The sequence below is a fragment of the Beta vulgaris genome, chromosome 3 (genome assembly GCF_026745355.1).
Source record: "Beta vulgaris subsp. vulgaris cultivar EL10 chromosome 3, EL10.2, whole genome shotgun sequence".
In the NCBI taxonomy this organism is placed as follows: domain Eukaryota; kingdom Viridiplantae; phylum Streptophyta; class Magnoliopsida; order Caryophyllales; family Amaranthaceae; genus Beta; species Beta vulgaris.
Window position 1 is genome coordinate 18,264,429 of NC_079204.1, and position 64,230 is coordinate 18,328,658.

Sequence of the window (64,230 nt, forward strand, 5' to 3'; positions counted from 1 at the left end):
GCCCGATCGGGTCGGGCGAGGGAGCCCGATCGGGCGCGCAACAAAAAGGTGAAACTGGGCGTTTGGCAGCTTGTGTTGGCTCGCCCGATGGCATCGGGCCATCTCGCCCGATCGGGCGGCAGGCCGAATTACGACACGGGCTTCGTTGCCCGATCGGGCCCGGGAGCATAATTCTTCGAGCGTTAAGCGCCCGATCGGGCGGGTCTCGCCCGATCGGGCGGCTGACCGGGTAACGCGGAAACGCGTTTTCTGAACGGGGGTATAAATATGTATTTATATCTTAGGGTTTTAGACGACGAATTAGCCTATTTTCTCTCTGTAATCTGGTTTTCCTCACATAATAAAATATTCTCCCTCTCTCTGCCGTGGATGTAGCCAAATTGGTGAACCACGTAAATCTGTTGTCTGTTTTATCGCTTTTTGCATTCATAATTTGTTTCTCTCTCACGTCTGTTATAACAAATTGGTATCAAGAGCTTTGGTGTTCGATCTGTGTGAGAAAGATGTCTGGGGTGAATGTCAAAATCGATAAATTTTCTGGGAGGAATAGTTTTAGTCTGTGGCAGATCAAGATGCGGGCTTTACTGAAGCAACAGGGGTTGTGGGCACCGTTGGCAAAGAAAGCAACGGATTCAGTCACCGCTGAGATGGCCGTTCTGGAGGAGAAGGCTCATTCAACGATTATGTTGTGTCTGGAAGATGACATAATCACTGAAATCGCGGAGGAGGAAACCGCATCTGGTCTGTGGTTGAAATTAGAGAGTTTGTACATGACAAAATCTCTAACCAACAAGTTGATGATGAAACAACGTCTGTTCAGCCTGCGTATGCAGGAAGGTACGTCTCTAAGGGATCATCTAGATAAACTGAATACTATCTTGCTAGATCTGAGAAATATTGATGTTAAAGTAGATGATGAGGATGCTGCTTTAATATTGTTGGTATCTTTGCCTATATCATATGAGAATTTTGTGGATTCCTTTATTGTTGGTAAAGATAGTCTGTCGTTAGAAGAAGTAAGATCTGCTCTGCATTCTAGAGAGATTCGTCATAAGGCGTCTGGTACAGGTACAGGCGATCAGGCTGCTGGATTAGTAGCCAGTAGTAATGGACAGGAGGATTCGGGGAAAAAATCCAGGAAACCGTTTTCTAGAGGTCCTAAATCTAGTGATGTCTGTAATTACTGTAAGGAAACGGGGCATTGGAAAAGGGAGTGTCCTAAGAAAAAGAAGCAGGAGGACAAGAATGAAGGTTCTGCTGCTTTGGCAGAAACTGGAGGTGATTCTGAGGAAGATCTGGCCCTAGTAGCTAATAGCAGTCACATTGTAGGGATGTGTGGGTTTTAGATTCTGGAGCGTCTTGTCATATGTGTCCGCGCAGGGAGTGGTTTATGAACTATAAACAGGTTGATGGAAGTGTTACTATGGCCAACAGTGAGGTCTGTAAGACAGTTGGTATAGGGTCCATCAGAATTAGGACATGTGATGGCAAAGTCTGTACTTTGAATGATGTTAGGCATGTTCCACAAGTCACAAAGAATCTGATTTCACTTAGTCTGTTAGACAAGAAAGGGTTCAGTTTCAAAGGTGAGGGTGGAGGGTTGTATGTCTACAGGGGTTCAAAGATGATTCTGAAAGGGGTTAAACGGGAGACATTGTATGTGTTACAAGGGTCTACGTTATCTGAGTTTGGGGTTGCTACATTGGCTGTTTGTGATAGTGTTGAGAAACAGGTGGAGCACAGAGGCACTCTAGGTTGGAGTGGTGGTTCACGTCAGGGAGAAATCTGTCAACACTCACAATCTGAATCTGAAATTCCGTGTTCTTCGTCATCAAAGTTGGGTCAGTCAAACTTGACTCATGGTCAGCATGAAATCTTTGGGAACTCTCCCCAAAGGGATGGTTGTGAAGACATGGTGGGTTTTGCACTGTATGTCGGAGAGGTGAATATTTTTGGGCCATCCAAGGAAGGTGTTACTTGTGCTAGGAAAGAGTATAAGAAACACATCTGTTCGAATCTGATTCCACAGGGTAAGTTCAAAGGTTGCTTGGACTTACAAGCTGTTCGTGATTGTTAGTTGCCCTCTTGGGGCAATTCTGGGGTCCTTAGGGACTAATCTGGTCTGGTTGTCTGTTGGGACAAATCTGGTGTAGGGGGATTCTGGCGTTGTGATCAATGCATCTGTTTTCTGGCTTATTGTAAGAGGATTCAAGTCAAGGTGGAGATTTGTAAGAAAAGTGACTTGAATGGTGCCTTGAAGGTGTTTGGTAGAATGCGTGAAGAAGGAATGACATAAGGCTAACTTTGAATGGACATATCTCTCAATCTAGAAATGATTTTGAGGTGATTCAAAGTGGAGGTGATAGCTTGTTCCGAGAGCTTTCCAACGATAGGTCATATGCCCGATTCCGATAAGAAACGAAGAAGTTATGGCTGGTTTAAGTTTCGCCCGATCGGGTCGGGCGAGGGAGCCCGATCGGGCGCGCAACAAAAAGGTGAAACTGGGCGTTTGGCAGCTTGTGTTGGCTCGCCCGATGGCATCGGGCCATCTCGCCCGATCGGGCGGCAGGCCGAATTACGACACGGGCTTCGTTGCCCGATCGGGCCCGGGAGCATAATTCTTCGAGCGTTAAGCGCCCGATCGGGCGGTCTCGCCCGATCGGGCGGCTGACCGGTAACGCGGAAACGCGTTTTCTGAACGGGTAGGTAAATATGTATTTATATTCTAGGGTTTTAGACGACGAATTAGCCTATTTTCTCTCTGTAATCTGGTTTTCCTCACATAATAAAATATTCTCCCTCTCTCTGCGTGGATGTAGCCAAATTGGTGAACCACGTAAATCTGTTGTCTGTTTTATCGCTTTTTGCATTCATAATTTGTTTCTCTCTCACGTCTGTTATAACATAAAGCAAAAAATCGAGTAAAGTCACATTTCAAAAAGAAAAAAAAAACACATAATTGCATAATCATCAACCAAATAAAAGCTAAAAAATGGAGGAAAACCACCTGCTGCGAGGTGCCTTTAATGGATTCACCAGGAACAGAAACAAAACCTTGAATATCAACAATGGACTCACGGCTCAAACCATTAGCAAACTTAACCATCTGTTCACTAACTTTCTCCTTGGCCACCATGAGAACACACTGAACAGTGTAACCACCTTCTCGCACAACAACAAACGCCATTTTCTTGGAAACAGCGCGAATGGCCTGAACTCGTCCTCTAATGAGGACCTCCTGATCCTTGAGATCGGTGACCAGAGATTTCACTTCAATCCATTTACGTCCCGTAACAGCCTTCGATTGTAGTTCGATTAAAGGGATATCGCCGTAGTTGTGAGCGAGAGGGTCGGAGATTGAGGCTTCGGCAAGTGCTGCGGCTGCTGCTGCGGCGGCGGCTTCTTGCTTTTTGCGGAGCTTTTCTTGCTTTGCCGCTTCTTTTTTGGCGGCTTTCTTGCTCAGTTCTGCTGGTTCTTCATCGGTGTTGGACGTTGGTAGAGGGGGTTGGTCGGAGGAGGACATTGCTACGGAGAGATGAGGTATGAGGGAGAGGAAGGAGGTGAGTTTAATTGAATAGTTTGACGGATTTTGCCCGTGGTTTTGAGGTGAGGGTTTTAGAAATGATTTCGACCATTTTGCCTTATTTATATTTGGTGTATGTTTTAAGTTCGTAAATTCAAACCTTCCTCATATACACCTGTGCGCACTATTCTAGTTGTCCTACCTTTTCTCTTTTCTTCTTTCTATAAGAAAAATTGCTATCTCGTAGCACCCTTCTCTCAATTTCTTATTTTTCCGAGCCGCCCGCCCCCCCCCCCCTCCCCCCCTCCACCAAAAAGCTCTTAGACAAGTGCAAGTTCATTTCGCTTGTTAAAAGGTAGGTACCTATTATGTTAACCATTCTGAGGGATGTTGGATTCAAGTAGTTCCCTCAATGGTCGTCTTCTCTTGTTAGGAGTGTGACTTCTAGTTAAACACGAGCAACTAGGTTTACAACGCCTAGATGGTGTACACTTTCGTGTATAAAGGACCGTACGCACGCATCAAAACACATCCCCTAAAAACACAAAACGCATCAATTTGAATGGAGCCGAAACTAACTAAACATTTGAGGATCTCAATGAACAACCCTTGGGTGATAAATGAACATTGAGCTAGCTACGATGAACAATGATGAATTTAAATTCAAAAACTGATTTGACACTCTTCTCTACTTTATTCGCTTTGCAGTTATTACTCTAACACTTTTCTCTTTCTTTCTCTCCTAATTTATGTCTTCTCAAAATTTAAAGTAAAAATTATCAAAATTAAGTTAACCTTTGGGTCATCCACTGATAATAAGTTAACATTTGAATTATCCCAAAATAAGTTAATTTTGTTATCATTTAAACTTTAATCAGGTGGGATTACCATAAACCAGATAAACTTGGAAACCTTGATTTTTTTCTAGGTTTTTTATTTTTCCCCCTCTTCCCCACCACTTCCCGGATCACCACTATCACTTCTGACCCACTTGTCATTGTCACTCGTACACCACACACCTTTGCCCTAAACACCGTTGAAATAACCCACCAAATTCACCAACCACCCAACCCACAACTCGAAACCCTAGCCCCAATCACGAAACCCGGCAAAACACCCCAACCCACCACCCAAAACCACGACCCTTACCGCGATATCCCATACACAACTACTGGAAACCTCGATGCTAACCACCCAAAAAAAACTAACCACGAACTCTCAACATGCTAAAAAACACCAACACCATCTTAGCAATCAACCACTTGTAATACCCCGACAATTAGCTCTTTTCCAAAATACATTTTCAATATAAACTTAGAGAATCATTAAAGCATTATCGTCCGTGTGATAACATATCGACTTATTCAAAATTTTGCGGCGAAAAACATAATAAATAACTTTATAAATAAAACTTAGTTAACCCAAAAGTCAACTCAAAAAGTCAAACCAACAAAAGTCAAAGTCAACGACAATTGTCAAAACCAACTACAATAATTAATGTCAACAATGAAAAATAAAAGTCAACTATGATAATTATTCTACACAAACTCTCAAAGTCTCGAACCCACAACGATGCATCATCTTCAAACCTGTAGATGGACAATGTACTATTGATCCCTAGAGATCACTCACCAAAATGGGTCATCACATGATCAATAAGGCATAGCAATGATCAATATACACACACAAAGCACGTAATTAATTAGCAAAGTTGAGTACTACATAATTAGAAATAAATATTCCTAACATGTAACTACTACATAATAAATAAGAATAAATAATAATATAATAACATTGCAGATAACTTTTACTGAACTAAACTTCACAACCAATAATTTAATAACTTTAAATAAAATATTCAATGGAACAAGTTAGCTAACTAAAAACCAGTATTCCCTTCGAAAGACGAAATACAGGCGTGACTTCGTATTCCCATGACCTGCGATATCGATGAACTTTTTAAATAAATATAGGACACATTGATCAATTCAGTCCTAGGAAAAGCCATGGGCTACCACCATGTACTCCAACTCTCTATTTGTCCAACACTTCAGACGTGCACAAGTCTAAAGCTATTGCTATCCACGTTTCACTTTACTTGATTAATAATTTATTACTTGTTATGACTCACAAGCAATACAGATAATACAATCATCAAACAATCATAAAATTCCATTTTATCTTAGGATTGAATAAGTGATCAAACAACTTAACAACCCAGGATTAATTCCAACTTTAATTTAATCGTCCTTATTTGTTGAACCTAGCTAACAACCAACCAACCTTTCAAATGTAGAAATATCAACTTACCAAATAATGTCATCGGTCCTTATAAAGTAGTGAAATAATAAAAAGGGAACAACATGATTCAATCATGATCCAAACTAATATATATATATATATATATATATTAATCCCTCATATGAATTAATATAATAAATTTCTCAAATCTCATATGCTTGCATTAATCTCCATACAAACATAATATAAATCTCATAATAATCATGGTTCACACAACGGCATAAAACATGCAAATCTAACATAATAGAAATCATATATGAACTCAAAGTAGTTCCTATACATGATATTACATAAATCTCATCCTTAAAATCATGATATTAATCCAATCAACACATAGGTATGTACGTACCTTGTGTAGACAAATCGAGTGACCACTTTCACAACCTTAAAAGTCGCCTAAAGAGAATATTTCGCCTAAAACAACCAATATCAATCCACAATCAATCCTTTGTAAATTTACAACAATAATATAATACTTTAAACCCTTCTTAAAAGTATTTAAAAATTATTCTCATCCTTAAAACTTAAGTATTAAATCATAAATCTCCATCAACAATACTCTTTTCAAATTTCCAGCAATATATCATATATTAAAACACTTTACAAACATGCTTAAACATATCTAATGTCATAAGAACGACCAATATCATAAACTATAATATACTACTATGATTTTCCAATCTTTTAAACCCTAAAAATCCATGCTTTAATAATTGAACATCCAATTCAAACATAATAAGTAAATCTATTTCTTTAATACATAAATTATATAAACTTAACAATCACATCATCAAACTATAACTTTTAAACATAATCTTTATTAAAAACAAATCTTTAAAACATAAACTTTGTATTGAAAATAACTTGAGGCGGAAGAAATTAAGCAAACCAAAAAAAGAAGAGAGACACGCCGGCGGGGGAGGCGGTAACCGGTCGGCTGGGCAGGAGGCTGGTCGGTCGTCGGCGGTGGACAATGGTTGCCGAGAGAGAGAATCGGTGGAGGAAGAAAGAAGAGAGAGAAAATAAGTTGTGTGAGGGAAAAAGTGGGGTTTATGGGATTTTTATAGTTTCCCCTTGTGGGTTTAAGGTGATTAGACTTAAGTAGAGTTTAATGATTAATAAAATTAGTGTTTGGATTCGGAACCCAATTAAGATTCCTTTTCCTAATCCAAAAGTGGTTGGGTTTAGGGGTGAAAGTTCGGTGTGCGGTTTGGATTAGGACCTAATCCAATCCGATCCAAACAAAATTTGGATTTTAATTTTCCAATCCGAATCCAAACCAATTAGAGTTTGAATCTGATCCAATCCAATCCGAATTTTCATACTCTAAATTGGATCCGATCCGAAAATCCGATTTTTTAAAAGTCTAGTTTCTCGATGAAATAAATCAAGCACAACAGCAACCTAGTAGATTTAGAAAATGAGGAATTAAGTGTTGTTAGGGTTCTAGGGGAAGGGTGGAAGTGCTACGCCTCCTAGCCTACGGACTATGCTTTTTTAAAAAAAAAAATTAGTTAAGCATTTAAGCCCAATCAAGATAAATAATACAAGGCGTATTACTATTTGGTTATATTGGATTTTTGGATCCAATTACCCTCAATCCAATCCGATCCGAAAATCCAATTTTTCAAAAAATCTTAATCCGAATCCAATCCGAATACATTTCGAATCCGATTCCGAATTACTAATTCGGATTGGATTGGATTGGATTTTGGATTTTGGATTTTATCCGAATAACTTTCACCCCTAGTTGGGTTCCTCATACCCACTTAGAAATGCTTTTCAAAATCCCAAAAGTGTTTTTAAACTTTTCAAATATTTTTCAAAGCATGCCTAGACAAGTTATTTTAACTTCTTTAAATCATTAAAATAATTCCTTTGACTTTCAAATAGTTAACCTTAAAAGAAATAAATCATTTAAATACCAAAATACTACCTCCGTTTCCTAAGATCTCCCTTGTTACTGTTACTATAAATACCAATGAGAATTAATTTGTGTGGGGTGGGTAAAGTAGGAGAGAGAAAGAGGTTAAGATAAATAATCAAATAAAAAGAGGTTAAAGTAGGAGAGAGAAAGGAAGTAAAATTGAATTAATAATGTAATGGTGGACCATATGATAGGGACATGAGAGGGTAAAAAGGGGAAAAAAAATTCCAAATATGGAATAAAGTAAAAGAGGGAAGATCTTTTGGAAACGCACTTAAACGGAAAGAGGGAAGATCTTTAGGAGATGGAGGGAGTATAATTAAATATATATAACTATACATTAAAATATACTACCTCTGTTTTTATTTAGTTGCAACGTTTTGACTTTCACGCTTGCCAATATACAATTTCAAATCGTTTTATCTCTAATTGTATGTAAGTAAAAATTATAAAAATTTGATATTATGAAAGCTTACATCGAAACGAATCAAACAAGACCCCACATGACTATATTTTGTTTAACATATAAATCAATAAATGTGGTCAAATAAGAGAACATGAATAGTGCAATTTGTCAAACGTTGCAACTAAAAGAGAACGGAGGTAGTATTTATAAAATTCATATATTTACGGGGGATTACACCACTCCTCCATCGATAATGTCGTCACTATTCGTAAATGCTTGATGTTCATTCATATTTGAATATTGTTCTTTTGTGGTCTTTGTTATGTTCTCTAGTGAGTTAAGTGTTTTGTTTGATAAATAAACTTGAGCAAAGAGAAAAATCAGGAAAGAGGAAAAAAAAAAGAGAAATGTATCTTTTAACATTCACATATTTACGGGGGATTACACCACTCCCGCCTGGCCATACGCTTCTTGAATAGTGACGACAATATCGATGGAGGAGTGGTTTATTTTTTTCCTGAAATGAGTGAAGATAAGTTAACAGAGTATCTCATCTTGTTTTATCTTATCTTATAAGATCTTATATAAATTAAAATAAGTTGAACAGAACGAATCCTAAGATCAGGTTCTTCTGGATGTATCTTCTGTTTAGTTTAATTCAATTGACTATAGTTCAATTCGCATAATTTAATTTAATTAAGTTCAATTTCTATTAACTCTTTCTTTCTCTTTAGCCTCCCCTCTCTTTTTCTCTCTCTCAAACCTTAGCCTCCCCTACCCCTTCTTCATCAATTAGGGGCTGCCATGGATGTTTTCATCCATGGTAAGCCCCTTTTTCCCTTTTATTTCCAGTTTTTAATTCATTTTCTTGTTTTGTTCAATAAATTAGTCTCTCTTTATAAGATTTTCTCAAACTATGTTATGGGGTTTTTAGTTTCTGTTTTGAAAATCTCCTTCTCCCCTATGGGAGTTGTGAGTATGGTTCTTTTGTTTTTAGGTATGAGAAATTATTCTCATTGGTTGAAGTTCGAGACTCAACATGAAGGTATTGGAATTTCGGATGTGGTCAACCTGACTCGATCAAGAATGTTCTTCCCAAACTATATCAGAATGATAGACTTCCTCATTAATAGCTGTTTGATTCAGCAAATACAAGAGGGTTGTGCTTTATTGTTTGATCTGGTTCATTGTAGTTTTTTCGAAGACGAATTTGATTTAGTCTTGTTTAATTGTATCTTGTTTGTTATTTCCCTAGGAACACTACAAGAGGGGGGGTGAATTGTAGGTGTAGAAATAAACGTAACTTTTTGCGGAAATTAAAACTTAAACGAATAAACAAGCTAAAGGAACACAAGGGATTTTTACGAGGAAAAACTTCTTGGGCCCAACAAGAAGAAACAACCTCGACCACTAGGGATTTTAAACTCAACACTTTCACTAATTAGGCCAAACAACTCTGTTACAACCTAATTCTAACTCGAGCCCTACCTTGAGTTCCTAAACTCAAGTTCCTGAACCACTGTTCCCTTAACAGCAGTTCCTCTCAACTTCACTCGAAGTTTTCTCACACATACAAGCTTCACTCAAAGCCTTTCTCTTACAGAACTTCACTCAAAGTTCCCTTACCCCAAAAACCAAAATACAATTGATCGAAATAAGCTTAGTGGAATTAGAGTAAGAAGGCAAAGAACAAATGGCTATTATGAGAGAATGAAGGCACTGACACTTAATAAGTTAAACTCACTTAATTACTTAGTCAGACACATTTGGAACTTATCTAGACTTCTATATTTATAGTGTTAATCATGAAGAACGTGGGATAATGTTGAGTACACGTTTTAATCCATTTACCCATGATGTTCCTTCCCCTAAGGAACACGTTTACATCATGTCCCATGATCCCATGAACTATAAATGAACGTGGATAAAATGCAGCCATTACTCCTAAATAATAGGAGTTCCTTCAACATTATCCGAAAATCAGTTTTTATAAACTCTTTTTATCTTTAAATCTGAATTTCTAATCTTTAAGAAAATAATATCTTTGAAATAAAATCTTTCTAACAACCGGATATTTATTTTCTTATTTTCCGAAAAATAATATCTTTTCCAAAACAGATTTTCTTTTTAAAAACTGATTTTATCATTTGAAATTAGAAATAACTAATTTCCTATAATCTAGGCATGACTTACTCCATTATCATTTTAACCGTTACACGCCTAAGTCTAGTTCCTTATATTAGTTCAGTTCCTTTAACATAAGTGCCACTGAGTTTGTTCCTTACAGAGGAACAAACGCTTCATTCTCAAATATTCTGCCACAGTTCCTTACCATTCTTTCTTTGTTCCTTTACATTGGAACTAGAAAATAAAACGCCTAGCTTCTATTATTCTTGATCCAATGCTTGCTCCAGTATCAACATAGAAACTTCTTTACTTAGCCTTTGAAATCCTCTCTTGACTTCTTCATTGACTTTGTATTCTCCCAGTTCCTTGCATTGATACCTTAGACACCATACACTTAAATAATTCATTAGTTCACTACTTAGTTTGTTCCTTTGTTTCTTTGTCATTATCAAAACTAGGGTTCAACAATTTCCCCCTTTTTGATGATGACAACAAAGGTACAAACTAAGGAAAATAACAAATAATATAAGTGAATGAAAATAAAAACATAAAGAAGAAAATGAAAAATAAAACACAATTATATTTTTGATTTTTCATTTACCTTATTCAATTTTTTAATTTTTTTCAACTTTTTTAAGTTTATGTACAGTTTGTTCCTTAAATCCTTTTCCCCCTTTGTCATCCTCAAAAAGAATAGACTCTGCATGAATTGATGAATTGATTTAACACCTTAAGACCAATATGCAAGCACCATTAGTGGTTAAGTTAGAAAATCAAAGAGTAAACTTGCTCAAACATCAATCACATAATACTAGCCATTCCAAGGAAGAAATTATGCAAAGCATTTAGAAACATAGACAATATAGCAAAAGTCATTGATTATATACACTTGTTCCATAACAAAACAAAGAAAGAAAAGAAAAAGAAGAAACAAAAGTTGTGTTCCTTGATGAAAGAAACAGGAACAACAAAACAACAATAAAAGAAACTAAGAAAGGGAAGGGGAATGGTGTTCCTCTACAACTTCTTCTTCAACCACATCCTCCAACTTTTTCATCACCACCCCATGATGTAGTTCAACCTGTTCCTTCAGCTCCTCCAAAGTACGAGCCATAGTGTCCATCTTCTTTTGCTGCGCAACCACGTATCACTCAATTTCTTCATAAGACTTATCATAGTATCAGTTTTGGCATCCAAAGTCCAATGAAGATGATTGTAAAATTTTATCATATGTTGTGCAGGAAGGCAGACTTCATTAACCCAGTTAGTGTCATCCGGATTTTCCTGTTCCTTACCCTTGGAACTAGAGGCAGATGGGGGATGTTGTGAAGGAACTGGGGAGGTTTGAGTGGAAGGCTCATCTGTTCCAGGAATGGAAACAGAAGGTGAAGGGTGATAAATGGGAGGAAGAAATGGTGGTGTGGGTGGAAGAGTTGTGGAGGTGGAAGCAAAAGGATTTGGTCCTTTTATTTCATCCTTCAACTGCTCAAAACTGAAGGAACAGAGAAGGACGAAGGTGAAATGGAGGGTATTTTGTGAAGGAACAGAGAGTTTGGGAGATGGTGGAGGTAGTGGTTCCTTGAGAGTGAGGGTACCTGTTCCTCATTATCCGAAAGGACTAAAGGAGAGTCCTCATTGGAAGGAACAGGAACAGGAGCAATTTTTCGACGAGTGCTCTTTCTCACTCTCAAAGGAACAGAGGGTTTAGGCTTAGTGCAATGTGTTTGCGCCTCTTAGGTTTGTTCCTCGGTGTAGGAACAGGACAGATTATCCAAATTACATCATTTCCTCTTCTAAATCTAGTTGGAGCAGTTTTCTTTTTCCTGAGGAACTGGAACCATTTTTCCTTGAATGAGAACACCTTCTTGGACAGACAAGCCAAGTCCATTTAGGGTCTTCTCATTCAAGATGTTCCCTTGTTTGATCCTATGGTGGTCCAACCCGAAAGTCTTACTTCAAAGTGATGAAGTAAAGAAGTTATAAGGCACCGTACCCAATACACAATGTTTTCAATACAGTGAGTTAAATGTTGAATGAAGAGGGAAGGGAATTGATTTGTATGTGGTGGTCTAAGCAAAACATGTAACACATATCCAAGAGACACCATTCTCTCTCTTTAGTTCGAGGAATGAGTGCTCTCCAAACCAAGTTAAACATATACTTTGTGAAGGGGAGAGAGTAGGTTATGGTTAATTTGTTTTGGCCAGCTGTTCCTCCAAAATATTCTAAGATTTTGTCTTGAGGAAAATTCGGAAAGGAAACAGTTCCTTTCCTTTTAAAATACAAATCAGTTCCTTTGCAAGGAACTTCCCATACTTTGCTTAAAGTTGCTTGATTAAACCTTATTTTCTTGCCTCTAACTTCAGTTGTGCAAGTTCCATTAGTATTAACAAAATTTGCACAAAACTCGTCCATAGCTAGAGGAACAAGAGCATTATTAAAGGCGAATTCAAACAAGAATTCCATGCCTTGTTCCTTTAGAATGGTGTTAATTCTAGAAATTCAATTTTATTTGCCCATTCTAAATCGACGCAAAGCCCAAGACATACCTAGATTCACTTCGTTGACCCTTTTCTTGGAAGACGAAGAAACAGTTCCTTTGGAAGGAACAGGTGCAGTTTCTTCTTCTTCCCCCTGAGATTGTTCCGGGGTTTCTTCTTCATCATCTTCCCCAATCAATTTTCTTCTTCTCATGCTCCTTCTAGGAGATTCTAATTGCTGTTCCTCTATGGGGTTTTCTTGAATTATGTCGGTTTCAAGGGTTTTAGTTGGAGATGAAGAAATTTCCATTTTTGAAGTGTCGGTTGTTTTTGGTGTTGGAAAAGGTGAGTTTCTTGAAGTTTTTGCCATGATTTATGAAGGTTTGGAGGTTTTTATGGAGTATCAAAGGGTGTGATGAGGTTTCGGATTTGGTGAAGATGAAGCGTTTGAGAGGAACACGGTTTCCTTAGATGAATTGAAGAAGGGAGTTTTGCATGTAATAGTAATTATGACACGCGGGAAAGAAATAAAGCAAAAGAAAAATAAAAATAAAAATAAAAGAAAGAAAACGAAAAGATAAAAAGAACCAAGATTTAATTAAACTGGTTCCCCTTAATTTTTGGGATTTTATCGGATTTTTATGAATTTTAATTTTTGAAAGAAAATAAATGCTAAGGAACTTGTGCTATAGGAACAACTAATGCTACATTCAATATCCTTCATACTATGCATGTTTCTTGACCTTAGGAACAGTAAGGGGAGTATTATGTGACATTTGTGAGTTGTTTAGTTTCTTTGACTTCATGGTTATGTTTTCAACATTCCAATTTGCAATGGTCTTAGGCAATTAAACACAATTATTTTTAGCACACAAAGTCACTCAAATTGATTCAAACATGGGGGAATTGACATAGGAACAATCACTTAATTTTTATTAAGCCTAACTCAAGCCTTAATTTCTCATATCTATCTCTTTGCAAAGGCTTAGTTAGGATATCAGCAATCTGATAATCAGTTTGACAAAACTCAAGTTTGATCAAACCTTTTTCGACATTTTCTCTTAAAAAGTGATGTCTAATATGTATATGCTTTACTCTAGAATGATGCACTGGATCTTTAGATATACTTATAGCACTTGTATTGTCACAATAAATAGGAACACATTCAAAGTTTATTCCATAGTCACTAAGTTGTTGTTTTATCCAAAGCATTTGAGAGCAACATGCAGCAGCAGCTACATATTCTGCTTCAGCAGTGGATAAAGCAACTGTGTTTTGTTTCTTGGTACTCCAAGAAACTAAACTATGACCAAGGAATTGTGCCATACCTGAGGTGCTTTTCCTATTAACAAGATCTCCAGCATAATCTGCATCTGCATATCCTTTTAGTTCGAATGTATCACTTCTTGGATAGTAGAGTCCAAGATCATCTGTTCCTTTAAGGATCTAAGAATTCTCTTCACAGCAGTGAGGTGAGACTCCTTTGGATTTGCTTGAAATCTAGCACACAAACCAACACTGAAAGCTATGTCTGGACGACTAGCAGTTAGATAAAAAGTGAACCAATCATTCCTCTAATTTTGTTTGATCAACACTTGTTCCTATGGAGTCTTCATCTAATCTAGTTGAAGTTCCCATAGGAGTGTGATTTTCTTTGAATTTTCGAGGCCATATTTCTTTAATAGTTCCTTTATGTATTTTTGTTGGTGAACAATTATTCCTTTTTCAGTTTGTTTGATTTGTAGTCCAAGAAAGAAATTTAACTCATCCATCATACTCATTTCAAATTCATTGCTCATGAGATTTGAGAATTCTTTACAATGTTTCATTAGTAGCTCCGAATATGATGTCATCAACATATATTTGAACAAGCAAAATATCAGTTCCTTTAGATTTTAGGAACAAGGTTTTATCAACCTTTCCTCTTTTAAAGTTTTTTCTAAAAGGAACTTAGATAATCTCTCATACCATGATCTAGGTGCTTGTTTTAACCCATAAAGAGCTTTATCAAGCTTGTAGACATGATTTGGGAGATTGTTATTTTCGAAACCAGGGGGTTGTTCAACATATACATCTTCTTTAGATAGCCATTTAAAAATGCACACTTAACATCCATTTGATATAATTTAAATCCCATGTAAGCAGCAAATGCAATTAAGATTCTAATGGCTTCTAATCTAGCTACAGGAGCAAAGGTTTCTTCATAATCAATTCCTTCTTGTTGGTTATAACCTTTTACTACAAGTCTAGCTTTGTTTCTTACAATGGTTCCATATTCATCTAGTTTGTTTCTAAACACCCATTTTAAGCCAATTACTTTTTGTTGTTTAGATGAAGGAACTAGATGCCACACTACTACAAAAAAGGCCTAGGAAACCGGTTGAAAATGGCCTAGAAAACCGGACTATAACACATCTCCATCTCACAGGTGTCCTAGGCTAAGAGACCGGTTATAATGCCTGGTTTCCTTGTTTATTTAGGAGACCAGTTGACAGGTAAAACCGGTCTCTTAGATAAGTATATATAGAATATATAAAGAGGTTAGGAGACCATTTAACATTAAAAACCGGTCTCCTTGCCTTACCCTTTGAAACCATTTATTGACCACAACCGGTTTCTTAGGTTTAGTAAAATGTTACAATACATACATTACCATGTATTTGGGGCTCTCTTCGTATATACGCTTTATTTCTATTAAAATAATTTTTTTTTTTTTTTTTTTTGACAGGTTTGTATAACAATTTATAAATAGCCACAACAATATAATAAAATATAACGACTTGCTTGCTTTATTCATCATGTGAAAAAAATATTTGCTACATTTAAGTTATAAACAAAATCAATTTGATTCAAAAACATCAATTTCTTCTAATAATGTCTTAAAATAAAATTTCTATAATCTAATGCTAGCTACTACAACTAAAATTCTAAAATAATTAAATAATATGTACAATTCAAACTTGACCTTCGTCTTCAATCTCCATCTTCTTGTGTTTGATTGTTTAAATAATCCACCCACCTATCTCTTAACTCGTCAATCATCTCTTGGGAATAAGTGCTAGGAATTCCTGGAAAGTACTACAAAATATTTTCAGAAAATTATAATTAGAATTAGTATGAATATGTATGTTATTAGTATGAGCAACAATAGCATTCTCTTCGTTCTTCATAAATATTTTCAATCCCAAAAAATTATATATTAATGAGTGACGAAGTTACCTTATCAGGAATTAATTGTCGTCTACTTGCGATAGTTTCAATCATGTAACGACAAACATAATAGCCACAATCATTGGAGCCTAGAGCTTGACGAGGACACTGTCATGAAAAAGTTAAGATAAATCAACAACTGACATAACTATTTCAATTCAAATGTGTCATTACATATAGTATATTTTTAGATATATTATTACACAAACTTCCACCTTACAGGATTCTTTTTCAATTTCTTGACGTCTTTTCGATGAACCATGCTAAATTTTACAATACCTCTACGAAATTTTCACCTAACTTAATTAGATGAAGACATTGATAATAAGATAATTTAAAATAATAGACTATGATTAGGTCACATACTCATTGATGATCCGTTCAGCAAATTCACGAATATAGTCTGCTCCACTAGGATCAAGCCAAAAAACTGTTCCGTTCCAAGGGCTTATGACAGCTAGCATCCAATGTCGACTATATGCAACTTATTAGCAAAGGCAAAAAAAATACTCGTATACACTAATTTAGATCAAATTTCAATATATTACGCATACACACTTACTTTTCATGGAAAGGTGCAAAAAATAGTTGATTAAGGTTCTTGCCTCCATTGCACCCGAAAACACGACATAAATAGTCAGATCGGTCTTCTTCTATAGTTGGAGTCCATTGAGCTAGGTAATTAGGATCACAAAATCCATACACCCCATATTGTTATGCTGTCTAACAAAATTAACGAATATATCAAATGTATAAGATAGGAATGGTGTATGTTATGCTGTCTAACAATGCTGAAAAATTTGCTCTCATAACTTCAAACTTATATACTTTCTCCGTTTTATTTACCAAGGAAAATAGACAGAAAGAAAATGAGGGACCCATGTAATAAGGATAGAGATAGAAAGAAGTGGATATCAAAGAAAATAATATTTCATTTATTTTGAAACGATCTAATATGGTAAGTGTTTCATTTATATTAGAACGTGGGAAGTATTAAAGTATTAACCATCAAATTAGGTGATGATGTTACAATTATAATTTCAAAGTAATATATCAAAGTAATTATTAGGCATTTCTCAGTTCAGAATTCAGATCCTTCTTCCCCATATTTGTGCACTTCTTAGTTCTTGGGATACATCACTTCTTAGTTCTTAGAGAGATAAACAGGTAATCACCCACTTGCTGCTTTGCCTCACATTTTGATAGATCAAACATTCATTTATTACATTACATCCACAACATTTTAAATTGTTGTTTCTTGCTACTTTCTGATTTCAAACATTCATTGATCATCATAGATTTTGAAATCTGATTCTCTTACACAACAACCCCAAAAATATTCAATCGAATTTTACTAATTTTAATATCTACATCTTTTCATGCATCTTATTTGTTGATATTTCTGTAATTTTCTCTTAACTTAGCTTTAGTTTACGCTCTCTTCTAAAGGGTATCTCCAAATTCTTTTTCTCTCCTTAATTTGACTCATTCTCTACGCAAGTTATGGTGATAATGTTCTCTGAAATTTTCAGGTATAAGAGGCTTGAAGTTTTGTCTGCCTTTCACGAATGCTGTAAGTTATGCATATGCCAGATTATTATGGCGGACCTATGCCATCCATATGATCTAATTTTTCTACTTTTTCTTTCTCAATGTTAATTGAATGTTGTTTGGTATGGCTGATTATATGTCCTGATTTGGATTACTGTATATTTGTATTTCCCTGAAATAAGGGTTTTTTTAAAATCGGAGTCTACAATGGTTGTAATAGAATGTACTTTCTTCCTGCCTTTCATTCATTCATTTTATAATGATTATGCAAGTGGTAACCTTCTCATAAGCTATGTCTAATACGGATCAGTATAGATTGAGTTGTGTTTCCTGAAGCTAAGAATCACTCAATTAATCAGTATAAGTTATTCAGAGACCAACAGCAGCACTACAACATCCATTCTTAAGAGACCAACAGCAGCACTACAGCATCCATTCTTCCATGTATGTAAATAATAAAATTTAGTTCTAAATACCTTATGTTCCTCCCTAGGAGCAAAACAGCAGCAAAACATATTGGATAGAACAGAGGTAATAAGAGAGATATGGAGGAGTTATAGAGTTAGTATCATAGAGCTAACATCATATTGTTTCTCCCACAGCTATCACAATGATAAATTAGGCAGCAAAACAATGGAATAAGTGCAAAACAGCAGCAAAACAGCAGCATTTTAAGAAAGGCATAGGTATGGAGGAGCAAAACAGCAGCAAAACATATTGGATAGAACAGAGGTAATAAGAGAGATATGGAGGAGTTATAAAGTTAGTATCATAGAGCTAACATCATATTGTTTCTCCCACAGCTATCACAATGATAAATTAGGCAGCAAAACAATGGAATAAGTGCAAAACAATAGCATTTTAAGAAAGGCATAGGTATGGAGGAGCAAAACAGCAGCAAAACATATTGGATAGAACAAAGGTAATAAGAGAGATATGGAGGAGTTATAGAGTTAGTATCATAGAGCTAACATCATATTGTTTCTCCCACAGCTATCAAAATGATAAATTAGGCAGCAAAACATTGGAATACGTGCAAAACAGCAGCATTTTAAGAAAGGCATAGGTATGGAGGAGCAAAACAGCAGCAAAACATATTGGATAGAACAGAGGTAATAAGAGAGATATGGAGGAGTTATAGAGTTAGTATCATAGAGCTAACATCATATTGTTTCTCCCACAGCTATCACAATGATAAATTAGGCAGCAAAACATTGGAATAAGTGCAAAACAGCAGCAAAACAGTAGCATTTTAAGAAAGGCATAGGTATGGAGGAGCAAAACAACAGCAAAACATATTGGATAGAACAAAGTTAATAAGAGAGATATGGAGGAGCTATAGAGTCTTCATACCTGTGGCAAATTATGTTCACTAATAGGTTTAGTGTCGTAGTCCATTTCGCGCAAATGAATACTCGTGGGGGAAGGATTGGGCAGCTGATAGTGAAGCTCAGGTTCTTGTTGAGTCACAGCATCCTCAGGCAAACGAACATTATGGTATTAATCTATTGACTATCATTTCTCTCTTTTTACAAGATAAAATACAATGGTGGGACCATTTACAAGGTGGACAAGGATCATATCCAATCACACATATGAAACATATGATTTATCAAAAAAAAAAAGTATACTGTGAAGCTGCATTAATAATGCACAAGTGGGGTTACAACAATGCATATATAATAAGGTTGTTGATAAGCATTAGTAGTGTTATAATGGTATTAATCTTAAAGCATCAATGGCCAACTGTGATATCAATGAAGTTATACAAAAACATATCAATGGATTAGTAATCATAAAGTTCAGTTGAACTACAGCAAACTGTCCATTCATATCCAATTTGAGGTTCCAACCTTTCTTCTATTAGTCCATTAATATCCAATTTATATCATAATGTATATATTTCTAATTCCTCATTATGTTCATGATAACAACAAAGTTATAAACAATATACCTAAATGAAAAAAAAAACACAATAAGTTATGAATAGCAAGAAGAAAATAATTGAAAGAATTCATTGAGGCATTTAAACAAACACATTGTAGGCAACTAAAACTGAGATGAAAAGCTTGCTAACCAGAAAAAAAAATTTGCACGAATCACCTTTACAAGTGCACCAATTTTATACTTTGTCTTTTTCTTCCCAAAAGAATCACAAATTGATGAAAATAATATAAAACTCCAGAAGAATTGATGAAAAGAATTGACGAGAATCACAAATTGATGAATATAACAATGAAAAGCTTGCTTGGCAGACAACAAAAAAATTGCTCGAATTACCTTTACGTACAAGTGCACCAATTTTATACTTCTTCGAAAATGTCTTTTCTTCCCAAATGAATCACAAATTAGCGAAAAGAATCACACATTCCAGAAGAATTGACGAAAATAATTGACGAGAATCACAACTTGAACAATGTGAGAGCCTTGATTATGAATTTTACGAAAGCAAAGGTGAAATTTTAATGGAAGAATTTGGATTATGGGGGAGAATTTTTGGATTATGGGGTGTGGTGGTTGTAGGGATGGTGTGCGAGTCGACTGAACTATGAGATTGTTAAAGCTATGGCGTAAGTTGCTATGGCAGCAAGAAGCAATGGCGTAGTTTTTTTTTTTTGTTTTGACAGGTTACATGTATTAATCACGATCTAGATTCTAGAGTAGTATTAGGAGAGGTAGTTTTTTTTTCTATTATATTTGTTGCATAATTTTAAAAGTAAATAGTTTTATATAAAACTTATACTGCATTAGTATTAATTAAAAAGATATTAAAGTTTAAAATTATTATATTTAGGAAACCGGTTAAAGTTAGAAGTAGTCTCCTAAATCTTCACAATAAGAATACATACGTATAATAGTGTATTAAGTTAAAAAAAAAATTGAATTAAAAAAATAAAATATATCAAGGAAACCGGTTGTACTTGGAAACAGTCTCTTATTTCACAATAATATTTTTTATTAGTCAAATACTTAAACTTAAGAGACTGGTTTTAGATAATAAATGGTCTCCTATATTTAAGAAATGGGTTAGTAACCTCAACCGGTCTCCTATAGGTAGTCTCTTTGGCCATTTTTGTAGTAGTGTCATACCTTGTTTCTTTCAAACTCATTTAATTCAGCTTGCATTGCAATAATCCAATCAGAGTCAGTTAAGGCTTCTTCATGATTTCTTGGTTCCATCATTGATAGGAACGCATGAAATGCACAAAAGTTCCTTAACTGAGATCTAGTTTGCGTACCTTTGGATATGTCACTGATAATGAGTTCCACAGGATGTGACTTTTGTAATCTCCAAGGTTTTGGTTGAAACTCTCTTAAAGGAATATGTTGTTCCTCATGAGTTCCTTGAGTGGATGAGGAACTCTGCTCAGTTGTTCCTCTGTTAGCCTCGGTGGACTCAGTTCCTCCGTTTAGAGGAACAGGAGTATCTTCTCCTCCTTGAGGAACAGGAATGTCCTTGATCTCATCATTTTCGAATTCCTCGTTCCTTTCCTCTTTCACTTCTTCTTCTTCTTGTGAATCTGTGTTCCTTGAACTAGGTTGCGCTAACCCTATCTCATAGTCATCAACCTGTATGCTTGGATTATGTTTGTCAGATTCATCAAAGATTACATGAACACTTTCTTCAACACACATAGTTCTTTTGTTATATACTCTATAAGCTTTACTATGTGAGGAGTATCCTAAAAATGTTGCTTCATCACTCCTTGCATCAAATTTTCCAAGATTATCTTTTCCATTATTATGCACATAACATTTGCATCCAAATGTTCTAAAGTAGGTGATATTTGGTTTCTTTCCAAAGTAAAGTTCATAAGGAGTTTTATTAATGATAGGTCTCATCATGGCACGATTAATTATGTGACAAGCAGTATTAACAGCTTCAGCCCAAAAGTTCCTTGGAAGTTCACTAGCAATTAACATGGTTCTAGACATTTCCTCCAAAGTTCTATTTTTCCTTTCTACAACACCATTTTGTTGTGGCGTTCTAGGGGGCATGTCCTAGACGCTTGTGCCATAGAAGTGAATCATCTTCAATAACACTAAGACAAGTTAAATTGATTTGAGGAACAAGGTCTAGATCCACAATCTATGTGTTCCCTTTCCTTGTTCCTTCCAAATAACCTTCTTAGTTTTAATGTTGATGATTAAGCATTTTTCTTTATCAAATTTTACAGTATTTCCTTTGTCACAGAATTGAGAAATGCTTAATAGATTATGTTTTAGACCTTCAACTAAAAATACATTTTCAATGGAGTGTAATGGTGACTTACCCACCTTACCCATAGCAACAATGTTACCTTTCTTATTATCACCAAATGTTACACTGCCACCTTCATAGGTTGTGAGTGAGAGAAACTTCGTTTTGTCTCCTGTCATGTGCTTGGAACAACCACTTTCGAGATACCAAGTGTTGTTCCCCCTCACTCCAACCTGCAAAAATCAACTAGTTGTTAGTTGAAGGAACCCCATCTTTCGTGGGTTCCTGTTCTTGACTAGGATTTGTTTTGACAACCCATTTTTTCTTACTTATTGTCACATTTTTCCCAATCATCTCAGATTTTATTGACATTGATTTATGTAATGACCTACCTTGCCACAATACATACAGAACTTATCACTAGGTAGATCAACATATTTCTTTGTCTTGTTCCTTTTCTTGTAGTTTTCAAAACCAAGACCTTCCTTCCTTTTGGTCTGTGGTTTCTCAATCCACTTAGGAACTTTCATGATTTTGCCTCTGTTCCTTGCGACAACCAGTTCCTTTTTAAGATTACAGATCTGTTCCTTTAAAATATTTTCTCTTTATTTATTTTTTCAATCTCAGATCTGTATCCTTTCAAAGGGGTTGATCTTATATCAAAGGAACTCAGAACAGGGACAAATTCCTTCAAGTGTGAAATCTCTAAATTAATTAGATAATTTTCATTTTTCAAACTCTCATAACATTCTTTGATTTTTAAGTTTTTATCAAACAAATCAAAAATCTAGTTTCGACATCAGTTCTCATTTTCTTAAGCCATTCTATGTGTTCCTTGCAAACCTTTAAGGCTTGTTCCGTTTGTTCACGTTTTTCACGTTCATCTCTACATTCAAGAATTGCATCATAAAGAAGATCATATATTTCAGTCCTAGTTTTACCATCTAGTTCTGACTCAAGTCCATGTTGACTTACCTCAATTTTTCTCATCTTCTTTTTCGTCGATGTTTGCCATAGGCAAAGGTTTGCTGTTTCTTCAGTTGGTTGTTCCTCTTCTTCTTCCGTCTCTGAATCTCCCCAAGCAGCTATCATAGCTTTGCGCACATTTGCCTTAGAGAAAGGTGCTTTTGATTCTTTGTTCCTTTCAGCAAAGCGTTCCTTGTTCCTTTCTTTGGTTTTGTCGTTTTCCCAAAGAGGACATTCTTTGATGAAGTGATCTGTACTTCCACATTTATGACAAGCAGCTTTGTTAGAAAATTTCTTAGTTTTACCTTTGAAGTTTCCATTCTTCATGTTCCTGTACATCTTTCGAAATTTTCGAACCATGAGGGCTGCTTCTTCTTCTTCAGAGTCCGAATCATCTTCATCATCTGCTTTGAGAGCAATTGATTTTGATTTGGAGCTTTCACCATATTCAGTATCAAGGTGAAGCTCATGAGTCATAAGTGACCCTGCCAGCTGTTCTAAGTTGAACTTAGTGAAGTCTTTTGTTTCTTGAAGAGCGTGACTTTAGCCATCCATCTGTCCTTAGGAAGACTCCTAAGAACTTTCGAACCTGTTCCTCAGATGAAATAAACTTTCCAAGAGAAGCCAACTCATTTATAATGTTAGTAAAACGAGTAAACATGTCTCGGATGCTTTCTTTGGATTTCATGCAGAACAGTTCATATTGATTCATAAGTAAATCAATTTTCGATCTTTTAACTTCATTAGTTCCTTCGTGGGTTACTTCTAGTAAATCCCATATTTGCTTTGCGGATTTGCATCCCATGATCCTATTATGTTCATGGGGTCCAAGTCCACAATGCAATAGTTTAATAGCCATGGCATTTACTTCCATTTTCTCAAAATTAGATTTATCATAATCAGAGAGGGGTTTAAGAGTTACCTCATTTTTGTCATTTGTAGTTGTGACTTCGAAATCACCAACTTCAATGACTCTCCATACCTGATAGTTTTCAGCCTTGATGAATATCTCCATGCGGTTCTTCCAATAGTTGTAGTACTTCCCATTGAACATAGGAGGCCTTTGAGTGGAATAACCTTCTTCAAGTTTCTCGGTGGTATTCATTGTTCCTTGGATCTTTTCCTCAATAGGGTTTCCTATCTTACGTGAGTTCTAGCTCTGATACCAATTGTTATTTCCCTAGGAACACTACAAGAGGGGGGGTGAATTGTAGGTGTAGAAATAAACGTAACTTTTTGCGGAAATTAAAACTTAAACGAATAAACAAGCTAAAGGAACACAAGGGATTTTTACGAGGAAAAACTTCTTGGGCCCAACAAGAAGAAACAACCTCGACCACTAGGGATTTTAAACTCAACACTTTCACTAATTAGGCCAAACAACTCTGTTACAACCTAATTCTAACTCGAGCCCTACCTTGAGTTCCTAAACTCAAGTTCCCGAACCACTGTTCCCTTAACAGCAGTTCCTCTCAACTTCACTCGAAGTTTTCTCACACATACAAGCTTCACTCAAAGCCTTTCTCTTACAGAACTTCACTCAAAGTTCCCTTACCCCAAAAACCAAAATACAATTGATCGAAATAAGCTTAGTGGAATTAGAGTAAGAAGGCAAAGAACAAATGGCTATTATGAGAGAATGAAGGCACTGACACTTAATAAGTTAAACTCACTTAATTACTTAGTCAGACACGATTTGGAACTTATCTAGACTTCTATATTTATAGTGGTAAACATGAAGAACGTGGGAGTAATGTTTGAGTACACGTTTTAATCCATTTACCCATGATGTTCCTTCCCCTAAGGAACACGTTATACATCATGTCCCATGATCCCATGAACTCTAAATGTACGTGGATAAAATGCAGCCATTACTCCTAAATAATAGGAGTTCCTTCAACATTATCCGAAAATCAGTTTTTATAAACTCTTTTTATCTTTAAATCTGAATTTCTAAACTTTAAGAAAATAATATCTTTGAAATAATATCTTTCTAACAACCGGATAATTATTTTCTTATTTTCCGAAAAATAATATCTTTTCAAAACAGATTTTCTTTTATAAAACTGATTTTATCATTTGAAATTAGAAATAACTAATTTCCTATAATCTAGGCATGACTTACTCCATTATCATTTAACCGTTACACGCCTAAGTCTAGTTCCTTATATTAGTTCAGTTCCTTTACTAAGTGCCACTGAGTTTGTTCCTTACAGAGGAACAAACGCTTCATTCTCAAATATTCTGCCACAGTTCCTTACCATTCTTTCCTTGTTCCTTTACATTGGAACTAGAAAATAAAACGCCTAGCTTCTATTATTCTTGATCCAATGCTTGCTCCAGTATCAACATAGAAACTTCTTTACTTAGCCTTTGAAATCCTCTCTTGACTTCTTCATCGACTTTGTATTCTCCCAGTTCCTTGCATTGATACCTTAGACACCATACACTTAAATAATTCATTAGTTCACTACTTAGTTTGTTCCTTTGTTTCTTTGTCATTATCAAAACTAGGGTTCAACATTGTTTTACTTTTTTTTTGAAAGAGAAATTTCATTAATTGAAGGCCAAACGACATCTACAAAGTAAAACAAGATACAATTAGACAAGACTAAATCAAATTCGTCTTCGAAAAAACTACAATGAACCAGATCGAACAATACAACACAACCCTCTTGTATTTGCTGAATCAAGCAACTATTGATGAGGAAGTCTATCATTCTGATATAGTTTGGGAAGAACATTCTTGATCGAGTCAGGTTGACCGCATCCGAGATTCCAATACCTTCATGTTGAGTCTCGAACTTCAACCAATGAGAATAATTTCTCATACCTAAAAACAAAAGAACCATACTCACAACTCCTACAGGGGAGAAGGAGATTTCCAAAATAGAAACTAAAAACCCCATAACAGGATTTGAGAAAATCTCATAAAGAGATACTAATTTATTGAACAAAACAAGAAAATGAATTAAAAACTGGAATTAAAAGGGAAAAAGGGGCTTACCATAGATGAAAACATCCATGGCAGCCCCTAGTTGATGAAGAAGGGGTAGGGGAGGCTAGAGTTTTAGAGAGAGAAAAAGAGATGGGAGGCTGGGGTTTTTTTTCCACTTTCAGATTTGTGTTTTAACTGTAAACGTGTAAGTTTTCTCATAGTATCTTGTTTTACTTTAATAACTATTGTAGATGCCGTTTGACTTTCAATTAATGAAATTTTACGTTTTTTTTTTATTTTTAAGTTCAATTTCTATTTGTCTTTGTTCTGTTTGTTTCGGTTCAAGTCGGTTAAAATTCGCTCCGTCCAAAAAAACCGGGCATAACTCAAAAAGATGTGCGACCCAAAACAGTAATTGCCCTGCTGCTTATTCTCTTCCATCACCAAGATGATCGAACTTCACAGAAGCCATTGAAACTCCAAGCCAACGCTTCAAAGACGCTATGAAAACTTCTAGTCGCCATAAAATAGTTGCTTAATTTGGGTTGAACTTCAGTCGTCTTTCTTCCTCTCTTTTTCAGACAAAAAGAACTTCAATTTTGAATTTAACAAAAGTTACACCCCCAAATAATGGGGATTATCGAAGATGGAACTGCAACAGGGCGTTTGCCAAGTGACAAGTTATTTGCAGTCCATTACCCTGCATATCCTTCATCAATGTCGCGTGCTGTTGAAACCCTTGGTGGAATTGATGCAATTGCCAAGGTACATTGTATAATCTCGAAATCAATTTTTTGAGACGATTATTAGGGTTTTAGGAATTGTTCATTGAAGTGGTAAATTCGAAAATTTCTCCCGCCTCTTTCTATTTTAAATGCTCACTAAAATAGTGTTATTCGGATTTTTGAGATGCAATGAATTTTCTAGAAATATGATGATAAGAAAAAGTTGGGTTTTTTTGTCGTCATGATAAATCTAGCATGACTTGACGAATTAATAGTTTTAGCTATCTTGGTTTAAGTACGAAACAATTTTTGGAATGAAGAAGTATCATTTAGAATTTAGCAAAAATTGAGCAACTTGGAGTAAGGGTCTGTTTCTCTTCGACATAAAGCAACTTAATTGAACTGAAATGATTGCTACTGAACTGAACTGATTGCAACTCAACTGAATTAAACTAAACCGAAATGAATTAAAATATAACTAATAGAAATGATAATCGGAGCTGTATTGAACTGAATCGAACCAATTGCAACTGAACTGAATTGAACTGATTGCAACTGAACTGAATTGATTGCAACTGAACTGAACTGAAAATAAGCTGGGGGAGAACATGCCCTAAATGATGGCTACTATTGATTTTATTATCTGCAGGTTCACAGCTCCAAGTTAAACAGATTGGAGTTTCGCTTTCGGCCTGAAGATCCATGTTCGCATCCCGCTTTTGGTCAAGTTCATTCTTGTAATAATTTGCTGTTAAGAATATCTAAGAGTAGTGATAGCAACCAATCCAAGGATTCTGGTTCTGTAAATTCTGATGTACTCTGTGCTGATATTGTTGCTCGAGTTCCCGAAGCTTATACTTTTAATGGTGAGCTACTTATAACGTTGTTCCGTCTTCTAATGATTCTGGTTTGAGTTTTGAGACAAATAGAAACTTAGGAGGTGTATCTATCCCTGGTGGGGGTTGGGGGGACTACATAATGCAAGTCATCATTTAAATATTTCGAGGAGAGGAAACTGGAAATTCTTTGATGAACATGAGGCTTACAAGTCTATGTTTGTATATGTTGTGATTTAGTGAATACATAAATATATTGAAGAAGGAAAAATAAATCAATGCCTTGATGTGTCAGCTTTACATGGTTTTGTTGCTGAGTTTTGCAGAACTAATTCTCTTATTTTCTTTCTGCGTGACTTTAAACAATTCTTTTTCAACGTTCTTTTCCGCGCCTCGCTCATTGTGCTTGTTACAACGTCACCTTGATTCAGTAGTGAATAAATATTGGGCTTATCCATTGTGTGTTCTGTAATCGGATAATGCAATTATTTTCCCTTATATCTTCTTTTGTTTATGTAGGGATGGTAGATTATCAGCATGTTCTTCCTGTTCACGCTGATGTTGCACGGAGGAAAGAGAAAAGGTGTTCTGAAGCAAAGGGACCATTTGGTAATGTTGTTTCCTTCTTGAGGAATTACTATATATCCATTTTGTCCTTATAATTTTTTTTTCCATTTTTCTCAAAATCGACTTTTTTTTATAGAAAAGGGAGATCTTGGTGATGCGGATGATGAAAATTTGATGATGCTGGTACCCCCACTATTTTCACTAAAAGATACTCCCGAAAATTTAGTGTAAGATAGTCCTGCCTCTATAAGCATTTCAAAATTTCAATAAAAAATGGAAGTTGGTATATTTTTTAGGCAGTTTTCAACATATATTCTGGTTCTCTCTTTTTTTTTTCTTCTTAAAAGCTGATTGGGAACTTTTGGCACTCTAATTATGACACTATACATGTGCTATCTTCTGTTTGGTAGTTTGGTTACTTGTAATCTTTATTTCTTTTTTTTCCTGTTTGTTTGACATGATTTCCATCAGTGATCTTGAGATAATGTTTCCATCATGGTTCATTTTGTACATTGGTTGCTTCTCTGTCAATGGGCCCTGCATTTGAGCTTCCTCATCTAGAAACCACCCAACCTCCATTTGGACCGCCGAACCATTACCACCAGCCCATTTTCAAATATACAGTGAGGGAGAGCGAAAATATGTGCGGTTGAGAGAATGAAACCGCACTGTCCCCAACATTATGTGGCGTGAACCAAATTGGTCTAGCATCTGGAGTGGCAGATCTGATCATGACATGGTCGAATTTGACTACTAAGGTTCCAGATCTCGAACTTTTGGAGGTCGAACTCAAACACCTATGGTGGAGTTGGCAGTGGGAGTACTTTATGGTGGTGGTGAGAGAGAGATGGGTTGATCTAAATGTGGGGCTGGGGGTGGGATTACTTTGCTCTGGTGAAAGTGGTTTTGATGGTGAGGGCGAGTGTGGGTGGTCGCTTGTTCAGGGAAGACCAAAAGTGAGCTCCACTGAAGGATGGCAAGCTATATACCATCAATTGGTAGTGTTGTCAGGAAAAAAAATTCATACGATTATATCAGGCACTTATTTGTGGAAGCTGGTATATTTTAGGTATTTTTTGCCAGATTTTTCTGTTCAGTTTTTTCCCTTAGAAGCTGATTGGGATTTCTTTTGAAAGGTCTGTTTGTATGTGTGGAAAAATGATTTGGCAGATTTGGCAGATAAAGGGATAGAGAGAGTATCATCTTCATCATTTTCACCTTTTCTCTGGATTACTCTGCATGTTTCTGCTCTGCATTAATTTAATATTTTTCTAGTTTTAAGGGTAGAGCATAGGGTCAAGGAAAGGTTTCTTTTTCAGCTGAGGAGTAACATTTGTTGTGCTTTGGGTTCAATGAGACCAGTGCACTAATGTACTGTGTTGGTTATGGTTTGCTTTCTTGTTAACTTTGATTAATTTGCTGACATGTACAAGTCTGAATATTAGGGATTGATATAAGTTTGTTTGATCTCATCAGTTATGCCTGCTTATATGTTGTGCAGGTTGAGGCCGTCAATTACATTGAGTTCCAAAAAGAAACAGGAGGGAGTTGTGCAGCATCGATGGGAGGTATTCTAGATGAGCTATTATATATTTCTTTCCTTTGGTTATGTTTACATTCTGCTGATGGGCTGAAATGCAATGATTTATAATGCTTATTTGTCGACAATAACTGCTATTCTGGTCTGTGTTTTGGGAGTTAGTTATAATACATCAGTTTTCTTTATGTTTGTCTGTGAATGTGGATTACATATGACTCACTCACTTTTGTCCTTGATGCAGATGGAGATTGAACCATGTCTAGCAATTGATTTCAATATCAAAGATATCCTCACTTGGAGAAATTTTCTGATTTTCTAAAAAGCTTGTAGGCTTGTGTTGAGTCTTTGGATCTTTTTTTGCTTTTGCCATATGTTTAAGCAGTTCATGCTGTTACCCATATTCTCCATATTGTGTGTCACTGGTTAGGTTGTTGAAGTACTTTGGTGGATTGTTTTCCCCTCCCCTTCTCTTATTTTTTTCGTTGTTCTTTTCTTCTTTCGACTAAGGATAGGGAGGAGGAAGAGGTTGGTGATGCCCTAAACCATTGTCTCGTTTAAGTTATGGGAATTCCATTGTCTATTTGTCTCTCTTTTGTTTCTCTAGAATATACTACCCTCGTTCCATAATTCATGCAACACTTGCAATTTGACGGTCTCCAATGCACTAGCTTGACCTTTAATGTCTTCAATTATAAATCATGAAAATTTGATATTTGAAAACTACACCTTGAGATGAATTTAACAAGATCCCACGTGAGGCATGAATATTTTTTTCCTGTATATAATGGTGATTATTGTAGTCAAAGTTTATAAAGTTTGACCTTGAATTAGTAAGTGTTGCATGAATTACGGGATGGAGGAAGTATATGATTTTATTGTATGTACATTATGATGGTGCAGGACTTCTGGTTGATGTTTTGATAGATGTGTTTTGGTATGTCGTCCATAGGATTGGGTAAGCTGAATTATTTATTGGTCCTAAGTCCTCATTTCTGATGGAAAGTTGGTCTGACTTTGTCTTTCAACTTTGATTTCCCTTGTCAGATAAAGATTGAAAGTCATCTCAGCTTTGAATCAGATGTAATGCATGCTGGTTCAGACTTCAGTCCTTCCTCTTTTAGTCATTTCAGTCAATTGTTTGAACTTTGATATACCAGTGATTCATTTTCTCTATGGAAATATCTGTACAATCTAACTAATGAAGCCACCTTATTGTGCTGTGACAACAATGAAGAAGTACTATCCTTCTTTACCTTTTGTTTAGTAGCACTTAACAATCACACAGATTCCAAAAAGGGTGAATTGGGAGGAATACATTGCACGAGAATCAGATCAATGGAAATGGCAGTTTGTTGTGTCTAACTTGTTTGATGAAAAACCCATATGGCCAAGAAGCTCTGTCCATGAACGCTTGTGTAAGGAGGGTCTTAAATTTGGAGACCATATGCTTAAGAGGTGGTTTTTATCACTGTCATCTTGATGCTGTTCTTTTGATGCTGGCAGTTTGTATGATGTAAATATAGGACTAAATATCTTTCACCTGGCTTTTTTTTTTTTGTTTTCTGACAGTACAGGCTTCTTTTTCGAAGTGCATACTACTTTGGGAGTGGACCGTTTCATAGGTTCTGGATCAGAAAAGGTTATGATCCTCGCAATGATCCTGAATCTCGCATGTGAGAACTCTTTTTACAATCAACCTCTCTACTCCTTTTGGTAGTTCTAACTGGGAGTTGAACACTCAAAAATCTATCAAGCTTACCTTCTTTTTTCTGTTGAGCTATAAGCCATGACATGTCGTCTTTCTTGGATCAAATGAAGTATGAAATGAAATTAGCATGGTTTTGGCAAAGCTTTTTTCAGATCATGAGATATTGCTACAGCTCCTAGAACAGAAGTATGAATTTCTGTATTACCATGTTGATAAGTTTGTCATACTTGCTTTTGTAAGTAACTTAGCTACTTGGGGTATCCATGCTGTGTATATCGCCTGGTGGATATATGTGTGCTGTGTTTTAGAAGCAGTAGCAGTTTCTTACTTGAATAAAAACAACTGTGATAAAATACTACAGGTCAAAATTCATCTCTTCAAGACAAGACGATGCAGATTGCCAGTTGGTGTATGTCTGCTAAATTGAGATGTAATTTTTAGATATACAATTATACATCCTTGCTGTGAATTTTCTTGTGGGATGAAGTCATTCTTTTAGCTTTTTCATTGGTCCAATCGGCACGACATTACCACGGATTGACAGGGTAATATGGGTAATTTTTACCCCCTTCCCCCTTGAGGGCTTATCGTATTCTCTAAGGTCGAACACTTTCTTTCTGTTTCTCAATAATATTAATCTGATTCCGAAACATAAATATTTTCTCAAGCTTACTTTGCTCCAATTTTCTCTCCTCTAGGTCCTCGGCCCTTTGTGGATGTTAGCTTGGTCATAACTCTTAGTTTCCTAAGAACTTAGTTTGTCAGTTTGATCTATTTTTAATATGTGGATACAGCTTTATTTAATCTCTTTTGATAACATTCTGAACCTTTGATTCATTACGCTGCTTATTTGACTGCAAATCCCCTTTTCTTTAAAATAATTTCCTTTTGTCATTTGAACTATTTGAGCAGAGATTTAAATGTTGTTGATCCTCGTTTTTTACTCCGATATTTTCAAACTTCGACAGATATCAAAGAATTGATTTTAGGGTCCCCCCAGCTTTGAGAGGGTATTGTGATGCTGCTAGTGGGTAAGTTATCTGTTTGATCATTGATTAAGTATGTTCATTTTCTTTTGATGTGTTTCTTATTTCTAATCTCATGTTGGTAATTGATTATCTAGGTTGGTAGGAGCTTTAACTATATTGTGCATAGTTTCATATTGGTTTTTGCTTTGTTCTCTAATGACATACGTGAACTGATGTGTGTTTATATGTGAGAACAACGGAGATATGATTGTATTATTGTAAATCATGCAAATTATGTTGAATAAATTGTATAGCACTTGTTTAGGAGCAACTACAAGCCCCAAATGAAGGTGTGAAAGCAGGAGTGGAATTGTTTTCTTTTTCTATAGATTAAGTCTTCTTATTTAAAGATACATCACGGGATCATTGATATAATTATTGCAAAAGAATAACTAAAGTGTTGTCTTATTGTCATTGAGGTACAATGTACTTGGTTAGTTGGGTATATGATTGTTGCTTGAGTTGTCTGCCGCAAAAGAATATTTTTGTTACATTTGGATGATCAAATAAAGATTAATATTTATTCAAACTTAAGAAAACCTGGATTACTTCTTTTTAAGGGAGTACAAATTTTTAGTTGTGAGGGGAAGATTTCTCACTGCTTGGGCATTGTTCCATTTCCAGGTTTTGAGATGGTAAACTGTAATTATGTAGCTGGAATTTTTGACAAGGAGAATTTTGAATCTCAGGCCGATTTCTCTTTCATTGTTTGGTTGCATGGTTAATATGGTGGAAAATTTGTGATCTATGTCTCAGGCAGAGGTCTGGAAAGGTGTATTTTGTATCTGCATCTGGTGCTGGTAGGATATTAGGTCTGGGTCCCACATCTCTTTCATGTCTGTCTTGCACTCTTGCCACATGAGTGTAGGTTTAGCCTTGGATAATTACTTTTTTATTTCCAAGTAAATTGATGTTCAAGGAATAAAGTTTGAGTGAGGAAGAGACGCTTAAATAATCCTTCTCTTATCTATATCATGCTCTATTGCAAATTCTAATCAGGCTTCCTACTCTGCAGTGTACAGTGTACCCCTTGCTCTTTAGTTTCAGTTGCAGGACATCTTTACTCTTCTCCGTGCATACTAGTTTTACTTAACTTGTCAATGTTCATCCTTTGTACTTCTTTGAGGATGAGGAGGCATTGCGATAAGCAAATCGAGCTTCAGTTTGCTGCTCGTAATCAGTAATTAGGCTTTGAATTGTCTGATTGGATATTTGGAACATTACATAGTTGATATCAAGTCTAACTTTCCAGTTTTCCCCCCTCTTATACTACTGTTGTTCAACATCTTGAACTAGCTGATATGGATGCCAGTTCACGCCTCGTATATACATAGGGTATTTCCTACTGGATAACACTATCTGGAACGAGTTTACATGGATGCTTTTTTTTTTTTGACATCTTACATGGATGCTCGATGCTAAAAGAAAAAGGATAGATAAAGGAAAAAAAAATCCTTGCCACTTCAAGGGGATATCATAATATAAACACAGATAAATATTTCTTAAGTAATTGTTCTGTAATACCATAATGAAAACACATATTTTTTTTTTTTTTTTTTACTTTTTGACAAATATGATATTGAGATCTTTTCCTAGAACTCGATGACTACTAAGATCACTTTCGTCTCTAAGCCTTTTATTAGTTAATCCAGGTAAACCTCCCAGCCCTCGGTAACACGATATGAAGATTGCTAGCCTAAATTTTATAGTTCTAATTGTTTCCTTTCTGCAATATGTACGTCCTCCGTTTCTTCTTAAGTGGCACACTTCTCACAAAAAGCTCTGACATAAGAGAGAAGTGTGTCACTTAAAAAGAAACAAAGGAAGTATTTGGTAAGTGCTTACACTTGCTAATACATGGTTTTAGTATCGAATCTTTCGTCTGCATGATTTTCTGTTTACTGCCAATTTTTGACTGTTCATAATTGTAATATCCTTTATCCTGGGAACATCGCTTTTGCAGAAAGAAGCATAACTGGGAGGATTTGTGCGAATTTCGGGTTTTTCCTTACAAATGCCAGACATATCTTCAACTTTCTGAACTTGCCGATGATTACATTCAAAAAGAGATACAAAAACCTCCAAACCACACTATTTGCACTGTGAGTTCCTTGCCAATCATTTGTTAACAGAGGCATAATATCATTTTTTTCTAGCTCATCTATGTAACTGCTGCTACTTAACATTAGCTAAATGAATCGCTTCATTGCAAAGTTCTTCTAGACTTTGAGTATGATCCCTTTCCGTTAACTGCAGTCTGTTGTCGTAGGACAATCTTGTTCTTTAGCTCTCATCAAATTGCTCATCGTTACAATTGGTTATGATGTCTAAAACTATACTAAACAATGAAGCATATATGTGGAGAAGCTCCATTTTTATGCAGTAATAGATTATCATATATTATCAGGTATTCAGGTGAGCTTTTGCAGCCACCAGAATCGACCTTTTAGGATGTGATTACAAACAAATGCTAAAATGATAGAATGCAGCTTTATCAATCTCTTTCTCAGTTCCAATCTCTATGTCTCTCTCGCTCAGTAATGAGGGCTATATAGTAGGATTAGCTTTGTAATTTAGTGCAGCTTTAAGCAACCTTTTTTTTTCTAATTGCTATTTATTTTATTCCGTCATTGTCTTGAAGAAAGACTGTTGAAGGTGCCATTTATGTACTGCTCATATGTGCATTATCAATGATGTTCATTGTTTTGTCATGTTTATCTTAATATCTCAATTCTTTTATGTAGTGTTCAACAGGATGGTTCACATCATATGCTCTCGATAGTTTAAGATTACGTGTTGCAGTGAGGTTTATATCAGTGTATCCTGAAGAAGGTGCTGGAAATTTGCTAAAAGCTGTTTCTGAAAGATTTGAGAAATCGAAAAAGATGCGCTTCCAAGTGAACAGTCTCAAGCCTGGGGAAGAGGGGGAATCACAAGTTAATCAAGGTTTAGAATCCTTTTGCTGTTTCCTACACTTCTTTGGCAGTCTAGAGGATTTGTTATAGACAAGTTCTCTTTTGAAAAGCAACTTCAACACCCTATCCTCCCTTCCCTAAACAACATAAAATGCAATGGTTAACAAAAAATAAATTTATGCACTCCAAGAAGTGAATCAGTGCTTTTTGGGGTCCTCTTGTAGTTGCTCCTGTTGTCCTATACTTGTTTGTCAGATATTGACTAAACTTTCATAGCAGAGCTAACTGGAGATGAAGATAAAGCAGATGATGATGACGACGATGATGAAGAGAATGAAGTTGATGATGAAGAGGAAATGGACATAGATGACACTGCTTATCTGGTGAGATTCATGAGCTTTGTGGTTGGTCCAAATTGCCTAAATAATAGGGCAATGCCGGGTTAAATGATGTTGGCTATTTTTTCCCTGTTTTATCCCCTTTATAATATGATATGTTTTGTGTTTATATAGGACGGAGAGGATGCCGATTTCACACTGCAGTCTGAGCCCTGTATCCACATTGTGTTAATTTTGCAGTAATATTGTGAAATCAAATTGTGGCCATGCCTTACGAAAGTGGAGTCGTGCCAATTCTTCCTATTGATTTTTTTTCTTTATATAGTTTTTTCATTTCGGATGTTCGTCTTCAATACCAGTTGTTTCACCTTTATATACATCAGATTTAGGCACAGAGAGCATTTCGAGAAACTACTTGCAAGAACTGTTTGAAAGCTTTCCATCTACAGGAGCTTCTGATCAGTTGCATGGTGCAGATGTCGGGGAATATCAGATATATGAACAAGATAGTGATGGCAACTATTCAGATGATAATTATTAGTAAGTCTTGAGTGTTTCTAACAAAGGTTGTATCTGCAAGTCTGCAACTTTATTCTTATTTCCAATTTTCAACTTTTGGCCTAGGATTCACATTTTATGCAGCTGTTAATGTCAATTCAGGGAGAGAACTAAAGACAGCCGTAGAAAGTGTTGTGAAGGTCAGCCTTCCCAATTGAAGGTTTTTGATTTTAGGACAAATAGTTTCTTTCAAGTATTTCTACCTGTTTCACCAATCCACTGTCATCCTTTTTTTTCCCTCTTCTCTTTTTCTTTTTCCTTTTGATGAAATGTATTCTCTCTTTCAACAGTTGAAGAATAATAATAAAACTAGTTACATTGATCACTGAGATATGTATCTGTCTTACCAGTAACTTGCAGTTCTAGAAATTTCTTCTTGTCCAAGTTGATACTATAATTTACTACTATTGCCAAGTTACCAGAGTCGAATTTAAAGTACAGGGAGGGAATTTTGTACTTTGACTTTCTCAAAACTAGTAGCTTATACTCATTTCACAACGACATTTCCCTAAAGTTATCATAGAAAAGTTTTTTTAGCAACTTCAAAAGAAATTAGGGTTATTTTTTAAAAGAAGTCCAATAAGTTCTGGTCATTGTAGAAAAAAAATAAATCGTAAAGTCATAATTAATTTTATTACATTATATTAAAATATAGAAAAGATCAATTAGAACAATCTGGAGATTCTCTAGAAGAAATATGAAATTCTGTTTTGAACGACAAATATGCTAGCTGGGTTCAAACCAATACAATCTAAGAAAAAAGATTTGAAAGTTAATCCCACCGATCTCTTTGATTCTATCAATCGCACAAGTACCATACCAAATCTCATCAATTGCATCATTTTTCAAGAAATACTAGACATCTAAGTCATACAAGTAAAGAGATCTATTCATTGGTAAGAAAATGAATAGGGTAAAGTGATTAGATTGATGATAAAATTGATTATGGGTCACACGCAGTGATTCGATTGATAATGAAAGACAGTGATCATTTACCAATAAATGACTCTGGTTCGAACAATCGGTAGCAATTTACTTGCTATACTTAGTTGACATTCATAAAAAGTATCTAATGAGTTATGAGTTCAATACATTTTGTTTAACAAAAAAAACGAGTATTCCTTGCTCATTATCAGATAATCACTTATTCACAAACTTCGTGTGGTGCTAATAATTTTCATTTTCCGTCTCATGAAAACCCTTTTCGCTTCCCTCAGTTCTATCTAAATGTATTTTAGTGATAAAATCTATAGCAATTGGATGATCCATTTGGTCAAATACCAAAGTGTCATAAAAAAAAAGAAAAAGAATAAAAAGAGCACCCAAATAGTATAGTTTGCATCTATTTTCTTTCTTTTCTGACTATTCTTTTTGTTATAAAATTGTATCCTGAACTCTCAAAATCCAAAGTTACGCAGACACATTATCTAAAATCCATCAGAAGTAAATTTTAGAATATTACAATGTTATGCCGAGACCAAAATCCCAAATTAGGAGTAAGCAAGTACTGTTCACTCATCTATTCTGGCCATTATTTGCGAGAATTTTGACGTTGCCAATGCGAATACCAAACCAAGCACTTGGCTATGCTAAAATGAGGTTACTTTCTCAACTGTATTTTGGGATACTAACGAGCTAGATTAAGTGTTTAATATGACATAATATATCTATGGAAGCCAAAATCTACAATTTGATCAGAACTTGTAAGATCATAGAATTCCGAAAAATTAACAAATGGTTTGTCTGCAAAAGAAAACAGTGGATACAGTAGCTTTACTAATATATAGACGAGGAGCAAATGAATTCCTTCAAATGAAGTATATTTAGTATCGTGACCTACTCTACACTGCAATGCTAAACAAACCTTCCTACCCCAGAAATTCATCCTCCAGCGAAACAGTGTAAGACGTGTTTGACCGCTCTTTGTTCAAAGGGGTCGTGCTTCCCAGCTTCAAATAATCTATGGACACACAAAAGTTCATTTTTGTTCTATTTTCTCAATCCAGGTAGAAGAGAGTTACAATCTTCCGAAGGTTTTTTGCTTCTTGACAGGTTTCCATGAGTAACTTGCTATCATGGAATGCAAAACAAATAACCTGCTGAACTTTTGAAATGATGTCCATGTTGCATAACCTGCAATTAAAACAGTTATACCACGTTATATAGTCGTATGCTCTTTCACTTTCTGGAAGAAATAAAGCTACTATCTGTTTTTGGATGAACCAAGTTAATAAAAGAAAAGGTAAGCTTATAGCATAATCAGGAGAAAACACACAGAGCAAGTACTTTAGCAAGATATGGTGGTGAGAATTGTCTTCATATTTTTACTCTTTCTTTAGGCTTTATTTGGTTGGACGGAAAGGATTTTCAATGGAAAACGATTTTCTGTGAAATTCAACTTTGAACAGAAACACAATTATGAATCTGTTTTCCTTTTCTTGGTTCGTCACAAGAGAAAGAGAAGAAAAAATGAAAATGAGGGGAGAGGATGGATAGGAGAAAAGAAAGAGGAAGGTGCAGAATAGGAAGGTAAATAGGTCATTGCCTTCTTTCAGAAAGAAAAATCCTCCGCGACAGCAAATTGTCAATCTAAGTCAAATGTTTCTCAAAACACACACAGTTCCCCTCCCCTCTTTTTTTTTTCTTTTTTTTTTTTTTTTTTCTAATTGACTATCCAAGTCTAATATCTTAATTAATTACCCTAGTTCTATTTATGTAGTCCGTAGAAGCTAGTCACTGTTTCTCCAACCAACAGTGCAGAGTTAAACTTTTTTTCTTTTCCCTAATTGACTAACCAAGTCTAATATCTCAATTAATTACCCTAGTTCTATTTATGTAGTCCGTAGAAGCTAGTCACTGTTTCTCCAACCAACAGTGCAGAGTTAACGCAACTTACTATCTGCTGTCAAAGGAAAGGTGGTTGATAGTATGGTATGGTATTGTTACACAGAAAAATGGGAAATTACTGATGTTGAGAATGTCATTAGGTCTTTCAGCATCAGGAATCAGAGTGATGGACTAAAGCAAAAATGTGACCAATTCTGAGTGACTGATCTAAATGTGCATTGTGTGTTACAAGAATAAGCACAATTGGGTCTCACAGGTCTCACATGCTCCTTTCATGTCACGAGTGTTTACATCATACCACAAAAATCATAGGCACCTCTTTCTGATTTCTCTAATGTCAATTACTAAGAGCCTGGACATTGGTAAATAGATGAGATTTTTATACCTGCTTGCTTCTAGTAAAGGTAAGTGATCATTGTGAGGCTTCTCTATGACATTCTTCACCTGCAAATCCAAGTCAACAGTAAAAACCAGAAGAACAATAGGCTTCAGAATATGGCTATAAACTTATATCAGATATATTTCATCAAAGGAAATGTAAGATACAAGGAGCGAAAACCATAACTGAAACTTAAAACTCTAAAAGGAACTCTGATCACGATTTATATCAAATAGGGGCATGCCAAAGAAAGCACAATGAGAACACTTATCTAATTGTTTCAGAAAAAGAACATCTATTCTCCTAGTTAAAGGGGTCCAGCACTAGATTTAGCATCTTGAAAGTAATCCATATGGAAAAAAGGGAGACTAAATAAAGAAAGAAAAGGGCAGAGAAAGTAGAAAGCCCACAAAGACTCAAGCAATGACCCTTTGCATGGTTGATACAAAAGCTACAATCAAAGTAATGTATCCTGTCACTTACACAGTAAAATAACATTGTCGACTATCCATTAACAATTATTTCTTGAAGTAATGTCAGTATGAGACATAGGGAAGCAGGAATAAATTAGATCTGCTAATACCTTCATGAAAAATGGTTAGTCAACGACCGTTGACGATTGACAGTTGACACGTATTCCAAAATGTTCACTTGAGTTGCATTCTCTTCTATCCCACACAAAAATAGAGACAGAAAATGCAAAAGAAATAATTAAAATGCAGTTGTATGCTCCCTAGTCTCCCTACCTCTGAACCCCAAAGTAAGGAACTCGAGTCCTAGACCTAGCGAGGTAAATGTTTCACCATACTTCCTCCCTTTCCCTACTGGGCCCACTTACCAACAAAGACAGAAAAAAAGGGGGCCAAACAACAAGCTGGAATGATGAATTATTCTGTGCATAAACCATCATTATTGACAAGTATGCCGAAAGGAATTCAAAACATAAAATTATTACTTTAGCTAATAGCTCCTGGCTTTCTGGTGGCTGCTTTTTCAAACTTTGAGGTAAAATTACAGTAAGCAGTTCTGGTCTCTCAGCTCTTAAAGCACCTCGTATGACAGCTGCATTAGTCCCTGCGGCACCAGAGGTATATATGTGGTTTTTCTGCAGAACCAGAGTACTTTTTCATGATTGTGAGAAAAGAATTACGTGTAGCGAATAAGATGCATGAAATGAGTAGACATACAGTGATGACCATAGCATAGCTAAGTATCTCAATCAGCTCTTGATGCATGAAGCCCATATTTCTGGTTCCGAAGAATCCAATTGATCTTGGCCCTTGTTGCTGAATAGCTAACAGCTCCTGCAACATATCCAGCAAAGACAAAAGTCTGAAAACCACCAGTAACTAATTTAGGCTTATCACGCAGGGGGAAGTGCCATGTAGCCAAAGCACAAAAAAGAAAGAAAAGAAAAAAGAGTAGAAGGTCCTCTTGAATATCACTTTTGTACAAGTTTCACAATTCCTGCATGTCAACTATTGTTGTAGTACTTCTATTATAGTAGCTATTTGTTGTGAACTTGTGGTCTAACGGCAGATGATAATTTACACTGTAACCAGTTTTATTAACACACAACTACTAGACCTAATATGGCCTTGTGGGCTTATAACAGATTACATTATAAACGCCCCCTCATCTTCTTCCTGGTTTGATTGAGTTGATCATTGTGAGATGCCAAAGATGCTAGGTGATCATAAATTTCCTAGATTGTATCTTTTAGAGAAGCTGACTTCCTTTTAGAGAGAAAGGGAATGCACTTATCTACCTTGGGTTCCAACCCTGTGTTGATACGAATACTAGACGTGGTTGCACAAAAGGACTGGAATTTCAATACTAGAGATATAATAAACAGGATCCACTTTGTTTTAAGGGGGACGGAGGATTTCTGCTCACCAACTAATAGTGGTAAGTGTAAGGGGTTGAAGGTAGGCAGCATTCTGATGGTTCCAGAGGCAATCATGCCAAGTGCGCAGAGAGGCGCATTTCCACAAAACACTGACTCTCTCTTTTTTCCCCAAACTTTCCTGTTGAGAGGGAGCAATCTAGCACAATTTTTTCCTTGGCATGCAGACTCTATTTCTTTTATCTCAAAACATCAAATCCCTCTTTGCTGCACCAGGATAAATTTATCATAAGATACTATATTTTAAATTCCATAACAAATTTCGAACGCAACCGTTCCTTTTGAATAGTGCAATCCCTTCCTCCCACGGGTCCCAAGCCCCACCCTACTCCCCCTCCCAACCAAAAAAAATGACACCTGGCTTATTTATTTTCTGATTTAAGGAATTTTGAAAATCCGCATGGAAACAACGATGGATAGCAGAGCAGAACAATTAAATAATAAGCTTAGATGTAAAGCAGGGACCAAGCAAAAGAAGATTAAAGATGGACCTGTATGTAATCAACATCACGAACAGGTTTAAATTCAGACACCATTACTGAGCTTGACCCCTCCACAATAGATTGTGCTTGTGTTGGAATTTTAGTGCCACTCTCTTCGTCCGAACCAAACATGTCAGAGACATTTTCAATTTCTGTCCTTCCTCTGTCCATATTGTCAGGAATCCTCAGATTTGCGCCAATCTACTATACCAGTACATAAAAAACAGTCCCTGGTAGTAAATCATTAGTGAAAACCAAATGTCCACAATGTAAGATGATAGATTAACTCAAAACATGAATTCAACCACCAGGGAAGTGAGACTTCCTACACAAAGAATGTCTGCATTAATATATCTAGGCAGTACATGTAAGCTATGTCTGAAGAATAGAGTAAGAATAGATTTGAACTTGAGAAACTCATGTCACACTCTAGTATCATGTATGTGTCCAAGTATCAGACTTAGCTATTTTACGAAAACTTCCCCATTTGGCTCCAAAAAAAGCATCAAGCTCTCATACACGTCAGATTCTGGATGGACACTTATAGTAGATTTCATAACCAAAATCAGTTCAATACCCAAGCTCTCAAAAATTCGAAATTTCACATTATCTGCCTCTATAATTCTTTTGCCTTCTGTTACTAAGCCCTACAAAGATTGTCAGTTATAGCGCCCATCTATGCTCCAGACCCAGATAGACTTTGTTTAAGAGCCATCACCAAAACAAAAGCCAAAATGATGGATTATGTCTTCCAAGGAAGGAATGTGGCCTACAATCAAGTTGCTAGTAATTTGCACCCAGCATTTATCAATTTCTTACTCCTAGACTAAGCCAGGAAGATACAAGAGGCATCAGTTTTGTGGCTATAGCGTTTTAAAATTGTTGCACTCCAACAAACTATACAGAAAATTTAAGTTCATAAAATGGAAGGCTGAATTTGGAGGTAGAGATGTATATATAGCATCAGAAAATTATGCTTTTGTAATGCAAATTAACAGTAAAACTAAAAGTGCAGGTGTAACACAGTTAAAAAATAAATGTCTATAGTAATAACTAATAAGTAGACATCAATAAATATGTCAGTACAAACTAAAGGAATGAAGCTTCGGCTCACCAATTCACATACAAGCAGTGTATATAGATAACTCCATGAACTTTGGATACTGAAAAGGTCTATAGCCAAATAAATAAATAGCTGCATCATGTGGAAACATTAAGCATCATCTATGTACTAAACAAGCCCATGTGATCATGAAGCTTTTCCTTCAGTAATACTACGTTAAGTACATTCCAACACTTTCACCAAATCTTATCAACAGGCTCACATTTCAGCCAAAACTATATAGAGGTGCATTAGAAACACTTCAGCATCGATCTAATCTTGGAACTCATCAGACAATGCCAACATTCCATCTTCTCCATTTTGATTAAACAACAACGCCAATGAATTAATCTAACAAGGTAGAGTCGGATGCATGAGACAAGATTCTAACTCCGGTGGTTGTCCACATAAACACTATACCTACATTCTCTTCTTTCAAGTGCTATATGCTCCCAAGACCTAATTTGTTCATATCCTTCTTAACGCCTTTTATCCAAGCCATCTTTGGCCTTCTCCACTTCTATTAAAAATCTCCATGATTCCAACTATCCACTACTCTTACCAGTGCATCATTTAGTCGATGTCTCCCATCCTCAAACCACCATAACCGGTTCTCTCTTATCTTATCCTTATATTAGCTATCTCGACTTTCTTCCTAATATCTTTTATCCGAATTTATCTCTTAAGGTGTTTCGACACATTTATCTCAACAACGCATCTTTGCTACCCATCTTCTTAATGTAATCCTTCAGACATGCCTAATACTCACGAACACATAATAACATTGGCCTGCTAATAGTCCTAAAGAAATTTTCTTTTAACCGTAAAGGTACATTACAATTGCAAAAAGAATCCCAATTTCTCAACTTCATTTGAGCCATATTGGCTCAATCAAATGTTACTACATTCTTAATTGACTCCCTCTCATTACTACAATCGCACTCGATATATTTTTGTCCAATTTAACCTAAATGTTCAAGATTCTAATGTTAGTCACAATCGTTCCAATTTAGCATTAACCCCATTACTAAAAACAATATCATCTGAAAGCAACATACATCATGATTTTTTATTTTTTTATTTGCATTTTAAAAGTTAGTTAGATCACAGAATCTGAATAACAAAAACAACCGTTACAATTAAACATCCACGTGTTGACACGTGGTTCGCTGGGCACGCTCTGACGCATCAAATGTGTCATTATTGTTGCTGTTCAACAGACGCACGCGTGGCACAAGGGGATTGGTTCTTACATTTTTTGCACCTCAAAACTCAATGTTTTGAGTTTTACCACCCAAATTTCAGTAGCTTTTTTGTGGGCCCTCCCCTTCTCCTTTTACACGACTTAATCCATGTTTTGGGTCATAGGATGCCCAAACATGGATTGAGTCATTCAATGACCCGATTCAAAACATGAAAAAATCATGGATGCAATCCAAATTTTTTTTTTTGGAGCTTGGTGGATGACCCAATTTTATAGCCAATTCTACCACGAGTGGACATGATCTTATTGTTGAGAAGTAATAAAGGACTTAATGCATGAGATCCCTCATGCAAGCTGTCGTTATAGGAAATCTTGTGTGACTCCACGATATCTATCATTTGTTTTCATGTCTCGATAAATATCCATAACTGAGTCAATATATTTACTTGTTCAACACTTCTTCTAACATTGCCCACTAAAAAAGTATCTATCTCAAACACCTTATCATAAGCCTTCACCACATTAAATAAAGTCATGGGAAGATTTTTCTTCCTCGCCTCCTAATATTGCCTCGTAATATTACATTGTCAGTCCATATAATATATGGCCTCTATGGTAGAATATCCTTACAAAAAAAACTGAAATTGGTTCTCGTTAATTAAAAAATCAATGCCAACATGCTCTAGGCATCTCCAAATGTAAATAGGAATTTTGGCCAACTCCTTTCTGTAGATTCATTCTCTTCACGCCTTCTTTACCTCTATTTTCTGAATTCTTTGCATATATTTTCCCCTCCTCAAGATGTATCCTAAGATGCTATACGGCTTCATTACATAACTCATCAAAGTCTCCTATAACGCCTATCCACCTTCCGTTATACTTATTGCGTTTCAAAATACTTGACACAGTTTAACTTTTGCACTATTTACACACTATCTTTTGACTGCATTTTATGATATTTTTCGTAAGGAAGAACATAGTCATGTGGGATCTTGTTCAGCATATACTTTCAAGATATGAACTTTTTATAATTTTTATTTGTAGGAGATTAGAGATATTAATGTTCAAAAATATGCATTTACAAGCGTGTGCATAGAAGTGTGTCAAGTATTTTAAAACAGAGGGAGTATAACTCGTCAAGGTATCTTATAGCTTCTATTGGACTTCCATTAGATAACTCATCAAAGTATTTTCCTCCATTTGTCCTTGATCTCACTATCCAAGACTAGAATCCTTTGAGTTTTATGTTGAATACACTTAACGATGGGGAGATCCTTAATTAACACCGGTGAAGCTAATTTATAGATCTCTTATCATCTCTCCGGTTTAGTTTGTCGTATATCGCACCATATACTTTGAATTTGCCTATGAGGCAACTTCTTTTGCCTCCACCTTGCATCCTTATATTTTGATCTATCTGATACATTTCTACATTTTCCCAAGTTCAACTACTCCTGTCTTTTATTCTTAAACGATGTTTTTAATCTCCTCATTCCACCATGTTGTCCCTCTGCATGGGAATTTTTCTTTCTGATTGTCCTAGGACCTCTTTGGCTACTCTAGGAAAACAATTCTTAATCTTTACCAGGTTAAATCGAGGTCTTGAGGTCCAATTGGTTTCTTTAACCACTATGACGAGAAAATCTTTAATATTAACTTTCTTTTATTGTCCACCGTCTTATTTTTGGCTCACCTTGACACTTATTCCTTCTTAAATTCCCTTTCATAAAGTAAAATAGAATTTGATGAGCGGTCTTAAACATGTTCATGACAAAAACATTCACCTACCAGTGGACATACTTGATCCACTCTCCATAATATCAATTGGATAATTCAAAGTATGTTACATTAAAGCAAACCCAATTCCCACAGTAGTTGCTTGAGGGACTTCTGATCCCATAATTAATAGGCAATGGATTGAATACCTCACTAGGCTAATATGCAAAATCAACGCCATCTAGACGTTGTTTGGAAACATTTTACTTGCATTTCAGCCAAAATAGACACGAGTAAAGAAATACATCCCACAAAAGCAAATTTCACAACTCCTATATTTCACATATGTAAGCCATGTAATGCCTACCCAGGAATGAATCCATAATCGTAAAAAATTGGAGCAAAAATAAGAGATCTATCCAGAACCATCACTCCCACGTCGAACTTGTTAATTAGCTCAGCACCACAAGTCAGACACTAGCTAGCATAAAATTTAGCACAATACATCCAACAAAAAACACAAACATAATAAAAAAACACAAGCAAATGAGTAAACACTTCATGAGAATCTCACAATGAGGTGAAAAATCTCCAAGAATAAATAAATAAATTTCAAAAATAACACAACCTAATTAAATCCAATAAAAACCCAAATTTCCCTTATCCAAAAATTCAACAGAATAAAAAGCACCCAATTCCCCTTCTGAAGAAAAATCCCACAAAAACACACAAACAAACAAAATCTAAAATTCTACACAAAAACTCAAAAAAAAAAAAACATCTAACACACTTAAAACTGGAGGAGAGAAAAAGAAAGCAAATACCCTGGAACTGAAAGAAGATCTCTTTGGCACGAACCATTTTTGTTGATATGAATAAGACGAAGAAGATGAAGGAGAAGTTGAACAAAAGCTCAAACTAAAGGTTGAAGATGAAGGTTGAAGGGGAGGTGTAGAAGGAGAGAGAGACAACAACAGCCGCAACGAGGTGGTGGTTGACATGTTTTCTCTGTTGGCCTTTGATTTTTTTTATTGTTTATAACAATAAAATTCCTAAATTCTCAAAATTTCAAACTAAAGATTTGATTTTTCTGGGGTTTTGGCTACTTTTGATGATGCCAGATTCCAAACCCCACTTTTAATTTTATATTTTGAAAAATAAAATTGTATGATGAGGAAAGAGAGATGGCGAATCAAGGAACGAGAAAGATATGCTCTTTGGCTGCTGCAGCCTGCAGTGAAAGAAAGAAAGAAAAGGGTGGGTTTAAAAAGGGAATCTTTATAAGTAGATAATTTTTTATTTTGATTTTCGTTTTCTTTAGTTGAACTATTTTGAGGATATATTTTAAGCGTTGAAGGATATATTTTAGAAATTTTTCCTTGAATAATGCAAAAGTGGATTTTAATTCCCAAAATATGTCCAAAAAAAAAATTCCCTGTGTACCGTCCACATAAGACGGCATGCGAGAAACTGATTTTTTTTTTGTTTTTGCCCACGAATACCGCTACTTGAAGTAGCGGTTTATAAATATAAACCGCTACTCTGAGTAGCGGTTTACCTGGGCAAAATATTGCAAGCACATATCAAACTCTGGAGTTGGGGATTTCTTCAGTAAACCATACTTGATTAATGAACCGCTACTTGAAGTAGCGGTTTACACAACACAAAAAAAAAAGATTTTTTTTTTTTTTTGTAAACCGCTACTTCAAGTAGCGGTTTTACTTAAGTTGAAAAAAAAAATTCTCGCGTGCAGTCCTACATGGACGGTACGTAGGGAATTTTTTTTTTTGGTCATATTTTGGGAATTAAAACCCACTTTTGCATTATTTAAGGAAAAAATTCATATATTCTAATTAATCTAGTTTGAACTCATTAGATTTAGTTTAATTCTTTTTGGTATGTTCTGGTAAGTTGTTTCCTCCGATGATAATCCGGATTATTTACAAATATTAATTTAGAGTTTCAAATCAAATACATGATAGAAGTGAAAAAATTATATGTATTGGATCAGTTTTTTTTGAACCCCTTCTCGAAAACTCATGATAAGATACACAGGGCCACTCACCCAGAGGTCCAACAAGTCCCATACCTCCCTCTCCCAGGCCTCAACAATATTGAAATTTTTACATACCATTGGACCAAAGGGTCCTTGGTAGATATACATATTGGATTTTTTTTTTTTAATAATGTAAGGGAAAACCTTGACAAGATTGGGGGAATAAAGGGGAGCCCAACTTGCCAAAGGTGAGAATCAATTCCAGGACCTCCTGAAATCAAGAGGGAAGCTATAACCTCTAGGCTATCTCTCACTATCTATACGCGTTGGAATGTGTTCATAAAATAATCATTGGATTGGTCAAAATACGGATTAGTTGTTTCAACTTTATTGTAATATTCAATGATTGAGCCTGATACACAAATTATTCTACTTAATTTGAGCATAAGATTTTTCTGCTTTTATATTTCCTTATTTCAATACTATATTTGATGATGATTAACAAATAACTATATCAAAAACATATTTTAAAAAAGCATGCACGCATAGTTTGAAAAAGATACTAGTATATTTATATTGAAAGTATTGGGTTAGACTACTTACTACGTAAACATTTGGTAAGATCGACGGGTCCAAGTTTATTACAAAGCAACAAAAACAAAAAGGATTATTTCTTCTCCATCACAACCTGCAACTCCATGCCCTCGTCATCATCTTCGAAACCCCGACGACGTCTCCGACCTTGGCCTCAACCCACCCGCCTCCGAAACCCACAAGTAAATCGGCTACACCCTCTCCCTCCTCAGTTGCGGCTTCGCCACCTACTACTCATTCCCTAACCCCGCTAATGCCAAACACAAGAAAGTCCACCTCTTCCTCTACACCCTTCTCCCTGACGACCTAACACACACCTCCTGCAACTGGAGCAGGACCTGACTCTTATGGTGGACATCGTATTGCACGAGAAGGGAGGAGAAAGAGAACAACAAGCTGACGAGAAAGGAGGAGAAAGAATCACAAGGTTTGTTTTTGTGGTTGCTTATTTTATACACTCATTATATCATATGCAGAGCTTTTGTCCAGCAACAAATATATGAAATAATTCATTTAATATCTGAGATATTACATTAAATAGCTGAGATAAGACATTGAATATCCTATATAATACATTGAGTATCTTATACAAAACTTTGAATATCTAATATAAGGCATTGAATATATGATTTTAGACATTAAATTGTGTAGGTTAGATAATAAAAAATTACGTTAGATATTCAAAGTTTTATGCCAGATAATCTAATTTCATGTCAGCCAATCAAAATTTCAAATCATATATGTTAAGTTTTTTTTATCAGATTTTCAAATGTATACTCGTCTGACCATAAGTTACGGTCAGATGAGTTTGATGCAATACATTCTCATAAATATATAATTACTTACAAATTATATGACACAATCTTGTTTTTAGTGTTTAGGTTAATGTGCAAGAATATAACCGATGCAATTGAATGGTGTAGTAATGTTAATTACTAAAGGTTATGAAAATTCAAAAAAGTTTTTTTAATATAAGAATAATGAAAGGTAGCTATTATTAGTATTAACTTAATGAGTATTAATAATAAATACATTTGTATTTAATTGTTTCAAAAAAATATTATCTTGTCTTTGAATATATTTTTTCCCACAAAGACTAACGTGAGATTGTAGAGTGCCCCCCCCCCCTAACTTAACTCCAACAAAAACAATACCTCCCCCACCCTACATACCCCAGCAACGCAAACGACCCCCCACCCTCCCCCTCTCACGTTGCCGACGACCCACCAAGATCCCCCTCCGACGTTGTCGACGATCCATGAGCACTACCCCTCGCCGGAAGCATATGACCACCCAAGGTCACTTTCTTGTACTAACCTTCCGTTCTTTTTGTAAAAGTTAAATTATTGAATGCTTAATTCAGTTTTTTATGCTTGACTTGAGTGATGTTCATTCTTTTGTGTATATAGTTGTAGCGTGCAAGAGCTTTTTGTTGTAGATTGTTGTCATTCTTAATACTGGCCCTAGATTGATTGACATTTATATGAGTATATTTTAGAAGAAATAGATACGTATGGTTACCGTTTCCTCTGTTACTATGGTTTGTGTTAATGCCAATTTTGTACTAAGTACACAAAGGGTATTGAGAAGCTAGCTAACAACAAGAGCAATATACATATATGAGCATAAAATAAACAATAACAAGAAAGCATATAAATAAATGATTAAGAAGACAAACAATTATTGACACGGAAAACCCAAGTATTGGGAAAAACCGCGGGTGATACTCTTGATCACCAATCCACTACGATGTGTTGCCGTCAATATAATCGTGAAAATACAAGAGTTAATAATAAACTTCTAATGGAGTAAGAATAGAGAGAGAGAGTGATGACTTTCGAGTATAAGGAGTCAATGTCAGCTAGAGAAAAATAAATCTAGGTTACAAATGTTTTATTTATACGTAACAATAATATCTTCTTGTAGCTGTTGGGATATTCCCCAAGAAATAGGCCACGCCAGCCTCTTACTTAACCACTTCCTTCTATCTCTCAACTGCAAAGTCGTGGGCCTGCTTCTTCCGCTGACTACCTCCACTTGATAACTGGTAACACTTATCTGACAATATGAAAATACAATCATGCCGCCAGTATGAAAACTAACGGGCCCAACAATTGCCCGTAATTAATGTGTGCTGTCCAAAACTGCATTGAGAAGAACCATCAATTACACACCTTGAAAAACCGCTCCGTCTTTTACTAACTGCACACGCTTCCTCTATTAATACCTTGTCTCATCAAACTTTTACCCTCTCCACCTTTTCCTTTCTCTCTCTTTTCGATTTCTCAAAACTTCGCTCATCTTCAAGAAAGCAACTGCTACGGCTACTTGCCTTCTTCACCGGTTTCGCCGAGCAATTTCACAGGTAATTTCTTCTCTACGCCACTTTTCTTATTTGCATGCACTAGTACAAAATCGACGATTTGCGTCGAGTGCGAGGCGCCCATTTGCGTCGGACATGGGTCCGACGCCAAAGGTCTCGATGCAGATCAGGATACAAGATCTACGTCGGAAAGCAACGCGACACACTTGATAAGCTATCGGCATCAGACCCTTCCCAACAGGCGACGCAAATTATCTTTCATCTGCGTCGTACATTGACGAACATGCGACGCAGATGGAGATAGCAGCCCAACAAGCCACACTGATTTGCGTCGCACGTTAGTCAATGTTTGACGCATATTAACCATTTTTTTATTTTGAAAAGTCCATTTGCGTCAGACATGGTCTTGCATCCGATGCAAATGGGTAATTTTTGTTAAAAATAAATAAATTCACGCATACAAGAATGAATACAAAGTCTGAATCTACACATTAATCCTAAAATACAAGAACGACAAAACGCAATACACATTAAATCCTAAATTCACTAATCGAAGGTAGAAGAATAATGCATAGCAGCGAAATTAAAAATGAAATTGAGTCAACTTCACTAAAAATGAAATTCAACAAAACTGACATAAAAACATAAAAACACAACAATCTCTCCTAATCAACCTCCACAAAATCAATAGAAGCAATCAACCATAATCTATAAAAAATTAAAAATTAAAAAAAATGAAATTAAAAGCTTAAATATTCAATTCTAACATATAGAAAAGGAAATTAAAAAATTGAACCTAAAAAAATAAAATCAGATCTAACATACAAGAATGAAATTGAACTAAATATATTAAAAAAAAACCTAAATCGCCAAAATCAGATCGAACTTCGTTCTCGTTCTTGAATTTGAGAAAATAGTAGCGAGAAAATCGCCCTTCAATTTGGGGAAAAATCGATAAAATTTAAAATCGATAGCAACGAGGAATTCGAAGGACTCGTTGGGGGAAGTGGTTGTTGGTGTTGTCGTGTTAGAGGATTCAGTGGTTGTTGGTGTCGTCGGTGTAGTTGGATCATTCGTGAATTGTGAAGGAAGACAAAGGAAAAGAACTGGTGGTATGAGAAAAAAAAAGAGGGAGAGAAAGAGGGGGAGAGAGACGGGGGAGATAGAGGGAGGGAGGGAGAGGGAGAGTGACGGTTGCAGGAGATGTTGTTTGTTTAGGGTTTGAAAATAAGGGGGAAGCGGGCCTGCTTATTTGCGTCGCACATATAACCCATGCGACGTAGATAAGCCCAAATCACTAATTTTTTGGGGGGGGGGGGGAAAGTACGTTGCACAACATGTGCAACTCACATGAGCTACGTGCGACGCAAATCGTGTTCGTCATGTGTGTCGCGTCCCCATTATGATGCGACACAAATGACCCTTCCACTCATTTGATGTGAGTGTTTGCGTTGCATGTTTTCTGATGTCCGATGCAAATAGACTTATCCTGAGCTTTTGCGTCAGTTCTTCGGTAGTGCGACGCAAATGCACCGACGCAAATGCACCGACGCAAATTGACAATTCTGTACTAGTGATGGCTCCCAAAGAAACCCCCAAAATTAGGAAGTCCAAAAGAGCCTATAAACCCATTGAAGATACCAAGAGAGTAATTGTGGTTGACGCCGAGGTAATTGGGGGTCTTAGTGTTGCTAGCGAGTTTTTGGAGGAGGAAATAGATGAATTCTTGGAGAAAACTGGTTTAACCCTTTTTTTGACCAAAGCTAGGGCTCCTACCTTAGATGAGCGCCCCGGCGACTACCCTGAGGGATGGGTGGTGCTTTATGAGTGCCCATTCATGATTGGGTATAAGTTTCCCTTAAACCCTCTAATGACCAAATTGCTCACAACCTTACAAGTTAGCCCCGCCCAAATTATGCCTTTGGCGTGGAGGGTAGTTCATGTGATAAACGAATTGACTAGGGATATGGATATGGAATTTGGGTTAGATGATTTATTGTATTAGTATGAGATAAGGAATGTTGATAACACGAGGTATACTTTCTTCTTATATGAGAAGCTAAGTTGAAGGACGTTACGACATAGGTGACGACGTTGAAGGAAGAAATGGAGGCGATAGTGGATGGCCTGCGTGAAGAGCTTGTGGATGCCACCAATCGCTATACCTGGAAGACCAAAGCTCGCCTAATGAAGCAGTACATGGAAGGGCAGACGTTGTCATGGACTCTAGAGGCTGATGTCAACGCAACTGACGTAGTTGCTACTGCTGACTCCAATGTCAATGACGCCGTCATTGGTGATGCTTGAACATTTCTAATTTCTGCAAGGTGATATGACACCTGTTAAAACACTATTAATTTATAGTTTTTGGGTGTTGTGTCACTAATTTTGAACAATTTACTTTATGTTGTGTGTTGGTGCTGGAGTACCTGTTTGAAACAATTATCTTTTTCTTTGCATAGGTTGTGTGACTATTACCTCAATGGCAAATATTAATGTTATGTTATCTCGTTACGTGATGATTTGCTCTTTGTATGTTATGTCTTTGTGATTGTTTGTAGTTGCATACGCAAATGTATGTGTGTATGTATGTTTATGATAGGTACCTTTGACAATAAAACCATTTTGGTAATAGTTGCAATGAAGGTCAATTACCACATCTAACTAGTTACACATGGTTTGTTGTATGTTATTGTGATGACTTCCCAAAGTGTGTCCCCCTTGTTGTATAGGAATCATCATGTGTTCATCCGATGCCGTCGGGCATTGAATGATCCAGTCATGGACTGTCGTTTTCGACTTAGATGTCAGCATGTGAATTCAGATTGTTCACGTCAGGTGATTGTTGACGCTGTCATGTCAAACTATCCGACATCGGCCGTGATTGAGTCCTTATCTTATGAGCCTGTTTCTACACAACAAAGGTGAGATGACCAACAACGGATCTTCGACGCTCAAGTTAGTACGACGTATGAAGAAAATGAAAGGAAAGTAAAAGAAATTGAAGATGTTGAGAACAAAATAAAATGAACTACCTTAATCTAACTTGCGAACACTTCCCTGCAGTGGCACCCATTTTGTTGCCAACATATGAATTATAAATGGTAAAGTTTGAGATGGACGGTGTTCCAACTTCGTGGGACTTGTTACCTTCCTTTGTGCAAAACCTGTAGGCATCATTGCCCACGACTTTTTGTATCCGGTACGACCCTTCCCAAGCGGGTGCTAGCTTACCTGCATTAAGTTCCTTAGTATTCTGGAATACTTCTCTGAGGACCCAGTCGCCTACCATGAATGTTTTTGCTTTGACGTTCTTGTTGAAACTTCGAGCTACTATTTGTTATTATGACGCCATTCATACAAGTGCCTATTCTCTGGTGACGAGGTTCTCCTCTTTGTTCCTTTCTGGCGTCAACAGTCCATATCTCGCCGTCGGAATCCGTACCTCTAGGGTAGAACTGCTTCACAACCATACACCACCGAGAACAATGTCTGCCCGTCGTTGTCTTGGGAATGGTTCTATGTGCCCAAAGAATTGACGAGAGCTCCTCTGTACTTACCTTCGACTGCCTTCAAACGCCGTTTAATAACTTTGATGATTAACTTGTTATTCGATCCGATTTGTCCGTTGGTCTGTGGATACCTCAGCGTTGCGGTATTTAGTTGTATGCTCCACTTAGCCAGAAAGTTGCGTGATGTTGTACTAATGAATTGGGAGTCGTTGTCGCAGATTATTTCTGACGGGACGCCAAACCTGCAAATTATATTTCGCCATATAAAGGTAATAACTTCTTTGTTGCGTACCTGGGTGAATAAATCAACTTCAATCCATTTTGAAAAATAGTCTGTAAATGCTAGCATGAATACTTTTTGCCCCGGTGCTTGAGGCAATTTGCCGACGATATCCATTCCCTACTTCATGAAGGGCCATGGGGTAATAGTTGGGTGTAGCTTCTCTGTTGGCTTGGCGTATTCGTTGGCGTCATGCCGCAACGTTGGCCAGTAGTATCCCATCCTCAAGCAACTGTTAGATAGACTACGTCCGCCTGAATGGTTGCCGCAACTCTCGTCGTGCATTTCTTGAAGTATTTGCTTGCATTCGTCGCTGTCAAGGCAACGTAAGTAAGGCCCTACAATGGACTTTTGGAAAAGTATGTCATCAATCAAAATATACGTACCTTTCTAGCTTGTAGTTTGTCGTCTAGGAGTATATCGCCCTTGAGATAGGAGACGATTGGCGTCTTCCAGCAGGTGGACGCCGTCGTGATGATGTAGTTGACGTCGATGTCACTTGTTGGATGATCAATTGATGGCGATGCTAAATGTACTACAGGTATATTCTTGAATACTGACTTTCAAATAGCCGAGCCAATATTGGCCAACGCGCCCGCCTGCGTATTTTGATCCCTTGGGATCTGCGTATTTGCTAACGTTTTTACCTTTGACTGGACTGCCTCAAGATATGCCGTCATTTTGGAGACTTTGGCAGCGAACTCTCCTTTGATTTGGCTGACTATTAATAATGAGTCGATGTATGCGTCGACGTTGGTGGCTTTCAAATCTTTAGCTATTGTTAATCCAGCTAATAATGCTTAATTCATATCTCGCTTCGTTGTTTGTAGCCTTAAAATCACAGCTAATAGCTCGGGCTATAGTGTCCCCTTGTGGCGACTTCAACAATATACCTAGTCCGGCGCCTCGAAAATTCAGGATCCATCTACATATAACACCTATTTAATACTAATTGCGTGAATGTCTAGCATACTTACCTCACTCTGTGCCAACGCCTCTAGTCGTGGGCTGAAGTCAGCCACAAAATCTGCTAATGCTTGTGATTGTAACGTCGTCCGTTGCTGATAAGTCATGTCATAACTACTAAGAGTGACGGGCCACTTGCTCATCCTGCCTGTCAACTCTGGGTGTCTTAAGATTGACTTAATAGAATAGTTAGTCTGAACATGTATTGCACGTGCTCCAAATAACGTTTCAATTTTTTGAAAGCAGTAACTAATGCTAAGACGAGTTTTTCCAAAGGTGAATACCTGATTTCGGCATCAACAAGGGATTTACTTACATAATAGATGGGCAGTTGTCCCTCTGGGCCTTCTCTAGCCAGGACTGCACTTACTGATGACTCGCTGATGGTGACATAAACCTGCAGAGGTTCGTCTGCCTTTGGCTTGGACAGTAAATGCGGTGTCATTAGATACCATTTCAGTTCTTGTAACGGATGTTCATGTTGGTCCGTCCACTCAAAGTCTTTGTCCTTCTTCAAGATGTCGTAGAATAGTCGGCATCTTTCGGAGGATTTAGAGATGAACCGGTTCAAGGCGGCCACGCGTCCGGTAAGTTTTTGCACTTCCTTGATGTTTTTTTGGAGATTGGATGCTGATGATTTCCCTAATTTGGTCAGGACTAGCTTCGATCCGCGTTCTGTAACAATGTACCCTAGAAATTTCCCTGCAGACACTCCAAAAGAAAACTTAGTAGGATTAAGTTTCATTTCATTTCTTCGTATGACATCGAATGCCCGTTGTAGATGTGTGACATGATCACAAGCAGCTTTAGACTTCACCAACATGTCATCGATGTACATATCCATGGTGTTCCCTAGTTTGTCTTTGACCATGGCGTTGATAAGTGGCGCCGACGTTCTTTAATCCGAACGACATAACCTTGTCGCAATAGATGTCGCGGTCTGTCACGAACGACGTCTTCTCCTGATCTTGTGGATGCATGAGTATATGATTGTATCCATAGAAGGCATCCATGAATGTCAGCAGCTCATGTCCGACGGTGGCGTCAACGAGGGCGTCGATGTGCGGCAGTGAGAATGAATCTTTCGGGCAAGCCTTGTTAAGATTGGTGAAATCGATGCATAGTCGCCACTTTACATTATTTTTTCTTACAACAATGATGTTAGCCAGCCAATGAGGTATTTAACTTCTCTTACCTTACCGGTGTCGATCAGTTTTTGAACTTCGCTGTTGATTATTAGGTTTCGCTCAGGTGCAAATTTGCGCCTTTTTTGCTTCACATGTTTGTGGTGAGGATCGATATTAAGCTTGTGTGCTATCACGTCATGGTCTATACCTGTTACACCCTTATATGACCATGCAAAACAATCAGCATTAGATGCAAGGAACTTTATTATCTGTTCTCTAACGTCATGGGCTAATGACCCTCCTATTTTGACAGTGCGTTCTGGTTTGTCGGCATCAAGGATGATTTCATCCACTTGTTGCTGTCGAAATCTTACTCCCCTAACGTTTGCATCTGTAATTGCTATGCTTCCATCTTGCGAGGCTTGAGGGATGTTTTATAACATTCTTTGGCGATCCGTCTGTCCCCTTTGATCTCTTGCACTCCCACTTGGTAGGGAACTTCAAGGATTGATGATATGAAGATGGAACGACTTTCATGCTGTGGATCCAGGGCCTTCCCAAGATGACATTGTATGAGGACGAACAATCCACGACGTAGAACTTGGTAGGCATGTTGACCCCTTTAGCATACGTGGGCAGCGTTACTTCCCCTATGATGTGCTTTGCTTTACCGATGAATCCAATAAGGACGATCGATTTTCGAATGATGTCACGCTCGTCAATGCCCATGTCCTCCAAGGCATCTTTCATGAGGACGTTGGCTGAACTGCCATTATCCACTAACACACGTTTTAGTAAACAATTACTAACAATTAGAGAAGTTACCAGAACGTCATGGTGAATTTCTCTATCGTCTCCAAGATCATCGTCGTCGAATGTTATTGGCATGGCCTCATATTCAGCGTCACGCGGGGGATGGAGCTGTTTGGGTATAACGTCTTGATTTGGTGCGTCTCTCGCGTGATGTTTAGCTGCAGAGTAGGTTAGTCCACAAATATCTGATCTGCCACTAATGATATTAATTACCTTCATATGTGCCGGTGACACAGGAGGTTGTCGCCGTCCATCGATCTTGGAATAAGTCTCTTTTCCGCTTTCCGTCACAAGGTCTTTAAGTGAGCTTGTTTGAGGAGATGAGCCACTTACGCCTTAGTGCAATACACTCGTCGATGTCATGCCCATGGTCTCCATAGAACTCGCACCACTTAGATTTGTCTCGCCGGAGTGTTGCTTTCTCATTATTGAAAGGCCATTTGGCAGCAGTACCTAAAGAATGTAAAGTGTTAACAAGGCGTTGACACTGAATACATATTCAGTGAGATTGGGCGGCAGACGGGTCACTCTTCCAGTCATTGGCAGATCTGGAATTACGGACGCTATGAACTTGTTATGGATGATCGTAAGGCTTTGGATGCCACGAACTCTGTTTGCTCAGTGCAGATTTCCTGCTGTTGGCGTTGTTGTATGCTTTCCTTGACTACGTGTTTTCTTACAACCTGATCTGAGCCAGTGATGCAGGAGCATCTAGTTCAAGCAACCAAGGTCTTCTTCTACATGATCAAAAGGAGAACATGGTAAAGGAGGTTCAATTTCTAAGCCTAACTAGCTCGGTTTACTCTAAAACCTTACTTAAGCAACTTGATTAGGCTAATCCTATGTTAATCTCTACTTAAGCAAGATTAGTTAATACTTAATGACACCTTAAACATCATTATGTATTGGTAATCAAGTTTAGTAAGTGATTAGTAGCCTAAGTACATGCTTAAGTTATGTTAATCATGCGATAAGAGTTAAGCTAGTATAAGCTCTTATAATCCGGTTGTATAAGCTAGTATTAGGAGTTGTTTTGCTGCATTTTTTGGTGCCACCTCAAGCTGAATTGAAGACTTAGGGAAGAGGAGAAGCCCACATGAAGTTCACATGGCAAGGGAAGCCAAAACCAATGAAAGAAGAAGACTTCAAGTGAGGGTATGCTGCTGCCCCAGATCAGTCGTCCTTCTTAGCTTCCTTTGAATGCTTTTGGGCAGCAATCATTTGACTGCAAATGGTACAAGCTTTTGAAGTTTATAGTTTAATATGTTTACTTTAGTTTCCATTGGTAGTTTTTCTGTTTTGTACTTCCAATAGGGTGACTAAGCTAGTTTGTAGGAAGTGTGCTGGAAAGTTTGTAATATTTGTGTCTTGTATTTTATTAGCTTAGTTGGCGTGGCAAATGAACTCCAAATCAACTGAAATTTGGACACAATGTAAACAAATATGTTAGCTTTGCTATCCTTTTGGAATTAAGTCATTTGAATGAAAATTGAGAGTTTTATGCTCAAAATACTCAGCTGTGTGCTAAGTGTTCTACCGGGTCAGTTTAGACCTTTATCAAATCTTTGCTTAATTCCTTCACTTAAACGTTGATTTAGTGATTAAATCACAAAGTAGATTCAAGTTAGAAGCTTATTGTTATAACTTGGTCTTTGATTGGTGGTAATTGGGTTAGTGAAAGTGGTGGTTGTTCAATCTAATTGAACCGGTTTGTACAAACATCTTATGTTCTCTTTCTTTGTTCTTGTTAATACTTTGAATGCTCTTGTTATCTTAATCAATATGTATCATTTGGTATCAGAGCTGTAGGTTGATTAAGAGCATTCTAATTCATCCCCTAAACACATTAAACACACAAACAAAACCCAAACACAATCCCCCCTAAAACCGAACCTAATTCTAAGCCAAACACACTTCTTTTCTTTCTTTCTAGCCTATTCTTGTTGAGGTTGAATCAATCATGAGTGGAGGTGAAGAAAATCAGTTTAAAGAGGTATGAATGGATGAAGCAAGGTTGGTGGGATGGAGAATCAAATAGCCACTTTGAGTGAACAAATGGCTAATTTGATGACTGTTGTAGAGAAGGGTATAGAGGCCTTTAAGGAGAGAAATGTGGAGGATGAAGGTGTAGCTTATGATAGTAGTGAGGAGGTTCTTCTGAATCTTCAAGAACTAGGAGAAAACCACAAAAGAAAGATGATTTTAGAGACATTAAGTTAGAGCTTCCTGAGTTTGATGGAAACCTTAATCCAGATGCTTTTTTGGAGTGGGTTTCAAGGTGTGATCGAATCTTTGAATTAAGGAGTATGATGATGTAAACTTTCAAGTTGCTGTAGCTAAACTAAAGGGGTATGCATCCCTTTGGTGGGAGAATGTTTGTATAGCTAGAATAGAAAACAAAAGCCTAAAATCAAGAGTTGGAGTAAGCTAAAAAGAAAATGAGGGAGAAGTTTTTACCATCTACTTACACCCTTGATTTGTATAACAATTGGCCGAATTAACTCAAGATCATAAAGGGGTAGAACATTACATTCATGAGTTTGAGAAGTTGTTAATGAAACTTGATGTACAAGAGAGAGAGGAGCAAACAATGTCTAGATTTCTAGGAGGCTTAGAAAAAGACATTAGGAGGAAGGTGGAGTTACATCCTTATTCTACCTTAGATGAACTCTTTAAGTTAGCTCTTAAAGTTGAAAAACACATTAAGGAGAAGAAGAAAAACCTTTTGTGAAGGGAACTACCTATTCTAAGGGAGTTTCTAATGTTAAAACACCATACACATCTCCTTACACCCCTAAGAGGGCGGATTGAAAGTAGTTGATAAAGGGAAGAAAGTAGTGGATGAAACCTCAAAAAAATCTGATGTAAAGTGCTTTAAGTGTCATGGTTATGGTCATTATCAAGCTCAATGTCCTAATAAAAGAGTAATGACTTTAATTGACATTAAAAACATTGAAGAATCACTTGAACAGAGAGACAACCAAGAAGAGGAGTTTGAAGAGGAGGCCGAAAGTGATGAAGCTTTGGAGGTTGGAGAGGTGACTCAAGGAGATCATTTAAGCCTTGTTTTAAGAAGAGTTCTTCATGCCAAAGAAGCTGAATTGGTTCCTCTCAAAGGGATCAAATCTTTCAAACAAATGCTTGATTGGAGGGAAGATATGTTCGATGATATTGATGGAGGAAGCTGCACCAATGTGCTCATCTTCTATGGTGGACAAGCTCAATCATGCTACTTTCTCACATCCAAAACCATATAAGCTTCATTGGCTTAATGATGGCAATTGTGTGGAGGTAACAAAACAAGCTTTAATTAGCTTTTCTTTTGGTGATTCTTATAAAGATGAAGTTTTATGTGATGTATTACCTATGGATGCATGTCATGTACTCTTAGGTAGACCTTGGCAATCTGATAAAGAAACCTTGCATAATGGTAGGACTAATACTTACACTTTCATGCATAACAAGAAGAAAATTGTGCTTAGTCCTAGTCCATGGCCGAATCATCTTAAACCAAAAACAACCTCACCTAAAACACAAAACAAAAAAACCTTAATCCTTTCTAAACCTCAACTTGATAAAGCTGTAGAAAAGGGGAAGGTTATGTATTTGTTGTTGTTATTGGATGAAAATGATGTAAACCTTAATGAAGTGCACGAAATGGTGAAACCTTTAGTGAAGGAGTTTGGTGATGTTTTTCCTATTGATCTTCCATGTGGATTACCCCCTAGTAGAGGAATTGAACACCAAATTGACTTAACCTGGCGCCCCTTTACCTAATAAACCAGCTTATAGATGTAATCCTGAAGAAGCTAAGGAGTTACAAAAACAAGTTAGTGAGTTGTTAGCTAAAGGATTTGTGCAAGAAAGTCTTAGTCCATGTGCTGTGCCTGTCATTTTGGTTCCTAAGAAGGATGGTTCTATGAGGATGTGTGTGGATTGTCGTGCTATTAACAACTAACAGTGAAGTATAGGTATCCAATACCTAGACTTGATGATTTGCTTGATGAGTTACATGGTTCCACTATATTTTCGAAGATTGATTTAAGAAGTGGTTATCATCAGATTAGAATCAAAGAGGGTGATGAATGGAAAACAGCTTTTAAAACTAAGAGTGGTTTGTATGAGTGGCGTGTGATGCCATTTGGTTTGACAAATGCTCCTAGTACTTTCATGAGACTTATGCATGAGGTACTCAGCCCTTCATTGGTATCTTTGTTGTTGTTTATTTTGATGATATTCTTGTATAGTCAAAGTGAACAGGAACATCTAATGCATCTCAAGAAGGTTTTCCTTAAACTAAGGGAAAAGAAGCTGTATGCAAAGATGGAGAAGTGTGAGTTCTTTACTTCAAGTGTGACATTTCTTGGATTCATAGTGTCATCTAATGGCATTTCTATGGATGAATCTAAGGTGGAAGCAATCAAGTCATGGCCAGTTCCTAAATCTATCACTGAGGTTCGAAGTTTCCATGGTTTAGCTTCTTTTTACAGGAGATTTATCAAGAACTTTAGCACCATCTTGGCGCCATTGACTGAGTGTATCAAGAAAGGGTCCTTTATTTGGACTCCTGCAGCACAAGAAGCATTTGATCAATTGAAGAACATGCTTAGTAAGGCTCCTGTTCTAGCCTTACCTGATTTCAAGAAAGTGTTTGAAGTGGAGTGTGATGCAAGTGGGTGGCATTGGAGCTGTTTTCAACAAGGAGGGCGCCCTAGCCTATTTCAGTGAGAAGCTAATCAATCCAGACTCAACTACAGCACTTATGATAAGGAGTTCTATGCTATTGTTCGTGCCTTGACTCATTGGACTCATTATCTCAGACCAGCTCAGTTTGTGTTACATTCAGACCATCAGGCTTTGAAGTACATAAATGGACAACATAAACTCAGTCCAAGACATGCAAAATGGGTGGAATTCCTTCAGTCCTTTGATTTTGTTTCAAAATATAAAACTGGAGTTTCTAACATTGTTGCAGATGCTTTATCAAGGAGGCATTCTATGCTTTCTCTTATGGAGGCTCGTGTACTTGGCTTTAGCATCTTAAAGACTTGTATTATGATGATCCAGATTTCTCTTTATTGTTAGAAGCATGCAAAGAAGGATCTCATGGAGCTTATTCATTGCAAGATGGCTTTCTTTTTCGAAACAACAAGCTGTGTATCCCTAAATGCTCATTAAGGGATTTGCTAATCAAGGAGGTTCATGGAGGAGGACTAGCAGGACACTTTGGCATTAACAAAACTGTTGATGTATTGCAGGAACACTTCTACTGGCCGAAACTTGCAGGAGATGTTCATGCTATTCTAGCTCGATGTTCTATATGTCAGAAGGCTAAAAGCTCCTTTCATCAAGGGCTTTACACGCCCTACCTGTTCCAGTTCAACCATGGGAAGATGTGAGCATGGATTTCATTGTTGCTCTACCTAGAACTCAAAGGCAGAAAGATGCAATCATGGTGGTAGTAGATAGATTCTCTAAAATGGCTCATTTCATTCCTTGTAATAAAACTGATGATGCTATTCATGTTGCTGATTTGTTCTTTAAAGAAATAATTAGACTTCATGGAGTTCCTAAGTCTATTGTTTCTGATAAAGATGTAAAGTTTCTTAGCTATTTCTGGAAGAACTTGTGGAAGCTTTTAGGTACTAAGTTGCTGTTTAGTACTACTGCTCATCCTCAAACTGATGGCCAGACTGAGGTGACCAACAGGACATTAACTATGCTGCTAAGGACACTTGTGAACAAGTCTCAAAGGGATTGGGATCTAAAGCTAGCTCATGCTGAGTTTGCTTACAATAGATCACCAACTTATGCTACTAAACACTCACCATTTGAGGTAAACTATGGGATTAATCCTTTAAGTCCTATTGATTTACTTCCATTTCCTATTGAAGCACATAGTAGCAAAGAAGCTGAAGTAAAGAAAGGAGATGAAGCAACTCCATCAACAAATTCGAACCAGAATATAGAAGGTGAATGAAGCTACAAGGTTCGAGCAAACAAGCACAGGAAGGAAGTTCTTTACAAGCCAGGTGATCTAGTGTGGTTACATCTAAGGAAGGAAAGATTTCCTACAAGGAGGAAGAACAAGCTAATGCCACGAAGTGATGGTCCTTTCAAAGTGCTAGAGAAGATCAACAACAATGCATACAAGATAGAATTGCCAGATGAAATGGGAAACATCTCAGCACATTCAATGTTGGTGATTTAGCTCCATATCTTGCAGATGATTCAGAGTTACAAGAAGACCTTTTCGAACCTGAGGAGAATGATGCAGGAGCATCTAGTTCAAGCAACCAAGGTCTTCTTCTACATGATCAAAAGGAGAACATGGTAAAGGAGGTTCAATTTCTAAGCCTAACTAGCTCGGTTTACTCTAAAACCTTACTTAAGCAACTTGATTAGGCTAATCCTATGTTAATCTCTACTTAAGCAAGATTAGTTAACTTAATGACACCTTAAACATCATTATGTATTGGTAATCAAGTTTAGTAAGTGATTAGTAGCCTAAGTACATGCTTAAGTTATGTTAATCATGCTTTAAGAGTTAAGCTAGTATAAGCTCTTATAATCCGGTTGTATAAGCTAGTATTAGGAGTTGTTTTGCTGCATTTTTTGGTGCCACCTCAAGCTGAATTGAAGACTTAGGGAAGAGGAGAAGCCCACATGAAGTTCACATGGCAAGGGAAGCCAAAACCAATGAAAGAAGAAGACTTCAAGTGAGGGTATGCTGCTGCCCCAGATCAGTCGTCCTTCTTAGCTTCCCTTTGATGCTTTTGGGCAGCAATCATTTGAGCTGCAAATGGTACAAGCTTTTGAAGGTTTATAGTTTAATATGTTTACTTTAGTAGTCCATTGGTAGTTCTTCTGTTTTGTACTTCCAATAGGGTGACTAAGCTAGTTTGTAGGAAGTGTGCTGGAAAGTTTGTAATATTTGTGTCTTGTATTTTATTAGCTTAGTTGGCGTGGCAAATGAACTCCAAATCAACTGAAATTTGGACACAATGTAAACAAATATGTTAGCTTTGCTATCCTTTTGGAATTAAGTCATTTGAATGAAAATTGAGAGTTTTATGCTCAAAATACTCAGCTGTGTGCTAAGTGTTTTACCGGGTCAGTTTAGACCTTTATCAAATCT

The 64,230-nt window shown here is 36.7% G+C and overlaps 3 protein-coding genes across 4 annotated transcripts in view; 1 reads left to right on the plus strand and 2 right to left on the minus strand.

The window, feature by feature from the left end:
* The window catches only part of LOC104889068 (aspartate--tRNA ligase 2, cytoplasmic), a 16,269-nt gene extending 12,614 nt beyond the window's left edge, over nucleotides 1-3,655 (minus strand). The window contains exon 1 of the mRNA XM_010674208.4: nucleotides 3,008-3,655. Within this exon, the coding sequence (XP_010672510.2) occupies nucleotides 3,008-3,523 (516 nt within the window). The 5' untranslated portion in view covers nucleotides 3,524-3,655. The remainder of the gene's footprint in view (nucleotides 1-3,007) is intronic.
* A 22,295-nt stretch (nucleotides 3,656-25,950) lies between these two features.
* On the plus strand, nucleotides 25,951-36,174 carry LOC104889069 (uncharacterized). Of its 2 annotated transcripts, XM_010674209.3 has the most exons (15): nucleotides 25,954-26,395; nucleotides 27,005-27,221; nucleotides 27,711-27,800; nucleotides 27,895-27,985; nucleotides 29,260-29,326; nucleotides 29,540-29,582; nucleotides 30,582-30,753; nucleotides 30,873-30,971; nucleotides 31,975-32,037; nucleotides 33,998-34,136; nucleotides 34,779-34,980; nucleotides 35,229-35,332; nucleotides 35,462-35,501; nucleotides 35,671-35,827; nucleotides 35,912-36,174. In XM_010674209.3, coding segments are annotated over exons 1-15 (1,620 nt in total). In that variant the 5' UTR covers nucleotides 25,954-26,260; the 3' UTR covers nucleotides 35,913-36,174. The 2 variants fall into 2 exon arrangements, with proteins under 2 accessions (XP_019104196.1, XP_010672511.1); XM_019248651.3 differs by having other exon boundaries at nucleotides 25,951-26,395; nucleotides 35,677-36,174.
* A 1,355-nt stretch (nucleotides 36,175-37,529) lies between these two features.
* Nucleotides 37,530-46,726, minus strand: LOC104889070 (uncharacterized). The gene is made up of 6 exons (XM_010674212.4): nucleotides 46,306-46,726; nucleotides 41,469-41,660; nucleotides 40,259-40,375; nucleotides 40,027-40,176; nucleotides 39,078-39,136; nucleotides 37,530-37,978 (listed from the first exon to the last, which is right to left on the minus strand). Exons 1-6 carry the CDS (start codon nucleotides 46,480-46,482, stop codon nucleotides 37,843-37,845), a joined length of 831 nt encoding a protein of 276 aa, XP_010672514.1. The 5' UTR covers nucleotides 46,483-46,726; the 3' UTR covers nucleotides 37,530-37,842.
* Nucleotides 46,727-64,230: the final 17,504 nt, after the last annotated feature.

Bases quoted from the DNA above. Each gene is read 5' to 3' on its own strand.
- LOC104889069 (XM_010674209.3), top strand. From the start codon at position 26,261: ATGGGGATTATCGAAGATGGAACTGCAACAGGGCGTTTGCCAAGTGAC. The intron at 27,801-27,894 runs GTAATGTTGTTT...TTTTTTTTATAG, and splicing joins TGAAGCAAAGGGACCATTTG to AAAAGGGAGATCTTGGTGAT. The intron at 29,327-29,539 runs GTATTCTAGATG...TCCTTGATGCAG, and splicing joins TTGTGCAGCATCGATGGGAG to ATGGAGATTGAACCATGTCT.
- LOC104889070 (XM_010674212.4), bottom strand. From the start codon at position 46,482: ATGTCAACCACCACCTCGTTGCGGCTGTTGTTGTCTCTCTCTCCTTCT. The intron at 41,661-46,305 runs GTATTTGCTTTC...CTGGTATAGTAG, and splicing joins GATCTTCTTTCAGTTCCAGG to ATTGGCGCAAATCTGAGGAT. The intron at 40,376-41,468 runs GTCCATCTTTAA...GATATGTTGCAG, and splicing joins GTGATGTTGATTACATACAG to GAGCTGTTAGCTATTCAGCA.